At 37.4% G+C, this 72,089-nt stretch overlaps 1 protein-coding gene across 3 annotated transcripts; it reads left to right on the forward strand.

Moving 5' to 3' along the window:
* Positions 1-3,795: 3,795 nt before the first annotated feature.
* Positions 3,796-29,695, forward strand: LOC131070891 (uncharacterized). Of its 3 annotated transcripts, XM_058006555.2 has the most exons (4): positions 3,797-3,953; positions 15,056-15,641; positions 28,789-28,908; positions 29,405-29,695. In XM_058006555.2, exons 2-4 carry the CDS (start codon positions 15,087-15,089, stop codon positions 29,414-29,416), a joined length of 687 nt encoding a protein of 228 aa, XP_057862538.2. In that variant the 5' UTR covers positions 3,797-3,953; positions 15,056-15,086; the 3' UTR covers positions 29,417-29,695. The 3 variants fall into 3 exon arrangements, with proteins under 3 accessions (XP_057862537.2, XP_057862538.2, XP_057862536.2); XM_058006554.2 differs by lacking the exon at positions 29,405-29,695 and having other exon boundaries at positions 3,796-3,953; positions 28,789-29,167; XM_058006553.2 differs by lacking the exons at positions 3,797-3,953; positions 29,405-29,695 and adding an exon at positions 4,105-4,229 and having other exon boundaries at positions 28,789-29,167.
* Positions 29,696-72,089: the final 42,394 nt, after the last annotated feature.

Genomic DNA, 72,089 nt, shown 5'->3' on the forward strand with positions numbered 1-72,089 from the left:
GCAGTTTGTTAAGTTTCAGCTTAAACAGTGGAATAGGCAGGGTTTTGGGAACATTTTTCACGCTAAGAAAGCTACCCAAATAGTGTTAAATGGCATCACTACCGAAATCAGAGAGCAGGGCTTGTCTGAAGCCTTGCTTAGGGAGGAGGACAAGGCTCTCAAGGTTTTAGAGGAATGGGAACTCAGGGAAGAAATTTACTGGAAACAAAGAGCTCGCATTGATTGGCTTCAAGCGGGCGATAAGAACATTGCTTTCTTTGTCAACTTTGTGAAGGCGAGACGCCATGGGAACTCCATTTCTGCTTTGGTCAATGATAGAGGTGAGATGTTATTATCCTTGCAGGAGATTTCTAGGGAGGCTCTTCAATATTTCCGATCCCTCTTCAGTGAGGATTCTCAGGGGGAATTAGTGGAAGAGAACCAGGTCCTCGCTTGCATTCCTCCTCTTGTGTCTAGGGAGATGAATGAGCAGCTTATGTGTCCTATTTTGTTGGAAGAACTTGAGTGGATTGTTTTTCACATGAGGAAAGGAAAAGCTCTAGGACCGGATGGGTTTCCGGTTGAATTCTTTCAAGAGTTCTAGGATATCATCAAATTGGACTTACTCGAAGTAGTCCAAGGGTCCCAGAGGAACAAACAGATGCTTTGGCCCTTGAATGCGACCTTCATTGCACTAATCCCTAAGTGTGATGGAGCTGACAGGCTAGGCCAGTTCTGCCCTATATCTCTTTGCAATGTGATATACAAGATCATTTCTAAGTTGATAGCAGAGAGGCTGAAGAAGTGTCTGGGGGCTGTTATCTCAGAGGAACAGAGCGGGTTTGTGGAAGGGCGTCAAATTTTGGATGGTGTGGTCATTGCTATGGAGACCATTCACTCTATGGCATCCTCCAAGGAAAAAGCTATGTTTATCAAGTTGGATATGGCTAAGGCTTACGATAGAGTTCGCTGGTCCTTCCTTCCGAAGATCCTCAGGTCTTTTGGCTTTGCTGAGGAATGGAGCCAATGGGTTATGAGTTGTGTCACGTCCACCTCTTTCTCAGTGCTTATTAATGGTGATCACACGGAGCTGTTTGGTGTGACTAGGGGCCTTCGCCAGGGGGACCCCCTCTCCCCTTACTTATTCATTCTCCTGGCTGAGGGTCTAGGGAGGCTGATCAAGCATAATGTGGGTCTGGGTAGTATTCAAGGCTGGAGTTGGGGTAATGATTTGCAGCCTCAGTCTCATTTGTAGTTTGTTGATGACACGACCTTGATGGGTCTTGCTCGGATCAGAGAAGCTACTAATCTGCGGAAGGTTTTGGATGTCTTTCTGGCGGCCTCAGGTCAGTTAATCAATGAAGATAAGTCTTCTATTCTTTTCTTTAACACTCCTGGAGCTATTCAAAGGAGGATTGCTCTTATCTTGAGGTTCCAAGTGGGTACTCTGCCCATGACTTATCTGGGTATTCCTATCTCTCCTGGTAATCCTCCTAGGGAGTCATGGTAGGGTATCTTGGATAAATTTCACTCGAAGGTGGAACATTGGACGCACAGATGGTTATCTTTCACTGGGAGGGTGCAACTAATTCAGTCGGTGGTTAAGGCTCTTCCGATGTATCATTGTATGCTTCAAGTGGCTCTTATGTGGTTCTTGAAGGGATTGGACTCTTTGACAAGGAAATTCTTATGGGCAGGCAATCTATCCTCCTCCAAATGGAGTCTGGTTAATTGGGACCTGGTGCGTAGCCCAAAACAGTCGGGGGGGCTTGGTTTACGGCAAGCTATTTTATTCGGGGAGGCTCTGGCAGCTAAACTATATTGGAGGTGGTGCGTCAAGCAAGATCGTGGGTGGGCTAAGCTATTGGCTTACGAATATATGTAGAGGATCCTAGTTTAGGAGGTTCCAAGATATTGGCTCGAGGGAAAGGGCTCAACTATTTGGTACACTCTCAAGAAGGGGGCATCTCTCATCAAGGAGGGACTCTTTTGGATCTGCAGGAGGGGGGAGGAGGTCCTTTTCTGGAATGACTCTTGGGATGGGTACCCCCCCATCCTTGTGCAATTTCCCAATCTTGGGAACCTTAGCCAAAGATTCCTGGAGGCAGGGTGGTCAAGGGTGAGTGACTTCAAGGCAGTTTACCGGTGTGGGTAGTTGGAGATGGAGAGGTGGAAGGCTCCTAGTGAGTGAGTGGTCGGTTGTTGGGATGGAGGAAGAGTGTGCTGAGCTGCAAGGCATTCTGGCAAGTAGACACTGTAGTGCTCTCAAGGGTAGGGATGGACTTGCCTGGTCTCCGAATCCTAAAGGTATCTTTATTGTTGCTAGTGGTTACTGGGTTCTTTTGAGTAGAAGTTTGGAGGGTAGAGAGGTGCACTGGTGGAAACAAGCTTGGAACAGTTTCTCTTGGCCAAAGTGCAATTGCTTCGCTTGGACTCTGGCTTTGAATAGGTGCCTAACTTGGGATAATATTCGCAAGAGGGGATTCTTGGGGCCTTCTATTTGTGCTTTGTGTGGTAACGAGGAAGAAAACTCCTCACATATGTTCTTCAGATGTCCCTTCTCTATGCTTATTTGGCACTACTGGTGGGGGGTGTGGAAGTGTCTGTGTATCCATGCTGATTCTCTGGTGGAATTTTGGAGCAGTTTGGGCAGACCACCTATTCTGTCCTCCTTCCTACAGATGGTCTAGTACATTGGACCCATCTTCATACTCTGGCAGATTTGGCTTGAGAGGAACAAAAGGATCTTTCGTGAGGCCAGACTGTTAGTGCAACAAGTATGGAATAGAACCATGGTTATGATTCGGGAGACGGTGGAAGCGAAGTGTGAGGTTAATCTTCTTTTGAACAGAGATGAGGCGGACATTGTGAGCAGGTTGGGTTGGCATGAGCTGTCTCCTACCTCCGCTTGTGTCAGAAAAGGTGGATGTGCTAGGAAGAAGGTCCAAAGGGTTGGAAAGTGGAGTCCCCCTCAGGATGAGATTATTAAGATTAACACTGATGGCTCCTCCAGGGGTAACCTAGGGCCAACTGGGGTGGGTGGGATAGGTCAAAACTGTATGGGAGAGGCGGTCTTCCTCTTTTCGGTGCATAAAGGGAGGCAATCCAATAATTATATGGAGGGTCTTGCTATTCTCTATGTCCTGGAGCGGGCTTGGGAGTTGGGTTGTAGGAAGGTTATCTGCGAATCAGATTCACAAATTATTGTTAATTTGTTGACTGAGCAGAAGATGAGTGGGACTCATTGGCAGCTGGCAGGGATTGTGCATCAGATCCTTCAGATTAGTTCTTTAATGGAGCAGGTGTCTTTCATCCACATTCCCTGGGAATGGAATAGAGTGGCAGATTGTTTGGCTAAGTGGCCCTCAAAACATGATAGTGATTGGAAGCTTGAAGGATGGGAGCATCTCTCCCCGGATTATTGTCAAGTCTTGCAGAAGATTCTTGTTGAGGACATGGAGAGTTATGATGTTGACTGAGCTTGGTTTGGGCCTAGGGTTCTTTTTTTGAAGGGCCTTGGGGCTCTGGTCCTCCTTGTAATTTTTAGATCTGATCTTCAATAAAGTTTTTACCTCTTTTATTCAAAGAAAAAAATATATTAATTACAATTAATAAATTACTATTTCAACTACAAATTAACAAGGCAAGTACTAGCCACTATGTGACACTTGTTTCGAAAATAATTTGATGGAGCAAACTCCAAAATAAGGTTGCCTTAATTCCACCATAACAAAATCAAACCATAACAAAATCAAATTAGGTGATGGATCAAAGCTACGTTAATCTAACATAAAACACCACAAGCACGTCCGCATTAACTACTTTATTTTCGCATATTGCCAAATATCTCCACAAAATCACACCATCCTCCAGAACAAAAAGGCGCTTCACTGAAATAACTTTTTTCTTCCTCCGTGGGGAGACTGAAGATTTTGTTTGTACAATCTCAGCCACATTGATTGAATCGTTTCCGGGTAAGCTTTTTTAAATTCTTAATGCCTGTTTCTATGATTTGTATATACATGGAATTATTGATAAATTATTGGGCGGGGATGAATAAGATTGCATTCTGTCTTCAAGAATAATCTTTTCTTTACGGATCTTATTTTGAATGCGTAGAGAATTAAGATGAAGTTTTTAACAGGATTCTCTTTTTTTTTCTGGTCAAACATATTACATATCAGATGCTTGGAATTATGGTAGGAGCCGTTGATGTTTACATTTCAGAAAGAATCGCTCATTTATCAGAGGCATGGTTCAAGTTATCGAGTATTTTGTTAAAAATTAAATTGTTTTTGTTCTCGCAATTCTGTCGCATTTCGTGTTTGAAGAGTTCGGCAGAAGCTTGTAGATGCTTCTGGAACTTTATTATCAAGACTCTTTTGCAGGTTAGGGTAATTACGTAAGTAGATGCTTCTGGAGCGTAATTACCGTATTAATTGGTGTGATTATTGTATGTTAGGGTTTCTATGAGTTGCCATTTTGTAGGTTATTTTCTTCAGTAGTTGATGTGGTGGAAGATAAAATTGAGAATTATCATATTAGACATCTTAGGGATTTTAAGCATCTAAAGTCCATAAATTTAATTTTGTCTCAGGCCCTGTTCAGGATGAACATGCCCCAGTCCTAGACGTGTTATTAGATGTAGATGTCAACCAAGCTGTTTGTCGCTTTCTTGCCCATCATTAGCATTCTTTCAAATTTTATGTAAGAGGGCTCAAAAACTTGTGGAAGTTTTTGGAGCATATTTGGGGCTCTTGAACTACCCTTTAAAGAAAGATAGCTCAGGGTTTGAGTTCTGGCTGTCAAGGATATGGCATTTCAACTTTCAAGTGATTGTTATTAGGCAAATTACGCTCACAATTAGAACTCATACATTGAGATACAGTGAATGTATGCCGGCGAAGCCAGAGTTGCAATTATGATTGTTGAGGTTGCCTTTTGGGAGCTTTTTTGGGGCTCTTGAACTAGTTCTTAAGGAAAAGTAGCTCAGGGTTTGAGTTATGGTCCTAATGGAAATAACATTTTAAGTGATTGTTATTAGCATATTAAGCTCAAAATTAAAACTCACACAGTGAATTATAGTTAGGTGATAATATATGCTGGCATAGCCAGGGTTGCATTTATGGTTGTTGAGCTAGATGTGTGTAAGAGTTGTGATTACTACATAATGGCACAGAAGTTTTGATGACAGTAAACTCAAATCCTCAACTTCCCTAGCCTAGCTGCGAGCTCCCGAAAGGTCCTAAAAATCGGTTGAGTGTGTAAAGGTGCTATAGTCGATTGGCTTAGGATGGTCAATCCCACGTGTGTTATAAAATAAATGACCAAAAAAAAATAACATGCATTTGTAAAATACAAATGCTCATACATAAAGATTTTGCAAAACAGAATTCATTTGCAACTTCTCACCACTTCAATCTTCTCAACAATTATGCCTTTACTGAACAAAGAAAATAGGTGGACTGTCTTGATTGTGTATTTTATTTTTTACTTCCATCCTCTATGTTGGACAAAGTTGCTTTGTCTAAGAATAAAGGGGCTTTTCTTGCTTTTGAAGAGATTACAAAAATATATATTCTAAGAAAGAGGCACCTCACTACAGCTACTGCAATAACAAGAACTTTTACCATTCAAATCTTGGTTTAAGAAGGTCCAAAATATTAAGAACTTTTCTCTTTTCTTCATTTAAGTTTTCTATCATTTATGAAAATCACACTTGTTATCATAAATAGTCTGACTACATTTTTTTGAATTGATAAATGTGGGTTTTTATTGGGAATCTTGCCTATAAAGAAAAAAAAGAGCAAAGTACTTACAACATATATTCATATGGGCTGTAGTCTGGATGTATGACCAATGGCACAAATCATCACCAAAAAGAGGCTAAACCTCAGTTATGTCATTACATTCAGTTTGCAGCCTAAATATAACCATGTAGTGAGCTCTTCTTCCTATATCATTCACAACTATATATCACTTGAAACTTATTCTCTAATCTCTTCACAGTTGGTTCTTTTTTTAGAGCATTCTCATCTGTTTCCTACTCTAGTGTTTCTTTTCATAACTCCAACCTTTTCTTAGCTACTGAACAAATCATCATCACAATATTCTTCCAAGAAAAGAATCCTTGATAACTTTACTGTAAGTTGCAATACTTTCCTCAACGGCTCACTAGTGGACTTAGCCCACAAGTATGCAAACCATGCTCTATTACCAATATAACAACTGCCTTTTTGCAGCCCTATTTTTTTTTAAATATTAACAAGAAGAAGCAAGTAGCAATATGTACTAATAATATAATGTACACAGATCAACTCAGAATAATTCCATGAAACTCTTGTAACAATATAGATTACATCCAATGATCATTTCCAACAATACAACGAATCAGGAATACAAAGTCCAATGACACATGGGTTCAATACTACAACCCATCAGAAATCCACAAGTACATAGGCAAGATGCCCAATTCACAACACATACTCTAGTGGTCAAATACAATCGTTAATCTCCAGGTGTAATACTTACCAACCACAAACAAGTCCCTCCAAGCTGCTGTTGTGTATGGGGAATGTATTTTGACCCCACACATGTCATGTCCCTGCCATAAATTCCTCTCACTCCTGTAAGCAAGAAGGAAATAACATAATAAATGAATTCAGAAATATATATTACTATCGCTCAAAAAATTGTCTTATTAGTAAAACTTCACAATTTTCTATAATAGTGAAGCCCGATCAAGGAATTAATCTTCCCACAATATTCTTTCCTTTGTTGTGAACCAAGAGACTCCACAATCGGTGATCTTTAGTCTTTAACAAATCCTTAATCACAGCCGCTAACAACATCCACGATGCTAATGCCAGCAGTTAGTTTGGAGAAGACACCTCTCTTGGGGAAGAGGTCAGAGATGTGACTAATTGTTCTCTCTCTATATATAAGGCAGAAGCTCATTTATTGAAAGGCATGCAATAATATCAGAAGTTCATATATATATATATATATATAATCTGCACTCATTAAACATGATTAGATTCTGAGATAGATAAATGTAAATTGCACTCATGTAATGTCCCCTTCTGGATTTACCCTAAATTTTGCCCTGGCTTTACCAAGTAAAATATCTCTTATAAACAATATGAGCCTTGATTTAGATCCACAACCATAACCAGGGAAACATATATACATATATAGATACTTCTTCAATTATTAAGGCTAGATAATAACATGAATTAATCATCAGATCAATATATAAACAATATCTATATCACTCCTTACTATTCAAGCACATTAGGGTTTAAAGGAAGAAGCATGATAGGTCCACCCGAAGCCATCCCCGCACTAAGCCCACTTGCCCTCTTGGCCTCAGTGGCAAGCAACATGGACATCTACTTGGGGTGGTCTACCTAGTGGGGGTGCTTGTACCTGCTTTCCCTATCCACGCCTCATCCCCCTAAGGTCAATAATCAATCATTGTAGAGTCAAAGAGGAGATTGTAATAGGAGGCCTCTTAATCGTCCTACCTAAGCCCAAGAGTGGATCTTTGCCCTCTTGGCCCTAGTGGTAGGCAACATGGACATCCTCTTGGGGTGGCCTAATCAAATGGCGATCTCATATTTACCCCTTACACCTCTTTCCTTCCAAACATGATGGGGGTTTACAATAGATTCATTAACAAACATATGTATTTTATATCCAACCATATACATATACATATACATATACATATACAATGTACATGTACATGTACATATGGTGCTGCCCTGAGGGGATCATCCGACATTATAAAGAGATAGAGACTACCTAGCGGCAATTATATGTCTCATTATAATGGCAGGTGATCCCCTCAGGGCAACATCGCTAGTCTTGATTGAATGTCGAGGGTTGATTGATGGCCCCTATATATAGTTACAATCGCCGCCATATATCTATATTCCGCCGCAGCCGCTTCATCGAGAGCACCGCGTAGTTGGCGTTGTTCCCCATTGTTCAGGAAATAAACCGAAGATGCTACACTCTGCTTCTCCCTCAAATGGATGAACTGGGTAAGTAGGGAAGGGTGGGACTTCACCTTGAATTTGTGGTCACTGGTATTGGTTTGCAGATAGAAACATATAATTGCCGATTGAAGAACTATATCACCCACCTAGCCCAACTGACAAAGAGGCGAGCAATAGGCCACTTCCTTTCCTTCAAAAAGAATTCACTAGGTAGCCCAACCCTTGCCCAAAGAAACTATAGGCACTACTATTTGTTTGAACTGCATTCAAAGGTAGGTAGGGATCCTATTCGACCTCGACCCATAAATGGAATTGGTACCATCCATCGGAGGTGAGAGGGGGAACCATCACCCTTCTCTTTTTTAGTTGTTGGTAAATTGAGCTTCTGGTGCATGGGAAACTAGCCACTGGGTTGGGTGGGCCCATACTATTCTAAGGGCCCTACTATCATAAGGGGTGCGAGTAACCCCGTTAATTAGCCTTTATTAATCTGTGAATTAATACACTTGCTAGAATATGCTAGAGCAACTTTAGCGAGTGGGTGGGAAACTAGCCGTTGGGTTAGGTGGGCCTCTACTATTGTAAGAGCCCTACTATTACGAGGGGTGCGAATAAGTGAATAAGGAATTATAGGCATGAGGAGAGTTGGTGGAGGATGAAAGAAGTAGCCAACCTATCTTGCTTGGATAATTCCTTCTTCCGTGTTGGTTGATATGCTTGTGTAGATCTAATCCTTTTCTAAGGTTGTTCAAGAAAGCTAAGCTTGCTTGATCTATGGATTAGATACCACTAACTAAACTTGGTTAAGCTGTCGATAGCGTCCTTAGTCACTCACACCTACCTCTATTTTATAGACTTTTTTTGCTTCGCGGGAGATAATATAGTTGGGACATTCTTTCATAATTGTGGGTCAGCAGTTCCTCATCTCTCCTTTCCTGAATTAAAGAAGAGAATTGGACCAACAGGGAAAATATCAAATAGTTTCATCACTCATCACTGGTCTTGTGGCTAAATAGTGGAGAGCAACCCCTATTGGATTTGATCGGTGATACTACCTATTGTTAGGGATTAGGAAGTTGGGGAAGGTTGAGGTAGGGATTCCATGAAGACTGGTTTTTGTGGAAAAGTCGATATGATATGACTAATGATACTGAATCTAGTAATCAGTAAATTAATCAGCTTGCTAGCCCTTTAGAATAGTAGGGGGCTAGAATAAACAAGATAGATAGCCTTTGCCATTAATCTAGTAGGCCTCGTCAACTCTTTCAGCTCAATTCATTTTGTGAATATCGGTCACCAAGCCTTTTATTGATGGTCAACTACTTCTTCCACCATTGAATAGTATCAGCCTTTTCGACCACCCACTATAACTTTTCCCTCCCTCCCTCGGCTATACTATCCCCAACTATAGCTACCTCCTAAATTATGCCAAGAATTGACTTCCAACCCCTGCCCAATTCGGTTGGGGGTTGGGGAGCCCATTTAGAATAATAGGGGGCTATTGTAACTAAAATAGTTTGGGGGCTCGATTCTAGAACTATTTAGTAGGCTTCAATCAAGCCCTACGATTCTATGGGATTGCTCAAATAAAGAGCTCATGGAGTGGAACAGATATATTTGAAGGGGTTCCTTGCTTTTGAATCATCGAGATCGGTTGGAGACAGATGGGTTTATTCTCTCCTCCATCCGTTGGTCTATTCACCATGTTTGGCGGGCAAATGGATAAAATCCTTTATAACACAAATGGTGGGGCCGATGGCCTACGTTTGCTCCATATAGATATAGCTAGGAGAGTTCCTCTCTCTCTCTACAGAAGGCACCATTTCCCCCATTTCATTGCAAGTAAGCATCACAATGACCGGTGCTCTGTCATGAGGTCATCACCCACTAATGTATTTTGTTGTAGTATCGAATTGGCTTCCGATGAACCCTCCTATCTATTATTTGTGAGAATAGGCCATAAGAAACTATAGGCAAGAGGTTTCATCTGATCCCACCAATCAGTGAAATATTATGTCCATGACATCCCCCCTTTTCATCCCTTGATCAAATGATGTATGGAGAAGTAGGATTATTTGTAATCTCTTAAAAAACTTGCCTGCGATTGAGCATAGACATGAAACTATAGTAAGGTTGTTTCCCATTGTTAGCCATATTTCTATGGGTAGACATCTGGGATAAGAATCATACCTAAGTTAGTCAGCCAGATTTCTCCTCATATCCATAGTTGGCCGTTACTCTAGTAGGCTAATTAATTGGGGTGGGCAAGAGGGGGCCAAATGCTGATCGCTTGGTGATGTCTTCTAATCTACCTTGATTTTATAAATGTAGACTATATATGTAGAAAAACTTCTCATCCACTCTTATGCCCTCTTCCCAAGGATAATTCTCCCCTATATAGCCTTCAAGAAAGGCGTAGGGTCATATCCTTTGCAATGGTTACCCTTCTTATATGAAGATGTGTCTTTTAAGTTAATAGTTGCATTAGATTGTAGGCTGCTTATATCCGAATATAAGCATGTTTACCCAAAGTTGCATGGACATGGATACATATATGGATACAAATATGGATATGGCATTGGATACGGATATGGCCATTTTTTAAGACCCCCAATATGGATACAGATGGATATGTCATTCATAAAAAACACATACACATATATTTAACACAATTTTCTAAGTTATTAGAGGAGATTTTCATTACTTCAAAAGAAATATAGACCAGAGTTCCGTGACTCGCGGCGAGTCACGCGAGTCAGTGGGCCGGGTGACCCTTGCTGGGTCACGGTGACCCTGACTAGGGCTCGGACGGGTCAAGGGGCGTGACTCGCCGAGTCCGAGGTTCGTGACCTGGTCGACATCACTTAAAAAAGTGCAGTAAAAAAAACAAAAAAAAATCATAACAGTTTTTAATGATTTTTTTTGCCATTTCCCTTTCTTATAACCCTAAAAGGGATTGGCCAGGCAGACAGAGAGGCTGAGGCTGTGGCTATGGCAGAGGAGGATAGAGCACGATTAGGCACAACACCTATGGCTACTCAGACTGACACATCACAGGCAGAGACTATGGCTACTTAGTCATCTAGGACCTACCTTAGACGCCTTTCTAGGAGGCAGATAGACGAGGCTGAGCCAGAGCCTGAGCCATAGACTTGTTTTTGTTTACACTTTACAGTTACATATATGTTTGGGAACATTTGAAGTCATGGATTTTATATACATTGGACAACATTTATAACTCTATATCTATGTTTTCTAATTCCTTCAGCTACAATTTACATTTCTACGCATGTGATGGATGTATGTTTATGTATGTGATCAAATTAGCTTCTATTTGATGATGTTATAGTGTCTTTAAGCTTAATTCAATAATGGGTGTACGAAACAAGTTTTAAATCGTTAAAAATATCTAAATTTCAAGGGTTTTCTTATTTTGCCGAGTTGTTGCCGAGTCCGAGCCGAGTCTGAGTCTGGGAACTTTGATATAGACACATTATTGCTACATAAATAATTATAAGTTGATTTAACATTTTACAATATGCAAAAATAGTAGAGTTGGATTGGAAGATAACCCAAAAAATGGGTCACCGAAATAGAAAAACTTCTCATCTGTCTTTCTCATTTGGTGTAGGTTTTGTTTATACCAATTTTTTTTTGAAAAATGAATGAATGAAGTTTTTTAAAATTAAATTTAGGAAGATTTATGTCAAATTTGAAAAAAATCAAATCACATTGTATCCGGCATGATTTGAAAATCAAGGTTTTTTGGGCACACGTGGGTATAGTATTCGATGTGTATCTGGGCTGTGTCCGATACGTATCCATTTTGGATATGGGGATACATGTGCCTAGGGACAGACAAAGGAGATTCCGGCTACTTTGGAACTTCCACCTCTTGGAAACAATGTGTCTCTTCCAAATTAGTTGTGATTCTTCCTTTACATTAATCACTTCAGTCCTAATCAGTTAGTTTGGGTAATTGCTCTTAAAAATATATTCACTGCTCTTCAAATTTTCCTCCCTTTTGATCACTATTTGGGGAGACTAATTAGTATACAATTTCTTAATTTCCTGCTCTAGGTTGGCCCTCCTCCATCGACTTACTCAGCCGCTCATATTCTTTTATTTAATGCTGCAATTGGTGTTTATAAAGCCCTAATTTCGGCAGGGGTATGACAACTCAGCAAAGATAGCTGTTAGAATCAGCAAATAATTTGCATGCAACCTGATTAAGTACATCGTCTAAAAATGTAGTCCCTTATGTATCATAGATATGATTATTAATGGGAATAGCCAATCTGCGTAGACTCTTATATTGTTGATTAAATCTATTTATTTTTCCTACAAACAATCATTGCATAGATGAGTAAGGAAACACGATTGGGAGAGGCAGTAGACTGGTTCCCACGAATTAATTAGGCCACCCCATGTTGGATGGACGGGAGTTCCTGCCACTTGTGGGCCAAGGGGTGCTATTTTACACTCTTGGGCTTAATTGTGCTGAACAGTCTCCGGGTGCCCTATTGCGCTTCCCCTTTGATCCCTATGATGGCTGGTTGTGGGAAGTGAAACTATCGCCTAAAGGCAATCATATATGGATAAATAAGGAGACACAATTGGGAGAGGCAGCAGACTGGTTCCCATGAATTAAGTAGGCAATTCCATGTTGGATGGATAGGAGTTCCTGCCATGTCACGCTCTTGGGCGTAATTGTGTCGAATAGTTTCTGGGCATGCTATTGTGCTTTCGTCTCCAATCCCTATTATGTTTGGTTTTGGGGAATGAACTTGTAATGTCCCCTTCTCATTAGTCCTCAGATATTCACGGGATTGGGCTATCATCTGACCCTCGTAGGCCAAGAGGTTTGATTAGGGGGTCGAGTTGTAGTGATTCACGGCTTCACGTTTCATGTCTATTTGGTTTTTATGGCGAAATAAGTAGATTACGCGTATTGCGAGATGTGTGCACTTTAATTATAATATAAATATATTTTATAAAGTGCAATTAAATTAATGTGTAATAAAATAATAATAAAGTGTACCTATAGGATAAGAAGAGAATCTTCTAGAAGGAATCACATGATTGGATATGTAAAGAATAAATAGAGTAAGGTGATTCATTGTTGGGCATCAGTTGTTGAATATCTCTTGTGTTGACTTGTGGAGCGAAGGGTTTTCTGTAGATAATTATTTGGGAGCAAAAAATCCCGATGATTGGCATGACTGAGGAGGTGAGAGATCTTCCGAGGGGTTGCTATTGTGAGAGGGAGACATCTCAGTCTTCCTAAGTGTGCTTATCAAGTTTTGCTGTTTGCCATGGTGGATGTATTGTTGGATCTTCAGTTCGGCAGCATAGGTGTTCGGGTGTGCTTGCTGGTCATATAACAGGGCCTGAAGGAAAATCGAGCTGCTAACCCCCATACCATGATTTCATTCATCTCTCAACATTGAAGCATCGAACTTCACTTTGGTGGCCAGCAATAATTTCAGTAGTGGAGGGCGGTTCTTCTTGAGGATATTAGAAGGTGAATAGTGGACAAATCAGTGACACATCTCAGTCTGAATCAAAATCGAGGCAGGCAGGTTATATGATCGACTTTGCTCATATCCTCATCGATTTGGCATCCTAACTCACCATTAAGGGTAGCGCTTCACTCTAGAGATAAGGGCAATCATTTTGGAGGAAGTTTGAAGTGCATTCAGACTGTCTAACACTGATACCTCAAACCATAGTTTTAGCAGCAGGGGCGATTTATGTAGCAGGCCGAATTGGCATATTGGAGGCTCCCTATCATCTGATATTGCTTGCTTCTTCAAGGCAACTTATCCCAGGTTCCTTTGGCATCACTAAACTCTTTGTAATCTCAGTTTGAAGGAATGAATTTGTTGCAGTGATGCGTCTTCAGAATGTCTAAAAATGGTCTACAATAACAGTCCATAAATCTGATTATATTGTTGCCTATGTAATACCCTTTGGATGGTCAAATGAAATAAATATGAAAGGAGTTTGGATTGCATTTACATCACCTTTACATTTATGATTGTCTGAGGATGTGTGCCAAGTGTTTGTCATAATGTCAGTCTGCTGTAGGTCATGATTTTGATGACTTAGACTAATAAATATCATCAATAGATTGTTGCTTATGCATCTCTAGTTATCTATTGGTTAAGAAGAGTCATTTAGCAATTGATTATTCATGAAATGTTCATATATGATGGTATACATTACAAACTGAAAACTCTGTCAGCATAACACACAAACTTCAGAACAGCATAACACGCAATTTGGACTGCAAAATATTCCTTGTTTTCAGTCATCGTAGGACGGGATATTTCAGAACTATAGATCAGATCCAAGTAGCAAGATAATTTATCATTTCATTTAATGTCAATTGTTTGTTTACTCTTAAGTTCAATAACTACTAGATGATTTAATTATAGAATGCTACTGGAAAAATGAATTATATTGTTGGAATTATTACCTTTGGGCAAAAACAGGCCTATCCCAATTAGGGGACATTGCAACACATCAAAGGAAACCTTATCCACCTTATCCATCAGTTTGGCTTGACGTGGATAAACATATAACCCAAGAACCATGAAGAAATAGGTAAACTTATACCATGAGTATAATATCAAGTTCTTTCTCTTGCTTTACACATAAAATTGCCGTATACATGAACCATTCCATTCCAATTTCACAACAGATTTCAACATCATAAATGACAACCAAATACACCTTAATCATATATCCAAGATCTTACAACACTTAACAATACACATATTCTATTAGCAATTGAATAGAATACTTGATTGAAATTGAATAAAAAATGAATCTAGGAAATTTTTATGATGGTTTAGAATGTTTGAATTCTTGTTTTGACACATTATGTATGTCCAATTTCACGAAATTGCATGAAAGGGTGTTATGAGATAATTCATATTCCAAACACTATACTTCATTCTGTAGTGAATATTTAGGAATCAGGTTATAGGCCAAGAGGACACTGGAAGACATCAGATACTAATTCCTGAGGAAAGATAGCTAAATGTTTGAATTTGTTGTGTTCACAGGTTTTTTATTTTTTATTTTTAAAATCCAAACATGCCTAAAAAAATGGGAGTAAATTCAAAGGCTGAGGAAGCCAGGGCTCGAAAGAATAGTGCAGAGACTGAAAAAAAGGAAAGAGAAGCACGGCAGAAGGAAGATCAGTACTGGAAGGAGGCCGAGGGTGCTAAATCAAAGGCTGCCAAGAAGAAGGAAGAGGAATCTGCTAAGCGAGCTGAGGCTGCAGCTAAAAAAGCTGAAATCCGTAGGCTTCAGGAACAGGAAGAGAAAGAACTGGAGAAGCTTGGTAAGAAGGTGGATAAAAAAGCAAACAGGGTCTCAATCCCTGTTCCAAAAGTTACAGAAGCGGAGCTTGCAAGACAAAGGGAAGAGGAAAAGAGGCGGATTGAGGTTCATGCTGAGGAGTTTAAAAAGCGTGAAGCCAGGATAGCTGGTGAAGAAGAATATGAGAAGATTGTTTCAGTTGAAAATACAAACAGGGATGAGTCATTGCTGGAGGCTCATTCTGTTGAGGAAGCTTTGGCACAAATGACTGTTAATTCCTTACCTCCAGATCGACATCCAGAAAGAAGACTCAAAGCATCTTATAAGGTAAGAGTGTATTTCTTATTTATCCATCTTCATTGGTTTAGAAATAATGAATCGGAAAAATGGCGAAGTTGAGCTTTGTTGGTAAAATCTGCTATATTTAATGGTTTTGGAGCATTTGCAGTGAAGCCCATAAATAATGTTTAGCGAATCAAAATGGTCCAGAAGTTTCTTTTAAAAAAAAGAATACCATCCGTCACCAATAGAGTCAATAGACCAAAACAACTTTGTATCCATTGAGAGTATACGTCAACCTGGTCAGTTTTTAGTGTAATCTGTTTACTTTTGTTTTATGCCACAATTATGTTTCTTCTGATACTTTTTGTAGATCAGAAGGTCAAATTGATGGACTATGGTTGCTAATTGAATGTGATCAGAATGCATTCTTTACAGCATACAAAAGGAAAAACAATCAAGATATGTTTATGGATGGTCAGTTGCCATCCTGATGCACTCTTTGTAATTTGTAAAGAATACATTGACAGTGCAGGATTCCTTCACTTTAATATCTTCTATATGCATTTATACGTGCACTTTCCCTCTTTTATGTTGACAGATGGCAATAACTTATCGAAACCCCAATGTCATTTTTACATATACCAAAACTAATTAAATTACATTGTTTATTAACATGCAAGTGGCAGAAAAACTGAAGTAATTGTTAGTTATACTCTGACACCATTTTGTGGATGAATGTCAGTAACTTGAGCTTAATCATGATTGTAGGCTGATCTGGCCATGGATTTAACATTTATCTCTGGGGTTTATCTTTTGTCTGGGCTTATCCTCTCTAGGTTTACCTCCTCTTTTTACCCTTGTTATTACCAGATGTAATTACAGGCCCTGTTGACCTACTTCGTATTGCAAATAATAGAACACAATATTGTTCTAGTAGTATTGGAATAAAAATTACAGTGAGGTTTATCTCCTTATACAGAGTTTGGGATATCTAATTGACAAACATAAAGGTGACACTAGTCCTAGAATCTAAACGGTAAAAAAGCAATAAAAATAAATCTACTTAAAAAAAGGCTTATTGAACTGAAAGCAAAAGATACTAACATAATGGCTCAAAACTCAAAAACTTATGTTCTTCAATCTCATTGACTAGAATGATTAATTGATGCATCTTTACCCTGCAGGATGGCAGGATCATACTTTGATACCATTTGTAATGTCCCCTTCCTATTTTGCCCTAGAATCACAATTGCAACAAATTAGGGTTAGGGTTACATCTTACTAAGTAAAATATCTCTTTACATAATGTGATTCTGAATATATATATATGTGTGTGTGTGTGTGTATTCAAACTTCCATATTAGGGTTAGACATTATCACTTCATATTCATATAACATTGATAGTATAATACAAACATATTAGGGTTTGGAGGAAGAGACATGATAGGTCTGCTTGAAGCCATTTCTACACTAAGCCCAAGAGTGGATGTTTGCCATAGCCCTCTTTGCTTGCTTAGCATCTTGTACTTGCTTTCCCCATCAATGTCTCATTTTCCTAAAGACAAGTGCCATCTTGCGGAGTTGGGTGGAGGTCATAAGGGAGTTCCTTGGCTTTTCTATGTAAGTGCCCTCTGGTCCTAGGAGCCATTATGGTCAACTGTAGGATGGCCTACTTACTTAGCCCTCTTATACCCTTTTTGCTTACACCCCAGGCCCTTCCTACAAGGTGGGTTTCAGACAATCAGGCATATCTTATATTCTATCATATAATCATACATGTAAGCATTATCTATTATGCATAAGCAACATGTATATATGTACCACAAGCGGTTGTGAAAGTATAGGATGCTGAGAAAGGGCAGATCTAAAAATAATATCAGATTGTTGTTTTAAGCCTGATCTGAAGATTAATTCCTTTGATGTATTACAAAAAACCCATAGTTTTACAAAAAAACCAAAAGGAATTAATGCATTTGGAGAACATAAGAGCCATAATTCTAACTTTACACATGTCATATGATCTTCAAACACTCAATATTTGAAATTTCATCATTCACGAATCTTAATTAATGATCATACTCATAGTTTCAAGTTTCAAGTTTCAAACTTTCAAATGTATAACATAATAACAGCATCACAAGTTTATAAATGTTTACATATAAGTCAATGTCAAAATAAATGTTTACATCCTCCTCTTTCCTCTCCTAATGTGACTCAATTTTTGAGGCCTAGAACTAGAAGCTGCTACGAGATGAGTTGTTTGTTCATATTGCTCTTTAAAATCAAAACTGTCTTCGCCCTCCTCCATTGCATCCAATTTTGCTGCTTCTGCTTCTTCTGCTGCTCCTCTCTCCAATTCCGCAAGATCTTCTTTAGTAAGGAGGACATCATCATCATTTTGTTCATTGACAGTCCATTCACTATATGGGTCAATATCATCCAAGTCAATGGACTCATGTGAAACACCCTTGAAATGTCGCCCTTAATTTTTTTTTTCAATTTTTAAACACAATAATCTCACCCATTAGCATTAGCAAGATGAAATACTGAGAGCAATACATGTTGGCGGTTAGACCAGCCAGCCACTTCCACTTTTCAGCGGGATAATGAAATACTGGAAATTAAACAACTACTTGGTGGTATAACCAGCCAATAACAAAGCCAAGAAGATTGAGATTAAGCAAATGACAATCACTATACCACTTTTCAGCGGGAGGACTAGGAATAACGAAACTATCACTCAACCACTTTTCAATGGGAGGACTAGAAATAACAAAACTATCACTCAACCACTTATTCAGTAGGAGGATAGGAGTATAATATGAGATAGAGATAGGCGGCAAAGCTAGCCTCTTCCACTTATGCAGTGGGCAATACAAGAAAGTATAATGCAGTATGAAATGGACTTTTTCAGTATTACTGAACACAGCCTTACAATGGGCAATTCTGCAAGATACTGTTAGTACATTAAAGCTCCAATCTCAATAGATATAAGAAGGTACTCCAAGAAGCTACAAACAAGAAAACTGGAAAATACAAGCCAAAATGAATACTTTACCAAATCTGATATAGCATATCAGCATTACCAAAAATCAGACCAGCAGCACTGTGAAGTCCTTATCTCCTTCAAAACACCTCCAAATGGCTCCAAATTAGCGGCGAATGAGAGCTAGGAAGGGGACGCCCAAGTTCCAACCAATAAACTAAGCCAAACAGCCTTGAAACTTAAATGCATGCTTCCCAATGTCTCTTCAGCAAGGTATGACCTGCCTGGGGAGGGGCGATTTGCCTTAAAAATCAGGTTCTTCACTTCAAATCATGAAACTCAACAAGAAAGGACGCCTAGCAAAGAGGAATCCAATGAGCCATTGCCCGGAATGATCAAACAATCAGGCAGAAAAATATGAATGAATAACTGCTACAGCCATGACACAATCCAGCAACATGAAAAAGCACCCCAACACTCAAAAAATTGAAAATGCAACAATAAAATCCATTTCAATATAGCTCAATCTATCCCTCTGAATGAGAAATAGTCTCTCCAATCAGCTAGGTGCTATCTCTCAAGCACAAAATTGGCACAAGCTAGGAAGCTCTCAACTTCGAAGCACAAGTCTGGCACAAATTCGGCAGCACTTCGCTACAAAATATCCATGGATCCCAAATGAGGAGTAGAGCCTTGTATTTATAGAGAAAGATCTCAAATTCAAATTCAACTCCCTCCAAAATGACATGAAATGAAATGCCATTTTGGACGCCCAAGATAATATAATTTTTGACTTAATTAAAGTCACATATTCCTCCAAAGGGAATGCCAAAATCAACAATTGTTTACACATTTTAAAGATTATAATCTTTAATGAAATATTTCCAAAATGGACGCCCAACCTTATGACTTAAAAATAATATTTTATCACCTCAAATGGCCCCCTTAAGTCATAACCATAGATACATAAGTCACACGCCTAGGCCAAGGGAAAAAAGTCGAGGCCAGTTAGTAGTAGATAGGATAGGGGCCCCAACAGGGTACAAGCTCCTATCCATGTGGGAATGGCTCGAACATCGAGCCCCTACAACCCTCGCCTCTTCAATCAATCGATGGGAAGGGGTCCTGGGGATACAAATGTTCCGGTGGCTTGAAGGGATTCTATCGTCTTGGTAGTAAACCCCGGATATTCCTTTAGAAATGCCTTCATTGCACTCGAGTCGTAGGTAGGTGTAGTCGAGTATTCGAATAAAGGCAGTAGGGCCCCGGTCTGCTTCATCATCGCCTTGCCTGGGTGAATAGATAAAGTATTGAAAACCGCATTGTCAGAAATAGCCTTTGAACTGGACCACTGGAACCTACCAAAAATAGTACTTACTATAAATAGCATACTGCTAAAATAGTAAGTGTCTCCAAAGTGATTTTAACCACATTTTGAGTTGCCGTCACAACTTACTAAAAATAGTAAGTCCGGAAAAGTCCTTAGATTCAGTTGCATGTTACACCATCGCGAAGCTCTTTGATAACCTAGAAGGAATCCAGAATCATAACTGTAAAACTCCAACATGCAAGCCACCAAAATTGCCAAAACATCTTCCTAGAAAATAGGAAACCCTAATTACTGCTCTCGACTAGCCTACGGGCCTCCGGAATAGGCTAACGGCCAACTGAATTGATCACTACTGAGAAGGGGACATACAACCCTCCACCTTTCTAGTTCAGAGGCGAAGGTTGTACCGAACGAAGACAAGATCATTTAGGTGCTGTTGGGTCAACCTATTTCTCTTCTTTGTGTGAATATTCTCAAATAAACTCCAATTTCTTTCACACCTAGAAGCACTACATGGCTGAGACAAAATATGAATGGCTATCTTTTGAAGATGGTGTGCTAGCACCATAATTCTACAAAAAACCATTTAGAAATATAAGAATCAAGTAAAAAAATATGAGAATCATTTTTCTAATTTTTTCTTGTAAATGTAGTATTGAACTAAATTTTTTACTTGTTTGTTGTTTTTCTCTCCTATCAATTGCTTGAGTTGAAGAAAAGAGTCTCCCCTCTGCATCCTTGTAGACTTTGAATAGATAAAAATTAAAATTACATCAAATATGGATGTTTCTAGATAGTCAAGAGTCAACATTAAAAATTCATAAATAAGATATAGCAAAATTGCAAATCTCACCTCCAACTCATCAAGAACCTTGTCTCTCAACTCACGATTAGGTGCCATCTTATCAATGCATGAAATAACACTTGCCATGACCTCCTCATCAGCCTAAATGTATCAAAGAAGTAGAATTTTGGGTTCAAGTAGTAGGCCAAGGCATGTATTGGCTAGTGGAGTTGGTTTGTCCATCTATGATCAATGACGCACCAAATGGTGTCATATTTTTTCTTGTTTCTGCCATAGTAATGTGAAATGGCCTCTTTGGCCCTATCCATGGCCTCATAAATGAAACCCATTGGCATGCCCTCTACATCCACCATATGAAGAACCTTTACCAAAGGTTCTGCCAGCTGAAAAAGGAAAACAAATTTTAAATTATTACAAAATTAACCCCTCAAAAGAAAAAAAAACAGCAAATAGATTATCTTATAAATTTTTTTTGTTACTTGTTGACTTGTTGGTCAGTACCTCCTTCGGGGTTCGGGACATGGCTTAACTGCCTCCCGTGGATTTGGGTAAGTCTGGCGTTTGTAGCAGGCGTTGATAGCTCGAGCTTTTGGCGCAACGACAAACATACCTACAATTGGTATCAGAGCCTTGGGTCACCGGTTCGAATCTCGGGAGGTCTCCTTCATTCCGTTGGTGCGGAACTCTCAGTCGGTGCTCAGGGGGAGATTGTTGACTTGGTGGTCAGCACCTCCTTTGGGGTTCGCGACATGGCTTAACCGCCTCCCGTGGATCTGGGTAAGTCTGGCGTTTGTAGTGGGCGTTGATAGCTTGAGCTTTTGGCGCAACGACAAACATACCTACATTACTTACCCTGATCAACTTCTCTGCATTTTTGTTGAATGTATCATTAAAGACAACGCTTACAATCTTCTCCGCTTCAGCTTTTTTGGAAAATGCAAACTCCAACCAAGCATCATACACAAACATTTGTTTCAGATGAGGAATGGCACCAAGAATGCTTTGCAATGTGAGGAAGTGGCTAGCAAATCGTGTCACTCCTGGTCGCACAAGGTCCTTGCCATCAGTGTGTTTTCTCATCAAAGAAAGGACCCAAGTATGGTTGTAAATAAATTTGGTAACATTTTTTGCATTTTCAACTACACTTTTTACCCATCCAATCTTCCCAATGTCCTCAAACAACAAGTCCAAGCAATGTGCAACACAAGGACTACATGAAATTGTAGGATGCCTCTCCATAAGCATTCTACTTGTAGCTACATATGCAGCTGTGTTGTCCGTGATAATTTGGACAACATTGTCAACACCAATGTCTTGGACAACCTCATCTAATAAATTGGACAAAGTCTCAACATTTTTTATTTCATTGGAGGCACCTATAGACTTCAGGAACACCAAAGCACCATCATGAAGCCACTAAGAAGTTCAGGAGAGTCCTATTTCGTCCATCTGTCCATCCATCTGATAAAATGCTGCATCCATTTCTCCTCCAAATTTTTTTTTGCTCATCAACCACAACTTGTGTATTCTTTATGGCTTCCTGTAGCAATGGCCCACTCAAGTCTTTAGTTGTTGGGGTCTTAAACCCCTTGTTTGCAACTGTGAATGCATTTACCAATCCTTCCCAATATGGGCTGTTTTCTACATTGAAAGGTAAATTATTGTAGTACCAAAAATTTGTTGCTGCCATCCTAGCTTCATGATGTTTTTCTTTATTCCATCCGGTACCTTCAAGTGAAGGTTGTGCTCCTAGAACATTCCGTGGAATAAAGTAATTTGGTCCTGATGAAGGAGGAATCTAACTAGCAGAGTAAAAAAAGAATTCTCAGGACTATCACCAAAAGATGAATGTTGTCTTGGACTTGGGCCACCAAGGGCATCTGATGGCATAGGAGTGAATTGCTGCTATGGCTTCTTTTGTTTTTTGTTTTTCTTCTTTTCTCATCTCAAAGCCAGCAAGAAGGGCTTTCATTTCTCTAACCATTTCCGGAGTTGATGTAGGGCATATCTCCACATTTTGTCCAGGGATTTTTGCAATGTGGTATTTTAACATATTGATGCCCTTTGTCATCCATTTACCACATTCAGTACAAGAGATCTCACCCTTTTTATTCCCCGGTATTCCATACTTCCATTTTGGGTCTTTTCTAGATGGCCTTGCCCTTGGAGTTGGAGTTGAACTTGACATTGCTGTTTTAACATGAAAAAATTAAAAAATTAGTAGGGTTATGTGAAAAATCAACAAAAAAATGATAATCAATGATTTGAAAAAAATAGAATTAAAAAACAAACTTAAGATACTAGGAAAAAGGTTATAAATGAAAATGGAAAAAAAATTGCTAGCATTCCCCTTATTTTCAAGATTTTTTTTGAATTTCAAATGAGGAAAACAAAAAAAAAGAGAATAAAAATCACTTACTTGGCTCTATTTTGACTTCGTAAGCTCGTCTTCTCTTCTTCAAACCGTACTTCACAATGTAGACCTGTTTTGGACACCAAAGAGCAAAAATAAATGAAAGAAATCATTAATTTTTTGATTTTGTAGCTTGCTAGGTGTTTCAAGTCAGGCGTGAGAGTCCTAGCTTGGGACTCACAAGGCCAGTCATGAGATTCGCATGAGTCTCATGTCAAAAATCACGAGTTTTGGGAGGCAACTTGTCGGGATGCAGCTCGCAAGTCCGCTGTGAGTCGATTCGGCGCACTGTCTAACTCACAAGTCCTGGCGAGTTTTCATCGAGTTTTCAATCTTTGCTTGATTCAATCCAATTACTATTATAGTTATTTAGGATCAAAAGGTTGATCACATTGTCTAAAGTATGAGGACAAATTATTGTCTAATGTTCTTAACAACAAACTCAGATTTGGTAGTGGGCAAGACGTATGATTTAAGACAAGTTTTCTCTCATCCTTAGAGAAAAGTAACAAAGACATATAGCATCGGTCTAAAAATAAATATCTTTTTGATGTCATTTATATCTGCAAAGAACTGATTTTATTGGTCTACCCCTGCACAGTTTTATAGATATTTCTTGGATTCAAAGTAGGGTATTTTAATATTAAGTGCTTTGGGATAACTATGATTCATGATCTTACCTTCAATTATGTCACTTGACTCATATGAATGATTGAGGAATTGTGAATATTGATCCTTTCAATGTGGTTAGAATGCAGCACAAATCTCATGTGATTCTATATAATCTTCCTTCCAAGCAACTCTTAACAACAATTACCTGTTCCACTTTTATCCTCATGAGATTATTCAAATCCGATGAGTTGAAAATAGTTTGGAGTTTGAAACCAAGAATCCCTATTGCTGTGAACAAAATGAAGTCCTGAATTCATATGTTGAATTGCTTGCGAGTTGGTTGATAAATCATCGAATCAATAAGTGTATATATATGTGAATGCTGCAATTGTTTGATTATGTTCTTTTGATGATGAGTGAACATTCAATTGATTGCGTAATATTCAATATTTGATGATTGGTCTTCATTGATATTTGATGATGGACAATTGATTTATCACTTGATTGATTTTTGTTGATGGAATGATGCATGATGACCAATTGCTGGTACATTGATAGATTTCTTAACTGAGGCTTGAAGAAATTGATATTTCAATGATTTGCCCAGATGAAGTGAAGCCAGCATGAATTATTTGATTGATGGCTTGAATAGGAATTGTTGATGATTGAATGATGAATGTATGATTGATCTACATAGAATGAATTGTTTGAGTGTCTTATTGGCAATTGCTGCGGTCGATAATTTATTCAGTGTCCTATTTGATGAACGACTGGATACTTGAATGAATTGATACATGATCTTTTTCAAATGAAATGCTCTTCCTTTTTATATCTTCCAATGTGAGGGAGTTACAATTTTTATAACTAGGCCCTTTGCATGAGTTACAGTCTTTCATAGTCAATCGCTACCCTTGGGTTATTATATTTTATTATATTAAAACTTATCAAATTCTTCGGATATGATTCATGCTGAGGGGGGCGGAACACTACATCTGGCCAAACAAGTAACCATTTTAACAATTATCACTCTAACAACATTTACCCACTGATACTTATCAATAACATCATACTAATAATATGATATTTTCCGCACACTTCTTTACAAGTATCGAATGCCTTTTTAACTCTCTGAATGTCCTTTTAATTCTCCCTTACTCTTGAAGAGAGGCCTCCTTTTGGGAGAGATACATCCTCATAACTCTTTTTAACAAACCATCCTTATATTGTCTACAAACTAACTTGTCAACAAACTCATTGGTTCAAAATTACTTTCTAATCAACCTTTCATTAAATCTCTTGGAACCTATCGAGACATATTTTCTTACATAAAATCTTTTGCATTATTCCAGCATCTTCTTGCATTCTTTACTGCTGTTTACCCACAATAACTATTTCCAATTTGGTTTATCATTGTAACATCATTCCATTTTCTTTCATTATACATTATTCATTACATCAATTTAGTACTTGCATTAGTAGTCTTGCATAGCTCATACTTGGTTAAACTTGTTTATTTGGATTTCAAACATTATAGTATAATGTCCAGACCTAGTCTAGATACATATTTTGTTTATATGTTTAGTATAGAATTCAGAGGCATACTTGTAGTAGACATGCTAGAAACACATTAGGTATGAACGAAACATGGAGCATACACAAAAACATTTATTGTTAGATTCCATCTCATTGACTAGAATGATTCATTGATGCATCTTTATCCTGCAGGATGGCAGGATCATACTCTGATACCATTTGTAATGTCCCCTTTCTAATTTGCCCTAGAATCACAATTGCAACAAGCTAGGGTTAGGGTTACATCTTACCAAGTAAAATATCTCTTTAAATAATGTGATACTGAATTTGAATCCTCCAATCACAACATAAGAAACATATATATGCACACACACACACAAAAAAAAAAAAAACACATGTACATATCTTTATGCACTTGTAAGAGGGTTCCTTGGCTCTTCCATGTAAGTGCCCTCTGGTCCTAGGAGCCATTATGGTAACTCAAGGACAACCTACTTAATTAGCTCTCTTATACCCCTTTTGCTTACACCCCAGGCCCTTCCTACAAGGTGGGTTTCAGACGATCAGGGATATCTTATATTCTATCATATAATCATACACTTGAGCATTATCTTTTATGCATAAGCAACAGGTATATATATACCACAAGCGGTTGTGAGAGTATAGAGTGTTGAGAAGGGCAGATCTGAAAATAATATTAGGCTGCTGTTTTAAGCCTGATCTGAAGATTAATTCCTTTGATGTATTTGCTGTTGGATGACTAGAGGTTCGATCTGAAATTCCTTTATTTCCTTTATCAGAATTATTTCTTCTTCGATCTGCTGAATGTCTTCTTTGGTGTGATTATGCTTGTGTGTTTTCTTCCCCTTCCTTCCACCACAGCCTTCTTTACTTATATCCCATTATTTCTTTGAGGATGTGCGACCTTTGTGAAGAGACATGACTCTCTCTTAATTGTTGGCTAACAACTGGTTTCCTTTCTTTGATCGCACCTTTTCATGGTTTTGTTAACAACTTTAGTTACCTCATAAGATCGCTGTTTATTATTAACTTCGATTTCTGTTCATTATTAACTTTGATTGCTGGTTTATTATCAAGCTCACTGCTTAATATACTCATATTGTTTGCTGCCCAATTAGTTTGCTATTTGAAATTGGCCTTTTCGTTCATGATAGGTGTCTCTTCTGAGGCAGGGGCATGCCATTGAATTCCTGGATGACTACCTCTCCAAACTCTTGAATCACATATCTCCTGAACAATTGAACAATAAATCATTTTGAGCTACATCTATAGTGCTTCATCAAGTTGTTGTAAGGGTATGATTCCCAAGATCTACAAACACTCCCAAACTATTTGGGCAACCATCTATGTTGAGTTTACACTAGATTTCTTTCTATCTTCAAAAAATAGGCTTCTTAAAATACATATACTACATCAATGAATTCTTCAACACTGTCAGTATCTTGAGGGTCTTCAAAAATGGCTACATTAGCTTCATTTGACTTTTCTTTGACTTTTCGCCCGAGAACATTGTTGGCTCAAATTCCACAGCTCAAGGCTATGTGATCTATTCTCTTACAACAGTAACATTCAGCCCCCCTTTTGTCTTTATTAAATGTTCTATGATTATTTGTTGTGTATAACGCTATCTCAGTTCGAGGATCATCTTATCTATCTCCTGCAAGTGTTCTCGTCTTCAAGTAAGAGAGCTTTAATCATATCTTCTAGAGTTTGAGAAGATAGCTGACTAAGAGTAAATATGACATTGCTTAATTTGGGAGGCAAAATATTTAGCAAGATGGCTTTGGCATTCTTGTCTTTCAGTGTAGCATTGACTTTTGCTAGTTGTTAAAGGAGAATTTGAAAAGCTGAAGCATTAGAGAAGATTCCGCATTAACCACTTCTGCTCCAATTTGTGTATTCAAATTATCTAAGAATTCCTTAGATGATTTTGCCAGTTCTATATGATGTAACTTGGAATTGGAGAGAGCAAAACCAGTAGTAGATTTGGCTCTATCATCTCTACTTTGCCAATACAGTAATTTATTCACATTTGTAGGGGACTTCTCATTTCCATTTACTATTCACCACAGGTTCTTGTGCATCAGATGCATCTAGATTTTTACTTTCCAGGTGTAGAAGTTGAGGCTAGAATATTTATCTGATGGAATTTCCATTCCCGAAAGGAAATTAAAAATACTCCAGAACAATTCTGGAGAACATTGGAAATACTGTTTTAGATTTCTGAAAAAAAAACTTGAATCCAGAACAAAAATTCGTGGAAAAATTGATGGCGACTGTATAATGTGCCATATATGCAATTCTCACACCTTTGCACAAAAAAAAAGTGACCTCCAAACATCATGTGACTGCCGAAACTCTAAACCTTCATGCCCCAATCATGGCACTCATGAAACTTACTGAAACTTGTGACTTAATATTTGTTTAGAAAACAGCATATTCCATGTGTCCTAATGCTATTGAAAAAGAACTGAAAAACACATTGTGTTGTTGGTGCAACTAGTAATGGCAGCCGTGACGTAAAAAAGGGCCTTGAATTGCCTTTACAGCCCACAATTTTGGACATTGTTGTTGCGATTTTGAGCATCTAAAGATTCATGCGATTTTTAGAACTATAAAGCCTGTGATTTTTGCCCTTTTTCCTGCTCATGATTACTATGAATTGGCCCACAATTTTGAATTTTTCTTTCCCTCAATTCATCTACAAAACTTCAACTTGTGATTTTTCCCAGCTGTTCCTTACAAACCTTTCTCTTTCGAACCTCTTCGAAATCCAACTGATCTATTCAACCTGGCTCTGATACCATATTGCAAATAATAGAACACAATGAGTTTCATCTCCTTATATAGAGTTTGGTAGATGTAACAAACAATCATAAACATGGCACTAGTCCTAGTAGTGATTTTATTACATAATTACAGATAAGCCTTATATTCGAACACTTTGGTCACTCCTAGACATTAATAGAATTTCTTTGCTGCTTTCTTTTCTGACATGGTCTGCTGAGCAGAGATTGCTCATAAAGCCAGGGATTCTAGCTCGTAGCCATCCTCGGTCAAGAATAAGAATGCACATTCTACTAACATGGTTAAAGAGGGAATGGATGTCTTATGCACATTGTACTAATATTTGCACTTTGTTTTGAGTACAACAATTTTTCTTTTTTGTTCATTATACATTGAAACTTGAAACATCAAAAGTTTGTTTGTTAAGATATGGATTTGCCATCTTACAATTTTTTTGATAAAAGAGATGGAATTTCGTGCTTTTGCTGCATGGTTTTTTTTTATTTCATGTTATTGTTGCAACATTTCTGTTTTTGGCAAAGGTAACTAGGAAGGTTTTATGCAGCATTACTTGATCATTTATATTGCTAGATATTTTTGGCAATTCATAGGGGCTTAGTGCTAATTACTTGATTTACTATTTTGTTTTATTGTTACCACGTTGTGCTACTTTATATGAGCTTACTGGCCCTAATCTATCTGCAGGCTTTTGAGGAAGCTGAGCTCCGTAGACTGAAGGAAGAGAAACCAGGTCTTTCACACAACCAATACAAAGATATGATATGGAAATTGTGGAAGAAATCACCTGACAATCCTCTTAATCAGGTAGACAAGCAAAAATGATGATAAGAAATTGTGAACGGTTAGCTTAGTTTATGCATGCAATTATAAGTGGCAGAGTTATTGGCTTCTTAAAGCTCTGCATGCATGCTGCATCATACTTGATATCTATTAAATATAAATATGGACGGATAACCATATATGATGATAAGTGGTCTGTGGGTTTGTACTATATTGCCCAAGCCTCGGTACAACATGTATGCTACTTTTTAAGTTTTAATCATTCTTTGGCTCTCTCTGTAAATGGAAAGGTTTAATTCTGTCCATAATTTGATTCATGCGATGATATATGTTGTACACGAGTCTGATGCAATATTTGTAGCATGCTTCTGATAATTCACAGCAAACCAAATTAAGAAAATTGCAAAACTAATCGATTTCATTTCTGATTAAATAGTTGATGCCTTGATGGTATGGACATAGCTCTGCATGTTCTTTGTTTTTTGATGACTGAAAATTAGCTGTTGTTTGTGAATTACAGGTGGCAGAGTAATTTTCTTTTTGAGAGATCATTGTTGCAACTTGCAACATCAAAACTTTCTGTCTGAATGGATGTAATTTACTACTGAAAGGTTTTGTATTTAAATTTTCTTCTGGTCATCTGTTGTGTTCAGAACATGTCTCTATATAACTGTTAGAAATCTACAGAGGTGCTGTAAATACTCAATTCTTATGTAGGAAAGGATATTTTGTTATTTTAATGATGCCTTCCATACAGGAAACAATTAAGAAAAACCTGTTATTCCTACAAAGTGCTTATGCAGTTTTATTAGCTACGTGTTTTGCTTGCGAGGGGCATTATTGTCTGGAGTTCTTCAATAGTTTATTCTGTTTGTATTTTTATATGACTTTTTGAGTAGCAATACCTTTTGATTTCCATTAACGTTTTCTAGTTTTCTACTTAAAGATTTTTTTTGATCCTTTCCTGTTATTATAATTTATACTTATGTTGTTATACCCATTGATTTCATGTGAAAATTCCAAGGTTCTTATCTTTTAGATCTTTATTTTTTCCATCCTGAAGCCTTGTTTGAGTGTTTTTCCTGTGCTATGCTTTTATACTGTACTGATTGTGTACGGTCAACTGTAGTAGACATGTATACAAAACTGGAGATTTTAAAAAATATACATTATTAAGAAACAGATCGATAATGCTGAAATCAACAATTTGATCAACAATTTATCCAGAAAGGCCCAGCTTTCCCAGAAGCACTTCAATATTTGCCTTCAAATTGCAGCTTGACAAAATACCTAAAAAGAATCTTTTGAAGATGCTGAGAAGTAAAAGCTGCCCTACGTTTACCAATTAAAACTATCTACAGTACCTTAGATGGCAACCTTTAACATGACTTCTGTCAAAAACCAGAGATACTTAATAGATATTTTTTCAATTGCTTTGGTGGTTCTATTCTCTGCATCAGCCTTTGGGCTCATCCTAATGTACATCCAGGTGATCTCCTGGAGGAATACGAACCAATAGAAGGTCAAATTCTGACTGGTTTTTCCTCTGATTATTTCAAAGGTGTTTCTTGTCGATCAGTAATTTTAGATTAAAACTTTGTCTTCCTCTGGTCAAACACCTCGTGGAATTCAGTAGTGGGGTTGTTTGAGGCAAATGATTTACCTCACCATGAGTCAGTGATTCCACAGCAATGTCCTTGCCAATCTCTAAGCATTTTTTCTGATCCTAGTAGTGCCAGAGTTGGGCAGTAAAAAGTCAGCAACAGTATCTTTTTACCTCTGATCAAGACAATAACCTGTTACAGTTAGTCCTTTCCCCTGGAAAATTGCAGGACCCTGGATTCTCCTCTTCTTCCCCTCCCTGAATTTGCCCTTTGTAACTGGTGCATCTTTGTTTTTGCTGGTACCAAATTCTGCAGAACATATTACCATGGAGCGTAGACCACAGACTGTCTAAGGTTTCTTTTTTCACATCAACAGTCAGCATCAGAAGGATGAAATTGCTCTGTTTACAATGGATAATATGATTAATATCTGAGGATTTTTTTTTGTAGGATGAACATTGTATTGGTCATACAAATGAAATTTTCTTCTGATCTCTGTATCTTGAGGCAGATTCTCCATTTTCTTTAGATGCCCAATTAAGATGAGTCATTTCGTCTCCAGACAGTTTAAGTCTCATCTTGATGTTATTTTGCAGCTGAAGAGTTTTTCATCTTTGTCCATTCCAGATAGTCTGAGACCATGCATCATCAGGTCTTCTTCCTAACAACACCTAGAAATGCTAAAGAAGCGGATGGGACCTCGCTTCCAAGATCAGACAGGTCACATAACATAAATTTTTTCCCAAGTTCTGTACAGGTACTAAGAAAAGTTATTCTGTATCCGAAAAGATATCCAGAACATTTCTCTACATATTTGTACACACACCAAGCTAGGACAACTCTGCCCTTTAAACCATAATTCCCTAATCTAGGACACATGTATTATTTGTTCTCAGATATCTGGTCTGTCTTATTTCTGACTATATTTATATACAATTTAGCTGGTAGGGAATGGGTGATGCACATGATTCAAATCTGGTCTTGCAGGGATTAGAAATAATAAAACCAACCAAAGATTCATACCTGCAGAACATAGTTTGTAATAGCATGTGTTTTCACTCCATTTTTTTCCTGCTGCTTTTTGTATGTCAGTATAAGATGGTTCTAGTATTAGTAAGGGGTAGCGCATCATTTTTTTAATTTTTAAAGGTGCTAAGAATAAGGTTGAAGAAGTCATAAAATAAAGATTTCATGTCAAAATTATGATGTAGAAGCTGTTGAAACCCTAGAGGTTTGAACTTATGATGTCGTAATTGCCACACTACACTCTTGCCAAGGTGTCGTTGTGCTATTGCCAAGTGACTCACACAATGTACTAGACCCCTTACCTGTATGGACCACTTGATGTATGGCTGCTAAACATCATATAGAAAAACCAAAATTGTCTTTCGTACACCATACAACAACATTGATGGGCGTGCCACCAAGTGCTTTCGTACGCTGTACGACAGAGTTGAAGAGTATTGTATGATGCATCTAGTCCATATGTCGTGTGACAAAGTTAAAGAGTACCATATGATGTGTCTAGTTCGTACACCGTACGACAGAGTTGAAAAATATCGTACGGGAAAAATATGTCCTACGTCGTAAGGCAAGGATGATACCGAGGTGCATCCGCCAGTTGGGAGAGTTTGTACATGGTATGGAAAAAATGAATTCCCTCGTACAATTTGTACACCGTACGGTGAAGATGAATCTTGTTGTGTGGTCCATACACTATACGGTGAAGATGAATCTTGTTGTGCAGTCCATACACTATACAGTGAAGATGAATCTTGCTGCGTAATCCGTGTGTCATACGGTGAAAATGAGTTCCAATGCACAATTGGGTATTTTTGTACACTGTATGACCAACCAAAAGATAGCTATGAAGAGAGTCGTATGTTGAATGGTAGTGCACTCAATTGGTTATACATGGGGACAATAGATAAAATGTTGTACAAAAATATTGTACATAATAGGGGTGATAAGGCCACACACCATACGGTAAGACCAAAGGTTATTCGGGTTGGTTGCTATCTCTGCCATACACAAAGAACCTTAGGCTGTATAGGGTGCAATAATGCTTTTGCCACCACTACCTTTGATGGGCTGGTGAAGGAATGCCTTTATTTTGAAAACAAATTTTGAGGGTTTGAAGTAAGTGTCGTACAATTGTCAATGATGCCCTCCACTAATTCTGCCAAAAAAAGACATACCCTTGCCAAAAGTGTGAATTAAACAATGACCTCTCCATTGTCTTCATTAAACTGTATTCTATCAAGATGAAAAATATGATCAACTGGATCATTAAGCGTTATATTCAATGAATATAAGCCTGCTTATATAGGCAAGACTATATGGATATGTGAGCATAGAAACATGACATGTGGCTCAATAAGAAATAAGGGTAGGTAGGAAATAGGTGTGGGTAGGTAGGAGAAATAATATAATAGTCCACATGAGGTGGATCACCCACTGAATGTGGAGTGTAACAATAAGATCAACACCATAAAAGGTGGAAATTCTCCTACACACACTATCCCAATGTGGCACAAACACCCAAGTGTCTCATACCCAAACTACTATGAAATGCATATCCTAAGTAAACTTAAGTGTAATAATATCCAAGATGAATAATTATTTACACCAACAATACTCCTACTTCCTCCAAAGTGCTGAGAACATTTTTTGATTGAGATAGGTGTTCAAGTTTAACTCCTGCATTAAGGAACCTTTTTCCCAACTCTTCTTCACTTAGTGATGCCATGATTCACAACCCTAACAGGTTGGCATGATACTCTGCTCTAATACCAGTGTAAAGACCCCTATCAAACTTTCACTAGATTTTTCATATGCTCAATCTCTTTACACAATAAAGGACAATGTAATAAGGTAGCTGATGCATTGAGTAGGAGGTTAATAACAATGCAAGAAGTGCAGCTCAAAATTATTGGAGTGGATAGTTTAAAGAATTTGTATGAAGAAGATGAAGACTTTACTGTTGCCTACAAGGTTTGCCAAGGGTTTGGAAACCATTTTCATAGTGAATATGCATATTACACCTTGCAAGATGGCCTTTTGTTCAAAGGAGGACAACTATGTGTGCCTAAAAGGTCTATGAGATAAATCTTGATGCAAGCGAAGCACAATGGATGCTTGAGTGGACATTTTGGTTTGAACAAGACTTTGGAACTTGTCCAAAGATTCTATTATTGGCCTAAAATGCAAAGAGATATCATGAGATATCTGAATTTCTGGTGACATGGATTTGCCCCGATAATCCTTTAGATGCTCCTGTTGGAAAGAGATACTGGATTGATGATCAAGTGTTGTCATGGATGGCAACTAGAGTCAAATATTCAATCCGCAATTCATGATTCATTCGTACCGAAAGATTGATTGAGGTCTGGTGAGAAGAACATGGCATTCGACAGAGTGCATAGTATTTGGTTGGAAGACCAGTTGTGTTGAGTGTTTGGTGTTGCGAACCTTAGAGATGCACTGTGGTTGTGTAAATTTCTTTATTCCAGGATTGTGGCCTCCAGTGATAAGTTTTGAGTAAGTTGGAAGATCCGGTAGACATGTTTTTGAGTAAAACAATGCTTATCAACTGTAACATGTGAAGATTCATTGTGAGGATCTTGCGGATCGATTTTGGCAGTTGTTTGTGTCCAAGTTTAGTGAGTCGACATGTGGGAAGCATGTGGACATTTTGTTTCTGTCCACTTGGTTGTTTTTGGGTCAGATTGAGCTGACTTTGGGTAAGACGTTTCATTTGTGTGTTATGTGGTTTTTGGACCGACATGAAATAAACCTAAATTGTTGATGCATATATATTAGACCAATTGATTTGATCATTTTTTATATCTAGTGTGGTGTGGAAAGTGTATGAGCGATTGTGCGTAGTTTCACGTGCGCGGTTGAAAGATTTGTGATCCGGTATAATGCAAAATATCAGAATAGAGCAAAGTAGCAGAGCAGAGTGTGATCATGTGTTTTGTGCTTAAATGGAACTATACTGAGGCATTTGTTGATGCTATTCAATAGTTCAAACCCTCTTTTATTTCCTATAACCATTTTTCAGGGTAGTGAGCCTTCCGGGTTGTATCCCTCATTGTAATTTGGGCAATGAGCTCTAGGAAGTGTGGCTGAATGCATGTGTATTCCCCTTATGTAATATTTGTATACTTCTAACACAGTATATTAATATTGTGGGTTTGAATCCCATTATGGTTGTTCCCTTTATCGGGTTTCCATGTAAAAATCCTTGTGTTATGGTGTTATTGTTGTTTGCTTTGTGTCTCTGCACTTTACTTTTATTCATTTGTATCAAGTGGTTTAAAGGACAGTCTAAGAATGTTAAAAATTATAAAACACTGATTCACCCCCCCTCTTATTGTTCCTTGATTCCAATAATTGGTATCAGAGCGTCTGTTCCTCAGAAGAAGCCTAACAACTTGAGGAGAATCCGAGAAGGTGAATCAATGGATTATTGTAGTCTCAAGCAACAACTTGTTGTAGTACTTGAGGATCTTGATCAAGCACAAGCTGAGAACCGGAAAGTGAAAGCAAATCTTAAAGATGCTGAGGAATACACTGAAACATTGAAGGATTAGTTGAACAAGTCAATGGAGAAGAGAAAGGAGCTTGTTGATCAGCTTAATTAGAAAGAAAGTCAAAGCATTGATGAAGAAGCCTTGAGGGAAAAGACAAAAGAATATGACAGACTTGCTAGAGCTAATACAGTCCAAAAGAATGAGATGAAAGCCATTGTGATGAGATTGAAAAAAGAGATTAAAGAAAGGACAAAGACTGAGGAGAAGCTTTCTCAGTCCTTGAAATTAAAATATGAAGAATGTTGCAGACTTGAGAGTGAGAGTGGATAACTGAAGCTTGACCTACAAGACTCTAGACAACATGAGGAAGATCTTAAAAGACAGATTATTTTTCTTAGATATGATCTTGATGTTGCAAATGAGTATAAGGAGAAGTTTCGGGTCAGCTCAGGCAAACTTGATGAGATGCTTGCAAGTTAGAAGAACTCTAATGATACTCAAGGTCTTGGATTTGAGAAAGGTGAAAGCTCCAAATCAGCAGAGCAGAAGAACAACTCAAGAAGGCCTCCGATAAGGCAACCTAATGCTCATAAATTCAAAGGTAACTATTTTGTTCACAATAAATTTGGTCAGATGGCTAGTCAATGTAGAAATAGGATGAATAATAATGGTCCATCTTTTACTGGTCAATGCTTCAAATGCAATAAGTATGGCCATAAGGAAAATGTATGCATAAATGTGATGAATAACCTTCAAAATAGGAGAAATGTCAGATGTTATGCATGTAGTAGGTTTGGATATGTTGCTAATCAGTGCAGATCAAGAGGAAATTAGATGAACTTTAGACCTAGTCAAGGAAATGTTGTTTGCTATGCTTGCAACAAATCTGGTCACATTGCTAAGTATTGCAGAAGCAGAAATGTGAATAGGAGAGGTCCGAAAGATAAGAACAAGAATGTGAAGGCTGATGAGAAGGGTAAATCAAAAGTTGAATAGATCAAATATCAATGATGAATACTTAGGTGAGGAAGAGTGATTCTGAGGCAAGAATTGGGTCCTCACCTGATTCCGGTGCTGGAACCTCATTCAGTAACTAAGCTAAGGAATCTGGCCTTCGGGGAATCTATCATGAAAATCTTTCAAACCCCCTATTTGAGATCTGTGCCTTATTTCGACAGGTTGCAAAGTTGTATACAATGATTGTAGATGCTTTTGATGGATATTCAGAAGAATTCAAGCACATTTGAAGATCCGGAAAAAGAGTTCTTAAAGATGCAGAGTATACAAAAATATTATGGCAAAGCACATTTCTTGCAGTAAAAATTTAGGTTTGCCGTGAATAAAAAGTGATTTTACCTCTTCATTTCACACCTTGTGATCGAATACAACAAGTCTGAAGAGCTCTGCGAACAAGGCTATCAGGTGAGATCAAATACTATAGATTTCTGATGTGATTTGGCAAGGAACCCTGATCCAGTGTGAGGTATTTATCAGAACAACCTTCTTAGTTTGAAATTTGTGAATTTGCAAGAATGGCTGCATCAGGCACCGCTACCCCTCTTGTTGTGAATATCACTGAACGTGCCCGTCCAAGCTTCAAGAATCATTCCTTCATTTCCATGGAGGATGACCCTAAAAGTGCATTTTCATCGATGCTCTACGAAGTACTGCATATTGAAGACATTAGGGTATACACATAGTGTCCCATTGAAGAATTGAGAAGCTCTCAAATTTTAAATTTGTATAACAATCAACTAACAGATAAGAATTCGGTGCTGAAACCAGAATTCCAAGGACTGGAAGACAAGGGTTTTATGTAGCTCGTTAGGTTTCCAATTTTCTATGAACAAGAATGGATCCGATTCATCTTGAGCCGAGTAAATGATTAATGTATATGGTTGGACAAGCCTCACAAAATCACCAAGACAATCATTCAAGTCGTAACATGATTATATGCATCCGGAGAACTACCATCCTTGAAGGCAGTGAAGAATGATATTGTGATCAATGCGGCAAGTCAAAATTTTACAAATGGGCAATGACATTTAACGATATCCTGGAGCACGATATTAGGTTCGCATCAATAGTCATTGGGTGTAAAATCTATTATTCTAGCAGAGAAAATTCTGTCTTCGACATTGACATTTATGTCACATATGATATGATGAGAGAGAATAAGAAGTATGATCTTTGTGAGTTGCTTAGGAGTGAGCTTATCAAGAATATTAAGAAGATCAAAGAAAATAAGAAACATCCTTTCAAGTTTGACATATTGCTTTGCATATTTTTCTACCTCATGAATGAGATTCTGAGTGTTGGTTTGATGCAATGGGCATTTGATAGACCTGTAGGAGTTCAAATCCGGAAACACCTATACAATTTTGGTGACTCCAAGGTTCAGAACAAGAATCTATGGGGTTATTTCAAGAACTTCAAGAAGGAAATGCATGAAAGGGAAAGAATCCCTAAAACTATTGTGGAGAAATACCAAGATACCTTCTGCTTCACGGTACATACAAACCAATGTGTGATGGAAGCCATAGAGCCTCAGACGTTATGGATCATGCCAATGGGCTATGAGGTAGATGAACAAATTTTGGAATTATATGCACAACATTTGTTGAGTCAACCGGTGGACCCCAATGAGGAGAGGTTTGAGACATGCAAGGAGAAGAGTTTAAAACTTCATCAGCAACTCAAGAAACCGATGATCCCGAAGAAGGTTTGGAAAGAGCTTGACGTTCTTGCAGAGTACATGGGGATATTTAAGGAAGCAGTCTGAAAATCTAAAGAGGAAAATATTCTCTAAAGAGTAGACTATGAAGAAGGAATAAAAACCGAAAGTGCCTTAGCCTAAGCCAAGGCAAGTCAAAAGCACAACTCCCTCCTGCAAGCCTAAATCTTAAATCAAGTCATTCGGTGGTGAAAAGAAGAGGAAGATAGTCATATTTGTGATTGGGGATGATGAAGAGATTGAATCTGATGAGGTGGTGAAGAAGGTGAATGCCAAAGATCCTAAAGCCACCAAAGTTGCAAAAGAAAAACCATCTAGTGGAAGCAGATCCAGTGAGAAATCTAAGTCATCTGAGTTTGATGAGGAACTGAAACTATTGTTCCTCCTATAATATTAGAACAGATTGTGAATGAAGTTGTTAAGAATGGTAACCTGAAGCCATTGATAGAATGGTATGACAATTTTGATGAATTCGACAAGAGAACACTAGAAGAGGTTGCTATATAATACCTAAATGTATATAGTAAAGCTCTAATTGAATTAATGATAGTCATACTCAAGAGCTTGTATTAAATTTTGGATGCTAGAAAGAAGACAACAAATAAAGAAGATGAGAGATTGAAGGAGTATGTATTAGTCATCTTATGTTCAGTTATTTCTAAAGAGGAGATAAATAGATTGCTTAAACTAGCAAAGAACGATTTCAAGAGTAAGCATAGAGTAAATAAAATCATGTTAGGAAAGATTGATGAGGTAGCAAAGGAAATTGAAAATATTTTGACAAAAGTTATGTTAGATAATCGATGAGGTAAATGAGGCTAAAGGGCAAAAAAACCTCATCCGGAAGAACATGACATGACATCACAGGTCAATCCGAAAGGTGAACAAACAATGGATAACACTTCTATCCCAGAATTCCATACTGATGAATACGTAGAGGTCAGTGTGCAAGAAGAAGTTAGAAAAGAGGATGCAAGGAAAGTAGAGGAAGGAAAGGACAAGGTTGAGAATCCTCCGGCTGTTGTAAATCGTTCAATTACTAAGAATACAAAAAAGGAGAAGATGGAACCTACGGTTGAGGTTAAGACTGAGGCAAAAGACACTTCAGAGATAGTGAAAGGAAAACAAGTCAATTATGATCCAGAGTTCATTCAAGGTCCGATTAACCTCGCTTCTCTGTCTCCAATTCAAAATCTCCAACTTGCATCATTTGACCAAGCCAAAGCCTGCGAGGATATTTTGAAGTCCCATACCGAGGATAGTATGTTGCTAACCTTGGCAACCGGTGTTTTTGAAAAGTTGATGCCCTTGTTTCAAAACAATACTTTAGACACTCCATTCAGGAACTTAAAGAGTTTTATCAATTCTGTAAATACACACTTTGAATCTTTTGAAAAGTCTATTGAGGAAGAGGTCCAAAGTTAATTCAACACAAAGAGGCTTCGGAACCTGAAAATGATGATTGCCAAAGATAGAGTCACCTTAGATGCCTCTGTTAGGAGCATACAAGGTGCATTGTCGCAAGGTGGAAACTTGTACAAATCATTCTTATCTCAGTATAAGTTCACCCATGACATTGAAAAGAAGTCTAAGGAATATGAGGATGAGTTGGACCATATATCCTAGTAAGTTAATCCCCTGTAAGTATCATTGAGCAATCATGAGAATCAGGTAATATCACTACTTGAGAAAATCAAAAGCCTGAACCATGACCGGGAGAGAATAATTGGGAAAGTTGGAGAAATTAGGAGTTTAATCAATCCTAAGCTAGACATTATGCTAAGTTCTCTCAAAGATGCTCAAGATGCTCTGGCCATCGGTGATCTCGAAGATGTAAAATCAGCAGAGGAGAAAGGTTATTTGTTTGTGGGTTCATAACCATGTTGGAGAATCTATAGAAAGGGTAGGATAACCACTTGGACTCATTGAAGAATTCTTATGTTAATATCTTCAAATTTTTATGAGTGTGTAAGGATTGTGTACATATGTAAATAGCATTTTTTAATTTCCGGAACCATACCTTTGTCATTGATGTCAAAGGGGGAGTGTATAGCAATGGCAAAATGTTGATCTTAGGGGGAGATCTTTCATTCTTTGATTCTTTAGAGTCCGACAGTTAGATTCTTATTGCAATGTATATATTTTGGTTTTGGTTTGACACTTAGTCATTTTTCACTAATTGTTGCCATCAATGCCAAAGGGGGAGATTGTTGGCCAGAGACTCTGCATTGATGATCAAATGTTGTCACTTATGACAACTAGAGTCAGATACTTGTTGGCATTGTGTTGTCATTGATGTCAACTGGTAATGGTGTCATTCATGTCAACTAGTCTAGCATGGTACTAGTATAGCCTGTCATCGGTAAGCAGAGGATGTCAACCAACGTTGTTGTCTTTGGAGTCACCAATACACAAGTTGTGTTGGCTTGTGTTGGAGACATAAGTTGAGATGTTGACCAGTAAATAGGTATTGGAGATAGTTGTCATTATGGTAATGCCAATTGGTGGGTGATGTGTTGGCAGTGTATGGGTGCTTATCGGTAAGCATGTGACCTGCAAGAAAGAAAGGTGAGCTAATGAAGAAGGACAGACAACCAGTATGCAGTTGGATGTCTTACTACAGGACTTCCATTGGTTGAAGACGATATCACAGGTTGAAGATATGACTGACAGTGAGTAGGCTCACACCAGAAGAACCAGTGAAACACAAGGATGCCTCAGGTGCATGAAACCAGAGATTGCACCAGATTAGCAAGAGAAAGCATGATAAGTTACCGATACAGAAAAGGAAGGATATGTTTATCACTTTGACAAACCAGTTAAGAGGAGAACCGATCAAATGAAGATTGATGGCATGGTGTCATCAAGGTGGTTACTGGTAAGTGTGCTAACCGGTAAGTGAACAAAGTGCAGAAGTGAAAGGCTCCTATCTGATGAAGATGAGAATGCTGTAGATTGACAAGGTTGGTGACGGGGTTAATGTGTTCCACCGGTAGAATAGGAAAGTGAAGGCTTGAAGGCTGACCGGTTAGGGTATAATCGACAAGGTAAGATGAATCGGTAGATGAATATCGATAGTGTAGTATGTTGGCCAGTAGTTAAGACTAAACCGACATAGTGTCCTGAGCAGAGATGGATGTCGACGATGATGACATGTAGGAAACAAGTGTCATGCATGCAGTGGTCAATGAAGGGTGCTTCAATAAGGTTGGTGATGAGTCAGTTAACATTAATGTTGACTGCGGATATCACGGGTCGAGGAAAGAGGTTTGCGGCTCGATGCAGACCTAATGGCAGAAATCTATGGCATACATTGATCGATGCTATTTGAACAGGTGCAGATCGGATTTGATGAAGACAACATAGAGATCATTTAACCTTACTGACAGAAGAAGGTCGATGATCAGTTTGCCATATTTTCTAAATATAGCAAACGTGTTTTGGATGGAACGAGATTGGCGGAGTTGAAAGATCCACTGTAGGTGGTAAATCTCTAGAACGAGATCCGAGTGGATTCGATATAGATTGGGTCGATAGAAGGAACCCTAGTGCGCCAAAGTTTGAAGTTATGTTTTGGCGGAAATGCTTAGATATAAATATGTAGATCGAAGACTAGATCAGTTGCTGCTACACGAGAGAGTGACACTGGTGAAGGGAGTGAAATTAGAGAGTTAGTCAGTTAAAGAGCCCATCAACAATCACAGAGGTGGCTGAGTGCATGAGAGTGAACCAGTAAGAAGAGTTCAACCGACAAGGTTAAGGCAACCGATAGACTGTCACTGAGCTTGGCAGTGGGGTGAACTAGTAGTGTTAGAATCAGTACGAAGGAAACAGTGAGTGAAGGAGAGAAGAGAGAGTGAGAAGAGGTCAGACATAGTAGAGTCTAAGTAGCAGAAGATTCAGAGAGATTCAACAGAGTACCAATAGTGATAAGAGGCAATGTGTCAGAGAAGAGAAAACGAACAGAGAAGAGGGAAAGGATGAACCGGTAAGGTTGCATTAAAGAGTGAAGAAGAGCAGAGAACTGGTAGATAACAGAGCAAAGGTGAACCGGTAAATAGTTTATTTGCAAAGGTTACAAAAATTATTTGTAGTCAGGTTACAACTATTGCATTATTTGTAATCATTTTGATCACTGAGTTGGAGCTCGGTGCAGGGGTTGGTGCTCCTTGGGTTGGTGCTCTAAATCAGGTGTTGGTACTCCTTGGGTTGGTGCCCTAAATTAGGGGTTAGTGCTCCTTGGGTTGGTGCCCTAAACTTTGTAACAATGTTTATTGTTAGGCTGGATTGGAGCACTAGACTCCAACAACATTTCTCATCAAGGTTTTTCCCATGGGGTTTTTCTCATATATCTGGTGTTATGTGATGAGTATTTGTGTGTAATTGCATCTTGATGTCCTCCCCTATCTCACTCATATGTTTACTTTGTGTTAGATCTGCTAACTGGTACACATACTTAGGATTAAAAGGTTAAAGTTTGGAAACCATTGATTCACCCCCCCTCTCACTGGCATCTTGTGTTCTGCAATTGGTATCAGAGCCCTAGGTTCCTGGTTAGATAAGATTTCTCTAGCTTGGGTAGATTCTTGGTTCTGAGAACACAATGGTCTGTTTTGTGTCAACCCCTACTTCGGTGTTTGATGGATCAAACTTTTCTATTTGGAGTTGTAGGATGGAAGTCTACCTGTCCTCTTTAGGATATGATGTATGGATGTTGGTTGTAAATGGTCTGTCTAGACCGATGAGTCCTCCCACCGAACCTGAAGCTGAAAGAAGATCTAAGTGCAATGCTGAAGCCATGTATTCTATACTCAGTGGGATTTTTGATGATGTTTCCTCACAGGTGGACAGATGCAAGTCAACAAAGAGTCTATGGGATAGATTGAAGAAACTTTATGGCAATGAACCTTGCACCATAAAACTGATTTATGAGAGGAAGAAAAGAAATGGAGCACATGAGTCTGCAGATGAAGATAGATCAGTTAGTAACAACAACAATGATGAAGAAGGAACCCACCTCTTAAATGGCTCAAGAGACAGAATGTGAGAGGCACACATCTGAAAGTGATCATGAAGATCAATCCTACCAGCAAGATGTGTTTGGCAGCGATGAAGAAGATGAAGAAGAAGTTGAAGCTGAAGTAGATCTTGAAGGAGAACTTGTAAATGCACTCGAGGAGCTTAGCAGAGTAAGAATATAATACAAGTTGCTCAAGAAAGCTTCAATTGTGGAACATAACCGGTTGATGGAAAGTCTTCAAGAATCAGAGTCGACCATTGCATATCTGACAACACAAATGGCTGATGCTAAAAGGATAAATGAAGAACCAAAATCAGATTTGGACACCAAGAAATGCAGGTGTAAAGATTTAGCATCAGAGATAGAGGCCAAGGACAAAGAGCGTTAGAGCCTAACAGGTGAAGTAGAGAAACCGAGCAAAGACCTTGAGATGTGTCAAGATGAGCTCACGGTAAGAATTCGGTATGATGGCAGCAGCGATGCCTTGGATAAAATGTGTAAGAAACAAAAACACTCCAAGGATACCCGAGGATTAGGACGTATTGCCGGTGAGTGCTCCACGAGAAAGGATGTCTCCCACAAAGACATTCAGTTTGTCTCCTCAAGCGGAGAGAACAAGAGACAAACCTTCATAGTCAAGAATGCTCCAAGGAAGAAGGTTGACCTAACTACAACTGGTGAAGACATGAGGATGAAGACCGGTGTTGTAAGAAGGAATAATGTTGATCCTAAAGGGAAAAGAAAGCTGAGAGAAGATAGCTTAACCAGAAGTAAGAACTTGAGAGGACAACCTAGAAGACCTCCTACCGGTGGAAGACAAATAAATGTTATCGTTCTCAAGAACAATCCCCAAAGAAGTAGAAATGGAGAGGCCAAACCGGTAAGATCACCTCATGTTTGGAATTTTTTTTTGTAAGCTACAAGCCTTCTTTCTCCGGTTACTATTTTACTTGCAAAGATTATGGCCATAGGGCAGATGAATGTAAAAAGAGGTCTAGGAATAGACAAAATATTTTTCCTAGAAATAACTATGTTGTCTATCAAAGATGTAATCACTTTGGCCATAGAAGCCATGAATGCATGAACAAGAAAGTGCAGTCATATGGTAGCCGGTATAACAACTATGTCAATATGGAAGTGGTCATAGATCATATGAAAATCAAAGAGTTGCATGGAACAAAAGGAGAAGTGTTCCTATAAGATCAAGAAACCCATTGGGTCCGGTAGCCGGTTACAAAAGCATGACCAGAAGAAGATGGTCAAACAGGTTTGATAGAAGGTCCTCCAATCATGCATTTGGCATGAACACATTATGCTTCTACAACAATGCATCCGGTCATATTGCAGATTTGGTAGAGAAAGGACCAATCAGCAGAAGAAGGTAAGACCTTCTCCAAACACTGCAAATGGGAAAGGGAGTGAGATCAAGCGGGTATGGAGGAAGAAGGAAGAGAATATGACCATGGACAGGCATTGTGCATTCAATACATAGGTGATATCTCCTAAGGCTTAAAGGAGGTGCAGGACTTTAGGGGGAGCTACATATTGATCATATCATTCACCCCCTTAGTTGAAAAGGACAACTGAAAGAACAAGCTGCCACCGGTACAAGGAAGAAGATGAGATGACAATGTGTGTACTTGTTACCTTCGCTACACATCTACCTATGAGAGATGGATTACTTCTGCATGTGTCAATGGATATTCAAATTGCCATTGGGATCATAGGAACCTGACACATGAAGACATAGGCTGATGGATAAAGCACTTCGGTGGAGATATTGGACCGGTCGAGTAAACCAATATGTGCAGTATGTTACTGGTATGGATATTAACCGGTATTGCAGGTTATGTAAGTCAATGTGTTCTAGGATCATTGCAATAACTCCAGTGGCGTGGATTGAGGAAACTATGTCTCAGGTGATATTTGAAAAGACCTAAATGACATGTGTTGGCCCAGTAGTAGATCATATATGCATGCATCATTTTGATCTAACCGGTTTGTTTATTGACATGATAGTGATGTGGTTTGGCATTGTGTTCATATAAGATAAAGTCATAAGCTATGATGGATGTCATGTAGCTGGAAGATCATCAGTTGATCACTTATTCACTTAGCTCAACCAATATAAGGTGCAAATTGGTGTCACGGTTCAGGACATGACAGGCAATGAAGACCCGAGATCTATGGTTCAGGAGGAGATCACAACCATATCTTCTGATTTGTATTAGATATACTGAACACAGGGGGAGATCAAGTGTTCATGGTTGTACCAATATTATTGAGACTTTGGGATGTGCTCATCGGTCCTTGTTTGTGAGATATTTCAATGTCTAGTCAATTTGTACTTAATTGAAATCACAATTGGACTACTAGGAGAGTTGCTTGCAAAGAGGGAGAGTTACCTGCACATGGGGAGAACATACATTTGGTATCAGAAAATACACATGTGATATCAAATTGATATTACTGTTAGCTTCTACACTTGATATCAGTAAAGTGGAGTCAAAATAACCTTCTGCATATCAAAGGGGAGATGATGCAGTCTGACCAGCAGGTAAGTGGGATTCACTGACACACTTTTCTACAATTGATTTCAGACTGGTATATACAATTGGTATCAAATTTGTATTTACACTTGGTATCAAATTTGTATATACACTGGGTGGTTGAGCAATTGGTGTCAGTTAGTGTCTGAGCTCTCTATTTCAAGTGCTGCTAATTGAGAGGATGCAGAGTAAATGGTCAAAGAAGGAGAAGCAAGCGGTAGAAAGCTCTGTCAATACCCTTTTCCATTGTTGTCAAAGGGGGAGAGAAAATCTGTAGTATACCGGATACTATGTGTGTTGACATCAACACCAAAGGGGGAGATTGTTGGCAATGTGTTGTCATTGATGTCAATCGGTAATGGTGTCATTGATGTCAACTAGTCTAGCATGTTACCGGTATAGCCTGTCACCGGTAAGAAGAGGATGTCAACCAGCGTTGTGGTCTTTGAAGTCACTGGTACACAAGTTGTGTTGGCTTGTGTTGGAAACATAAGTTGAGATGTTGACCGGTGAATAAGTATTGAAGACAATTGGAATTATGGTAATGCCAACTGGTGAGTGATGTGTTGGCAGTGTATGGGTGCCTATCGGTAAGCATGTGACTGGTAAGAAAGCAAGGTGAGCTAATGAAGAAAGACAGACAACCGGTATGCAGTTGGATGTCTTACTGCAGGACTCCCACCAGTTGAAGATGACATCACAGGTTGAAGATATGACTGACAGTGGGTAGTCTCACACTAGATGAACCCATGAAACACAAGGATGCCTTAGGTGCATGAAACCAGTGATGTGCACCAGATCAACAAGAGAAAGAATGATAAGTTACTAGTACAGAAAATGAAGGATATGTTTGTCACTTTGACAAACCAGTTAAGAGGAGAACCGATCAAATGAAGATTGATGGCATGGTGTCATCAAGGTGGTTACCGGTAAGTGTGTCAACCAGTAAGTGAGAAAAGTGCAGAAGTGAAAGGCTCCTATTTGATGAAGATGAGCATGTTGTATATTGACAAGGTTGGTGACTGGGTTAATGTGTTCCACCAACATAACAACAAAGTGTAGGCTTGAGGGTTGATCGGTTAGGATATAATCGACAAGGTAAGATGAATCGGTAGATGAACACCTGTAGTGTAGTATGTTGGTCGGTAGCTAAGCCTAAACCAACACAGTGGCCTATGAAGAGGTCGATACTGATGATGATGACACGTAGGAAACCAGTGTCATGCATATAGTGGTTGTTGAAAGGTGCTTCATCGAGGTTGGTGATGAGTCGGTCGACATTAATGTTGACTGCGGATATCACGGTTTAAGGATAGAGGTTTACGACTCGATGCAGATCGAATGGCGGAAATCTATGGCATGCACTGATCGATGCTAGTTTACCAAGTGTAGATCATATTTGATGAAGACAACAGAGAGATCATTTAACATGACTGACAGAGGTAGGTCGATGATCAGTTTTCTGTGTTTGCTAAATATAGCAAACTTGTTTTGGATGCAACAAGATTGACAGAGTTGAGTGATCCATTGTAGGTGGTAAATATATGGAACGAGATCTGAGTGGATTCGATACGGATTGGGTTGGTAGAAGGAACCCTAGCACGCCAAAGTTTGAAGTTACTTTTTGGCAGGAATGCTTAGATATAAATATGTAGATTGAAGACCAGGTCGATTGCTACTGCACCAGAGAGAGTGACGTTGGTGGATGGAGTGAAATCAGAGAGTTAGTCAGTCAAAGAGCCCATCAACAATCACAAAGGTGACTGAGTGCTTGAGAGTGAACTGGTAACAAGAATTCAACCGGCAAGGTTAAGGCAACCTGTAGAGTGTCACTAAGCTTGACAGTGGGGTGAACCGGTAGTGTTAGAACTGGTAAGAAGGCAACAATGAGTGAAGGAGAGCAGAGAGAGAGTGCGAAGAGGTCAGACATGGAAGAGTCTGAGTAGCAGAAGATTCAGAGAGATTCAACAGAGTACTAGTAGTGACAAGAGGTATTGTGTCGGAGAAGAGAAAACCGATAGAGAAGAGGTACATGATGAACCAGTAAGGTTGCAACAGAGAGTGAAGAAGAGCAGGAATAGTGTGAGAAGAGAACTGGTAAAGAACAGAGCAGAGGCGAAGCGGGAAAGAGTTTATTTGTAGAGGTTATAGAACTCATTTGTAACCAAGATACAACTATTGCATTATTTGTCATTATTCCGATCACTGAGTTGGAGCTCGATGTAGGGTTTGGTGCCCTAAATCAAGGGTTGGTGCTCCTTGGGTTGGTGCCCTAAATTAGGGGTTAGTGCCCTAAAATTTGTAACAATGTTTATTGTCAGGCTGAATTGGAGTAGTAGACTCCAACAACATTTCTCACCGAGGTTTTTCCCATGTTGGGTTTTCCTCGTATATCCGGTGTTATGTGATGAGTATTTGTGTGTACTTGCATCTTGATGTCCTCCCCTATCTCACTAGTATGTTTACTTTAAGTTAGATCTGCTAACCAGTACACACACTTAGGATTAAAAGGTTAAAGTTTGGAAACCATTGATTCACCCCCCTCTCAGTGGCATATTGTGTTCAACAATACTCAATCCGCAATTGATGATTCATTCATACCGGAAGATTGATTGAGGTCTGGTGAGAATAATAGGGCAACTGACAGAATGTATAATATTTGGTTGGAAGATCAGTTGTGTTGAGTGTTTAATGTTGTGAATATCGAAGATGCATCGTGGTCGTGTAAATTTCCTTATTCCAGGATTGTGGCCTCCGATGATAAGTTTTGGGTAAGTTGGAAGATTCAGTAGACATGTTTTTGAGTAAAACAGAACTTATCAGCAGTAACGTGTGAAGATTCATTGTGTGGATCTTGTAGATCAAATTTGGTGGTTGTTTGTGTGTTCGAGGTTAGTGAGCCGACATGTGGGAAGTGTGTGGACATTTTGTTTTTTTATACTTGGTTGTTTTTGGATTGGATTGAGCCGACTTTGGGTAACACGTTTCATTTGTGTGTTATGCAGTTTTTGGGCCGACGTGATATAAACCTAAATTGTTGATGCAAATATATTAGGCCAATTGATTTGATCATTTTTGATATCTAGTGTGGTGTGGAAAGTGTATGAGTGATTGTGTGCAGTTTCACGTGCGCGGTTGAAAGATTTGTGCTTTGACATAATGCAAAATATCAGAACAGAGCAAAGTAGTAGAGCAGAGTGTGATAATGTGTTTTGTGCTTAACCTGAACTATACTCAGGCATTTGTTGATGCTTTTCAATAGTTCAAACCCTCTTGTATCTCCTGTAACCATTTTGTAGGGAAGTGAGCCTTGTAGGTTGTAGCCCTCATTGTAATTTGAGCAGTGAGCTCTAGGCAGTGTGCCTGAATGCATGTGAATTCCCCTTATGTAATATTTTTGTACTTCTAACAGAGTATATTAATATTGTGGGTTTGAATACCATCATGGTTTTTCCCTTAACCAGGTTTCTACGTAAAAATCCTTGTGTTAAGGTGTTATTGTTGTTTGCTTTGTGTCTCTGCACTTTACTTTTATTCATTTGTATCATGTGGTTTAAAGGATAGATGAAGAATGTTAAAAATTGCAGAACACTAATTCACCTCCCCTCTTAGTGTTCCTTGATTCCAACAACTCCATACATATTTTACTCTTCGCATTGTCAGATGTATTGTTCATAAATTTACATGTTTTCATTGGCTCCTCTTTAAGAGTTGTGGTTTCAAGAAAATTACATGTTGGCAAAAATACCTCGTATTCCTCCCTTTGCTAGTGGAAGAGTCCATTTAGGGATCTCGTCTCATCTTCAGAGCAATATTTTAGTTCGAGCACCCCTTCATTATTAGGTTTCATCATTTTTTGTCCTTCCTCCATACCTAACTCTCCACCCTCGTACTCTGAGTCGAAGGGTGTTGATTCTTTATTCACCACCTGGTCTCTCAAGTTGATGATGTACTTCCTCCTGTCACTCTCAATCAAGAGTGTGTTCCGCTTCCAATTATGATTCGCCTTATCCACAATCAACCATCCCTTCTCGAGGAGTGCATCACACACCTTCTGCAATGGATGACTATGAAGTCCAAGAAATAATTTTGTGTCCCAATCATTACTTTTTGTGCCATCAATGTTCCCAATGACTTGATGTCATTTTGGTATGCACCTACCAAGTAGAAGGTTGGTGACCAGAGTGTTTGTCTTCCAAGACATTTCCAAGTATCTTTTGGTAGTATGTTTACTCCCAAGTCTCCATCGACGATGGTGTTTGTCAACTTCTTCCCCATTATTTTCATCTCGACGATCGCCAGCTTCATCTCGATGCTCATTGTCAACAACATTGGATCATTGGCCTCGTTTTGTTCACATGGTAGTTTTCTTGTCGATTCCTCTTGTGGTTTACATTGTCTTTGGCTACTTGTGTCATCACTAACCATGTTGGTAATTGCCACTCTCATTTTTAGCATAGTTTGAAGAAGGTCTACCACCTTGATGGGTATGGTTGTTTGTAGCACCTGCCTAACTATGTTCTTCTTTGACTCCCACAATGGTGTACTTGCAATTTTTGGAAGTTAAATTTGTTCCTTTTCCAACACTTGATCGACTTCTACTCTGGCTTCTCAGAGTCATTGCTTCGCCATACAAGGATCCAAGTACATTGCCTCCATTTGTGCTCTCATGATTGTCGGGAATTGCCCCATCTTGTTTTTCCACATTCAACATATTAATACCCTTTTGCTTTGGGCAGTCAGTGTCTTCATGATTCCTTGGTCCACACCATTTGCACAATAATTGTATGTTGTCTTTCTTATTCTAGTAGTCTATCTCAAAGTGTTCCCATTCACTATATTATCAACACTATATGATTGGATGTCCTCTGAATTCGTACTATATTTGATTTCTCCCTCTTGATTTCTATAACCACCTAATGATACATTATGTGGTTTTGATGGGCTAGAGTCTCCCTTTGTGAAGAGTACTTGCGTACTTATAGTATTCAAATTATATGGACACTCCTTTATTGAATGACCCATCACCTGGAAACTATCACAAAATATCCTATTAGGACAATTGCCTTTTGTGTGCCCCTCAATTTTGCTCTTAGTACACCATAGTTCATTACATTCTTTATTGGTTCCTTTCTTGGCCTTCACTTCTTTCATCATTCTCAACATATCCCATCAAAGGGTCTGTACAGTTTTGGATTCTTCATCATCGATACCTTTAGTGCTCTTGTCATCATCGGTCTTCCTCTTCCCTTGAGAGGATGTTTTATTTTCACTCTTGATGTCCATTGCTTGATTGTAAGCGTCGACGTACAAGGATGGAGGCACTACTTTTATCTTCTTGTGCACCAAGGGGATCAATCCCTTAGTGAACCACCTCTTCTTCAACCTGTCGGCTGGCTGGTTCTCCATCTTGTTCAACAGTTTTTTGAGCCTACGATTGTATGCTCACACGTTCTCATTCTTCCCTTGCTGGGTGTCGTAAATATCTGCAACAATCTTGTTGTCATCACAGAGCAATTTGAATTTGTCTTGAAATGCTTTCCTCAATTCACTCAATCGCGTCTTGTGCTTAATGCCAAGATCTGCATATCAGTTGATGGCAATTCCTTGTAGGGTGGCGAGAAATGCCTTCAACTAGTAATCTTGCTTGTCCTAACAACTCACCTCCCATGTTGTTATGCAGGTTTTACAATGGCATACAGGATCCTCCGATCGATCCCCTTTAAATTTAGGTATTTTCTCTTCTCTTGGGTGTTCATCATTGTTTTCATTTGGAAGGTACAATGTGTATTCAACCAAATTGGACCATATCACTCTCGCTCACGTTCATGTGCCTCTCTTACACTCTCGACCATGCTCGAGCTCTCAACGTGTCCACATTTTGTGTCTTCTACACCGAGGTCACCTTCGGCGAGGGGCAAGTTCCAGATACAGTGCAAATTGGTTTCTCGCTTTCTTACTCCCTTGTGTGCCAAACGTGGGTGGAATTTTCTGACCACTATGTTTTGATGCTTTCCCTGCACTCTCGGTCATGTAGGTGTCCTCTACATGTCCACCTCCAACATCCCCAACACTCTAGGTACTTCTAGGTGTGCCAAACTTGGGTGGATTGTTATGGCCACTACGTTCTAGTGCTTTTCTTACACTCCAACTCTAATGTCCCAAAAATTTGAGCACCTCCAAGCTCTGACTCATCCCTATGCTCCCTCTGGCCGAGGGTCGATAGATTACCTAATCACTTGGCCTTGACCACCCTATGGCCTCTTCTCACCTTTATTTGGGTATAAGGGCATGAATGACTCAAGGTTAACCCGATTTCTTTTAAATCAATGACACCAAAATGTTTGTTTAATTTATATAGAAAATAATAATACAAAGGATGATGCATACTGGACACGAGAGTAAAATATATCTTTATTCACACATGCAATTACAGAGAAGAAGAGCGGAGATGGTCGGCCAAGGATTACAATTGACCTGACCATTCTTTACTACCTTCCTTGGCAGTACACAACATGTTTAAAGGACCCGAGGGTTGCCGAGAGGTACACAACCATCAACCAACCGACACATTAACTACCCAAGAGTGACAACCCACTTAATACATTGACAGATAACAAATACAATCACACATAACAATAGGCATTTTATGCAACTACAATGGAGCTTTTACCATTTAGACACACTTGCATTTTATTTTTATGGAGCTGATTTAACCTCAATTGATTAGTTCTTTAGACTATTGGCACCTGCATTTTTTACAAGTAGTTTACTCTTGCATGATTCAATAATGTTGTTAAGATCACTCGTGTCGGTTACTGTGCCATATGTATCTTCGACTAGCAAATATTTTGCCTTTGTTTGACATTAGTTCATTGTTGAGTTGTGTCATCGGGTGCACTCGTGCAGATTCTTGTCTTCTTGATCCTAATCATCATCTTGATTTTAGAGGAGGTTACTCATTCATCACTATAGCAGTTATCATTCGATGGTTGTCTATAACTTCATTGTGCTTCGACGATGTTCTTCATATTCCTATTCTTTTTTGGGACATTTTCCTATAGGCTTCGTAGTCTTCATTCTATTTTATCTCTTTTTGGGAGGAGCTTTCTCCCATTCTTGCATTTCATACATTTCGAGTATTTTTACTTCTCCTTAAGTTTCACTTAAGGGTGGTTGTTATAACATTTTATATTTAAAGAATTTCTTTTTATCTTAAGTTCCTTAGTTGAGATTTATTTAGCTCTTTTATGCTTTTTTTTTAGTTTTCCTAATATTAGGTTTAAAGAGCTTTTCTTGTTTTCTTTAAAGAAAGTCATTATGGATTGTATTATTCATTCTATAAGATTTTCTTATGAGGAATATAGAAATTATTTTCTCATTGTTCTTGTTTGTGGAAGGTTTTCTTTGTTTCTTGTTTGATCTTGCAGGCTTGTGTTCCAAACTTCAACATATTAGAACATGTTTCTAATTCATCACTAGTGTCTATTCTTCACTATTTGAATTAGTGTCACCATATTCATTTTCTAATCTAGAATTTGTAATATTTTCTTTTTGAAAAGTTCTTTTCCAAGTATATTCTATTGAAATTTTTTCATCTATATAATTGTCTTTCACACAATTTTTTTTAATGCTTTCATTATTAGCTTAGGATGAATAATTCCAATTTGATATGAATTTTTTTATTCTAGTTTCCTTTTTAATGCAACAACAATCATTTTTGTCTTATTTATTAAGTGTGGAAGCAATGCTTATTTAATGTTTATATTTACATAGGCACATTAATAATGAAACCAGTTAATTTGATTTGAGACCTTTTATGTTCCCATTGTCTAATTTGTGCAAAAGAAATATGTGATGATATGAGTCTTTCTTCAAGTTCTGATATAGATTACAAAATGTGAATAGGTTTGTTTTGTCTTATCGATTGTGGTGTAGCAAAGCGTGACAACTTATAGTTTGTAACATTTGTTTACAATTGTTAGCGTGTTAACAATGGAGCATGCTTTACCTCGGGGAGAACCTTGGAAAAATAGTGGGGCTTCTTGCCTGTAGTGCTTACATCCTTGGTTCAAACCATAAAGTTTTAGCAACTTTGAAAATGGAGAGCGGGAGAGCAGGAGCGAGAGGGGTTTAGTGTGAAGGAGTTGTAGAAGATGGGGAAGACGGTGTTGCGGATGAGGATGATTTCCTCCCTCTCCTTCTTTCACCTTCCATGCCGCGAACTCTGTCTGATGGGGCTCTTCGTGTCTCTCCTTTGTTGGAATGGTGGGTGGAGGAGTTTGGTGCAAAGGAAGGAGTAGAGGTTGCGACAACGATGGAGGCATTTCGGGTGTCTGGGAAGATCTGGGACCTTGGTAGATCTCTTGTGGAGAGGCTCTTTTGTTGTTTTGTGTTCTCTCCTTTCCTCTATGTTGAGGATTTTTTGCAATTCTGGCCTTTGGTGCTCTGGTTTTTCGAACGAGCTTCTTTTGCTGGTTCTTCTTTGTTGGGCTACTCTCCTATTGAGGTGGAGAGTTGTATTTGGTGTGAACCTTTGAGAGGGGTTTCTTGGATCTTGTTCTTTTCCCCTCCTTGTTTGTTAGGGGTGACCATATTTTCTATGGAGGTGGACATTTGGTGGAGGGGAAAGGACTGGTTTCTGCTTGCTGCTGGAGAGCACTGGTTGTTGTCTTTCTGCTTCATTCTTCATCCTGTAGAGGTGGATTGCTTTCCTATTAAGGTGGAAAGATGGAATGTTGGGGATTTTTGACTTTTGGTGCTCCTCTTCCTGCTGGCTATGGCTGCATGTTTCTTCTCTCAAAGGTGTCTCCTTGGGTGGGTATGGAAGTTCTTTTTCCCAGACTCCCAACTTGTCTCCTGGACTGGTTCCTTTTTGTTGTTTCTTGGTTTGGCCTTCTTCGTTCTGGTTTTTGGGGTCTTTGTTCCCCCTTTTTCTAGTTGTGGGTTCCTGGTTTATCCCACGAGCAAGCTAGTTCCTAATAGTTTTAAAGGGCCCAGTTTGTTTTTTTGTTGTCTTTGGCTTGGGGAAAATCTTGTGTTTGGTGTTTTGAGATTTTTATTTAAGGTTGAGGGTGCCTGACAAAACCCCTGATTGTTGGTTTTGGGTTCCATTTTGAAACCCAGTTTGAAGGTTGAGGGAGCCTCTCAAAACTCCTACTGGCCAGATTCAAATTGTATGAATATTTGCTGTAATCTAGTGTTGTTAATGAAGGTTAGGGGTACCTTTCAAAACCCTGAAAGTTGGTTGAGGGTGCTTGTTATACTCTCGATAATTACTCTTTCGTGCTATAGTTTGGAGTTGTAGCTTTGTTTGGTGTGGCATGACTATGTTGGATGTTGTTGGTGTTAGTCATCTTTGCTGGATTTTGGCTGTGGTTTTTCATTGTTTATTTCTTTTAGCAACCTGCTTTGTTGGGTTCTAGATCCCGGTAAAATCTATTGGGTTTTGAGTCCCTCCAAAACCTGTTGTATGGGGTTTCGGGTTCCCTCAAAACCTGTTTTTCCCCTAATCAAAAACATTTGTTTACAATGTTTGTAAACATTTACCATGGAATGCACAATTCTTATGCTATGAAATTTTTTGTAGGTTTCTTGTTCTTCTTCAGTAAGTGATTTTATGTTATGATGAAATTGGGATAATTGACAAATGTAGCATTCATGTTGAGAGTATCCTTAATGACTTTCAAATATGTTTGTTTTGGAATTTTTTTTTGCATTTTTTTTCAAACGATGTTGTTCATTTGTTTTAGTATTATGTAAAAAAAATGCAATTGATTGAGTGATATTATTTTCTTTTCAACAATTATCTCTTTATCTATTGTATTATTATTTGGTGTAGAAAATGGTACACAATTTTCTTTTCTTTGTTCTTTTTGTTAAAAGTTAATAATGAAACTTGTATAACTTGAATGATTTGTTTGAAAGTTATACAAAATGTACATGTTACTACTAGTGGCTCATAGTGTATATGTGTAGTATTTGTTTCAAATGATATTATGTTAAATTTTTTGTTTGTGCTTGCTTCTATTTTGAAAACTTGTTCAGTTGGCTTAGTTGTTGAGGAGTGTAAATTAATAATTATCTTAAATATAGTTGCTAAACATTGTAAATAGAAAGACCCTACTTCAATTGTGGTTTCAAAATAAGGCATCACCATGTTGATAATATAGTCCTGCTAATTTCCAACACACTGGATTGTTTGCAACATTAGGTAAATCTCCATGTAATGATTTATGTTTACGTGATTACTTTTTCTTGCATTGCAAAAAGGTTGTGCAATGTATAGTCTTTAAGATTGAATATAAAATTTGTCATCTATTAAATAGAAAATTTCATTTAAAAGGCTCTCACAATAATTTCTTGTTGCAACTATATCTTTTTTGACACCATGAATTACCATTTCAACCACAATTTAATCTTGTCAATTTGTAACACATGAGATTGTTTGCAACATATTTTCTGCTAAATAAATCTCTATGTAATGATTTACGTTTATGTGATTACCTTTTCCTTTTTTTGATCGATAATAGTTATATTTTATTAATAGTAATAAAGATCAAATACATTCTATAAAACCTGCATAAACCAGAAATAAAAACTCGTGCTTCCAAAAAAATTGCCATCCAATTCGATCACCGTACCAAATAGCTAAACCATTCTACACACCAACTATAGAACCCACCTTAAAAAAAACCATAACACCATGAAGAATACTATGCGCGCATTGAAAATTTGCACAAAATTACGAAAAAAAGCCCTACCCAACTTCTGAGAGTAACACATATGAACAACCCTAGACACCAGAAATTTATGCAAAGACAATTAGATTACCCATGAACATCGCACCATGTGACATGGGACCATTTACCCAATAGTTGGATAGGTCGGAAACCATCTTTGGCTTTCCCTTTCTATATTTGTCAACCTTTGCATCTCCCTACTCTGCCTCCGACTCATTCAACATGTGGGGAATCCACATCCTGACCTGCCTCATCACCTTCAATCAGAATGCCATGCCAAATTGAGTCCTCGCCAATAAAGATGGCATACCATACAACTAGTTTGCATCCACATAATTCTGCAAAACCCATGGCACGTCCTCCTTCTTGCCCAATTCGAGTGCCCACACCATCACTGTTTAGACAATGTCGATGTTTGAACGATATCGATGCTCTGACTGCAAAAATTCTTCCCCAAGCAAGACCTCCATGATCTCTAAAAAGATGGGATCATCATACCCCTTTAAATGCTTCTCTGTCACCAAACCCAAGAAGGCAAGTTGTACTGAGTGGATGTGTACCACATAAATAGAAACACGCCTCTCAGAGCCATAAATACCATCCTATGTGCTACCATAAATGCCCTTCTCAATAATAATTGTGAAACACTTTGGCGATGTATGATCTTGCTCGTGTACCAAGATCCAACTCGCAATAGTCCTCCCAAAATCAGTGTAATCCATCTTCATCAAGGGAGTGTGCCACCTTGGACAATTTGTTATCAACCGTATTACCTTCCCTCAAAATATACAAAATTAAAAAATTGGTGAATGTTGCAAGCATAACCCTTAAGATTTGAATATGTTTATTGAGTTGTCAAGCTCTCGTTTCCCCTTTGATCAATGCATTGATAATAACCTGAGAGTCACCCTCCAAGTAAAGATTATAAACATTCAATTTTCTGGTCATTACTACTGCCATCAATGCATCTTGAGCCTCTGTTACATTATTCATTCTTTCCTTCAGTCTTGAAGCATCAAAAGTAATAATACTTCCCGTGCAATCCCTAGCAACATACCCCACCCCAAAAGAATCGAGATTACCTTTCGATGCCCCATCAAAGTTGACTTTAATCCATCTTTGATCAGGATCTCTCCATTCGACAATCCAACTCTCCTTAAGGCTCAAATTAACTCCGAAAAGCCCATTAACAAGCCATGTGATTACCTTTTCTTGTATAGCAAAAAGATTGTGCAATTTATAGTCTTAAATATTGAATATCGAATTCTTCATCCATTAAATAGAAAATTGCATGAAAAAGGTCCTCGCCATAATTTCTTGTTGCAATTGTATCTTTTTTGACACTATGAATTACCATTTCAGCTACAATGTAGTCTTTCCGATATGCAACATATGAGATTGTTTGAAACATTTTTTTTAAAGTAAAGCTCTATTTAATGATTCATGCTTATGTGATTACCTTTTCTTGCATTGCAAAAGGACTATGCAATGTATAGTCTTAAATATTGAATATCAAATTCTTCATTCATTAAATAGAAAATTGCATGAAAAAGGTTCTCACCATAATTTTGTGTTGCAACTGTATCTTTTTTGACACCATGAATTACCATCTCAACTACAATGTGTTGCCAATGGCTGTCTAATGTTGAGCATAAATTTGAGATGTAATTTGATGGTTTAGAAGTTTGAGATATTAAAGTTTTTTTACATATTGGTGGCTCATAGTGACCACCAATAGGGTTTTCTTCATGGAATAAAATATTATACGTATATAAAATTTGACACCCATGGTATATAAAATGTATCACCAAATCCCTCATTCTATTCGAGTAAAGTTTTGCTTAAGTATGTGGTGACATCATTTAAAGCATGCATTTCATTCAAGATATTTGGATGTTATTCATATGCAAATGCTTGCACTGCATCATAATCATTTTTAATACTTTTAACAAGTGATCAATTAATTTCCATTTCGTGATTCATTCAAACTATATTGAAAATGAAGCAAAACTTCAAGACTATCAAATAGACAATCTCGTATAGTATAAGAAAATGATTCTAGTCTAAATAAGTTTTCATTTGTCAAAGCAATATCAATGGTAGGTGCAACTTGTTGATTTTTTCTATAATTATCATCAACAATATCAATCATTTTTTAATTTTCTAATTAAGTTGAGATGAATTGTAATTTTAAGCATATTTATTTTCTATAATATATAACTAACAAAAATTAAAAATTGAAGAAATAAGAAATAGATCTTACTTGATTATGCCATATATATATATATATATATATATATATATATATATATATATATATATATATATATATATATATATATATATATATATATATATATATATATATATATATATATATTTTACTACTTAAATAATATAAATAGAATAATAAAATAAGTTTTATTCATATATAACATTAACAATCATATAACACATAGTTTTTATTTCAAAGATATTAGTTTTAAAAAATATTAATTCTTGGTTGATGGAGCTTTTTCGGCGTGCAGGTCTGAGCGGGAGCGACAAGTGGACTGTGGAGGAGGCCTCCCTCCACGTGGTTTGATTCTTCTCTCCCCTGTTTTTTTCTTCCGAGCTTGTTTTTCTTTTTATGTTTTCGCTTTGTGTGGTGTCTCTGTGCCGCATTTATTTCTTAGGTGTCTCTGTGCTCTTTAATGGAGCCTGGATCAGACGGTGCATTCACTGCATCGTCCCAACCTAACCCTATTTCCTCGCGACTGGATCATTCCAGTATGCCTTCCGATAAACCTTCATTTAGAGATACTGTATCTAGCGCTTCCCTGGCCATCTCTGACCATGCGAAATTCTTGGCAACCAGCGACGAAGGAGGTGGTCGTTTAGAAGGTAAGGATTCTGGTGATGACCCTGAGTCTATCCTTATCTTGCCTAATGATTCTATGGTTCACGAAATTACATTAGAAAAAAATAGACTTAAAGAGACTGCTATTTTCTTTGCTTCTGTTGATATTGATAAATGTCCTCCACGCAAACTCATGGATGACTGGTTTCATAACTATTGGAACTTAAAGCTTGGTTTTCGGATTTGCTTCTGTAGGAAAATTCAAAAAGGATTGTTTGTTATCTTTTTTAATAGCCATGATATGGAGGTTGAGGTTCTCAAAAAACAATATTGGGCGGTCGGTAAGACTTCCTTCTATGCCCTTGGGTGGTCTCCTGAAGCTATTAGTGAGGAGGTCTTGGTTCTGTCGTGCTCTAGATGGGTTCTGCTTAAAAATGTTCCACCATTCTTATGGCGCTTCATTCCCCATATAGTTGAACCAATTGGTAAGGTAATAAGGATGGATGACACCTCCAAACTCATCCCCCGTCTTGATGCTCGTGTGCTAATTTCCTTGAAACTCGGGATTGACACCCCTAAAGCGCTTAACCTTAGCATAGGTGGAGAAATCTACTCATGTTCTATTGAAATCCTTGGAGGTTTAAATGTTTTCTTCCTCTGTAGGAAGGAAGGCCACCTTCGCAAAGATTTCCCCATCATTAAAAGGAAGAAATATGTTAAAGAACCGTGTGTTGATAACTCGAGGCCCTCTGTTCCTTTGAATACTACTCATGTGGTCTCCTTTGGTGAACCTGTCTCCACTAAAGCTAACAATAAAACTTTTGAGAATAATCCTACCATTGATGTGAGCAACTCTAGCAAGCCCACTCCCTGCCCTGATTTTGGTTGTTTTAATGCGGACCCCCCTCACTACTCCCGGATTGAGCAAGTCCTCGAGCAACTGGAAAACGATCGAGGGGATGATTTCCAGTTGGTCACCTGTAAGTCAAAGAAACACAAAAGAAAAAATGTGCAGCAACTTGCCTTGGAAAAAATCAACTCTGTTAAAACTTTGAAACAAGGTAAGAATAAAAAATCTAATGCCCTCTTAGACCATGGTATGGCCACCCGATCCTTTGCTAGTAAATCTGGCTCCAAGTCGGTTGTTAAATCCATTGTTAAATCCTTTGAGAACCCAAATTGGATGCATGGTGATTCCAATATTGGAGGAGTCCCAGGTAGGCCTCCAGTTACTCTTGGCACTCCCGAACGCAGTGGTAACTTGATTGGGGGTCTATCTGGCCCCTCCCCCCGTATTGAAACCAGTGTGCATTCGACCTCGGTTCCAATTCTTAGTATACTTAACAAAATTGGTGATGATTCGGTTATCCATGGTATCCCTGCTAAATGCGATGATAGTACTCTCTTGTCACAAGTTCCCCGCACTGTGAATGAGGAATGTCATTCTCACCCGAATAATGAGTTGAAACTGCATTATGTTGAGTCACATATGGATCTTGACTCTGATGGGGATGATCTTGATCTCCCCGACTCCAATGTTAAAAGTAGGGGACGACCATTGGGATCCAAAAACAAGGGGGCCCTGCACAAGAAAAACAATAAGGAGCTAAATTGTTCTCCTGTCAAATCTAGTAGCCTGAAGGCTACTAAGGACTCCTAACTCTCATTGATCATGAAGGTTGTTTCTTGGAACATTAGAGGTCTGGAAGCTCCAGACAGGAAACATGTTATCAAAATGTTTTTAAATAATATTAAAAATATTGATTTCCTCATGCTTCAAGAGCTTAAATCCACCAATTTCACCCTTGAAGTTAATTTGGATTTTATTTGGAGAGATTCTGCTAAAATTTGCTCGGACCACCCCAAAGGTAGAGGGGGTGTTGGGCTGCTTTTTAATAAAAAATGGGAGAAGCACCTTATTCAGAAAGTCATTTCCCCCTGTAATAGGGTTGTTTGGGCCATTTTCAGTTTCTTTCAGGGTTTGTGCTGTCTATGCTTCCAATGACTATAAGGAAAGATGTGAGTTGTGGAACTACCTTGCCTCCTTGAATGATATTATGTGGATTATAGGGGGAGATTTTGACATGATTGAGAACCAAGAGGATAAAGTTGGTGGGAACCCTTTTGAGTGGAAAGGCGCTCAGAAGATCCAGTGGGATAGGTTTAAACATTAGAAAAACTTGTTTGACTCTCTAGTGGGTAATAAAGGTGTTGATAGTGGTATCTGGTTCACCTGGTGTAACCTTCAGAAAGGTGATTGTTAGACTTACTCTAGACTTGACCGTTTTTATGCTAACAAGGATTTTTTCTCTTTTGTGCCGGATGAGAGAGGTAATCTTGTTGGTGTCTGATCTGTTACACTCTCATATATCACCCTATTATTTCCAATTTTAAAATCCCCAACTCCTTGGCTTGTACCTCTGTTTGTAACTCTAAGTTCCTCCTTAACATTGCCTTGCTTAAAGATCCTGTGGTGCTTGTTGCCACCAACATGATTAGACTTCTTAATAATCAGAATAGGAACCTCCCCTCCCTTGTTAGTAAATGGAACTATAATGTTTTTGCCTGGCAAAAAAATTTTCAAACCATTGGGCAGAAAAAGGCTAAGGATTATAGATTTGTTGAGAAATCTCTTACATGTCATCTTCTTAAGCTTGAGGAAGAATGTCAGCTTTCCCCTAGTAATAGTGATTTGGTTACTAAAGTGGCTAAGGCCAGAGATGTTCTCAGAAGACATCAACAGGTTAAGATTAGAGGGGCCATAGTTAGGGCTCGTCATTAGTGGCTCCAATTTGGAGACAAAGGATCAAAGTTTTTCTTTAATTTGCTTAAGCATAAAAACACCAGGGAGAGAGTGGATAGGTTGATCATAGATAACCAAGAAATTGTTGATATTGGCAGTATCACCAAGGATTTCTCCCTCTTTTATTAGAACCTTTTTACCTTTGAGGACTCTGACCATGCCAAAAACTTGAGACTTAGATGCAAGGGCATTATCCCGTGTAAGGTTTCTGTTGAAGACTCTCTTCTTCTCAAACAAAGGATCTCAATTGGAGAGATTGAGCGAGCTATCACTTCTCTTAAGAATGACAAAGCCCCTGGACCGGACAGTCTCCTTGTTGAGTTTTATAAAGCTAACATTACCTGGATTAGCAAAGACCTGCATGAATTATATTTGGAAACTTTTGAGAATGGGACCTTAGGTGGTGATATTAATCAGGGAATCATTAAACTTGTCCCTAAAGATGGTGAAAAATCCCTTATAAAAAACTGGAGACCTATTACTCTCCTTAATGTGTCCTATACAATTCTTGCCAAAGTCCTTGCCTTAAGACTTGACAAAATTCTCCCTAAGTTCATTTGTTCTATCCAAATTGGCTTCATCAAGGGTAGGTACATCCTTGAGAATCTGATTACTAGCTGGGAGGCCATGGAATGGGTTAGAGTTTCTGGTCAAGACTCTGCCATGTTCCTCCTTGACTTTGAAAAAACCTATGATAGGGTTGAATGGGGTTTTATCATCATGATGCTGGAAGCCTTCGGCTTCCCTAGAGAATTTTGTAACCTTGTTAAATTTTTATTCAAAGATGCTTCTGCTCTTGTTGAGGTTAACGGTGCTCTCTCCCCGCCCATTAACCTTTCTCAATCCATCAGACAGGGATGCCCTTTAGCCCCTGCTCTCTTTGTTATTGCTTCAGATGCTCTTTTTTATCTTCTGAGGGATGACTCTCTTTCCCCCAGGGTTAATGGTCTGGTCCTTCCCGATGAATCTCAACTCTTGAACATTCAATTTGCCGATGACACTTCCCTTTTCCTTGAACTCAATAGGCAGAACATTGATGCTCTCAACCAGAAACTAAAATTCTTTGGTGAGGTCTCGGGGGCCAGGATATCACAATCTAAATCCATCCTTCTTGGGTGGAAGGATGAGCCTCCCGATTGGATCCGACAGTTTGGTTTTCAATGGGGTGGCCCTAACAAATTGGTTAGATATCTTGGTGTTCCTTTTTCCATATCTCCTTCGCTCAAAGATATGTGGCTCTGGGTTAGAGAAAAAATTGATAAGAAGCTGAATAAGTGGAATAATAGGTTTCTTTCCCTGGTTGGTAGAGTCCAAGTGTGCCAAAAAATCCTCTCATCCTACAACATTTATTATTCTTCGGCCTGGATGTTTAGTAACTATCAAATTTATGAAATTCAAAAGGCCATTAGGTGATTCTTATGGTCTAATGGAAAAAGGGGGGTACAGTAAGAAACATGTTGTTAAGTGGAAGTGGTGCTTTGTTGATAAGAAGCTTGGTGGTCTTGGCCTTAAGGATCTTAAAACCCAAGGTATCTCCCTTGTTGCTAAATGGATCTTTCATGCGCTTGAAGGGCAAGAACCTTGGAAGATTTTGATTAGGAACACCATTCAAAGGGTTGTCCCTAAGAGTGCTAAGTCTTGGAAGTCCCTTCCCTTTAGTGACATTGTGGCTGGGAACTTCCTTGTCTCCGTTCAAGGTACTTGTGTTTTTAAATCTATTTGGAAAGCTTGGGAATCGGTTAGAAGGTTTTTGATTAACATTGAGTTTCTTTCTAACAGTGTGGTGCATGGCGAAAGATCCATCTGGTGGAATCTTCTTCACTCCTCCAAACCCCTCGCTCTCACCAGGGGGTTCTCTGCTAGATCTTGGGCTCATAAGGGTATTTCTTGTTTTATGGACATTCTGGAGAATAATTCTCTTAGCTCCTAGGAGGAGCTTAGTAACAAGTTTGACCTGCCCCTTTCTCAGAAGAGAACTTATAAATTAATTCAGCTTGCTTGTAGAGATCTTGGCCTTCCTAAAGATTGTCATGTTGATTCTCATAGGTTTCTTTCCTTCAGATGGCCGGATGGCACTCTGCTCCATAAGATTAAAGCTCATAATGTTTATTTTGTTCTTACTTTTGATGACTCTATTATCTAGCATCTTAATTCTCTCTGGTATGCTGATTTGGATGTTTCTCAATGGCAAAAGTTTCTTAATAAGTTGTGGAAAAATCCCATTGCTCCTAAAGTTAATGCTTTAAATGGTTAATGCTTATTGATAGGCTTCCTCTTAGAAGAGATATGTCTTCCCCTGATCTATGCTCTATCTGTAAAGTTCCGGATTCTTGTAGGCATATCTTCTTTGACTGTCATATTGCTAAGGAAGTTTGACTTTTATTTGGTTTTCTGATTCCTCACTGTGTTAATACTTTGGAAATTATTACTGGTTTTATTCATGGGCTTAATAAGGAAGCTAATCTCTTTTGGTCTATTCTTTCTGCTAATGTGCTTTGGTATATCTGGAAGATTAGGAATGATGATAGGTATCAAGGCCACACCAGAGCCCTTACTGAGTCCTTTCGAAGACTCACTTTTAATAACATTGTTGTGTAGGTCTCCATTGTCATGGACTTGGAAAGGAATAAGCTTCTCAGGTTTCTAAAGGATGGGTCTGCCACTATGTTTACCTACGAGATGAAGGATGGTTGCAACTGGATGAGGTGTGCTGAGAATCTTTCCCCCTTTGAGAAGGCTCTCAAGAAGCTGATCAAAGATATTAGTGACAACAAAGAACCTTCTTATGCTCAGGCTTCTATGCTTGCCCAGATTCAAGACCAGAAACCTTCTTATGCTCAGGCTTCTATGCTTGCCCAGATTCAAGACCAGAAGAACATTGTTTGGATGGAAGGCCTGACTGGTTGGACCACGTGGGTTGAGAATCGGGACTACATTCTATGATACTGCTCCGTTTGTATATGGTGTTTTTTGCTGTGACTTTGATAGTTGACGCTTAGCCTCCCGGTTCTCTTTTGTATTTCTCTGTTACTCTCGATGGTTAATATAAAAGATATTAGTTTTGTTAATACAAATTAGTTGGTAGTTTTCATGAAATAAATCATTTACATAAACTATTGAGGCATGAAAAGCATGTAAAGTACTAAGAAGTGTAGATATAACTAAATGATTACATTATTTGTTTCAAGATTATTTATTGTTAAAATGTAATGTAAGAAAAATGAATCTAATTTTAAAAATCTCTTTATTCTCCAATTCAAATAATTTTTCTAAAGTACATTAGGGTGACTTTAGTGTTTGAATTTGAATGTGAAGTTTTATCATTTGTTTAAATTAAGTCTGTAATGCAAAAATAAGGTTTTGACTAAAAACAAGTATTTTATAAGCAAATTGAAAAAAAGTGTTTTATCCAAGTCAAAAGGAGATAGGTCAAGTGTGCTAGTACTAGTGTAGGGGTACAATTTCTATAACTTAACTAATATGTTGGTCTCTTCTACTAAAAAAATAAATTACATATCATGGTTGGAGGAATCACAAGCAATGTAATTGGTGGCGTCAACAGCTAATCTCCACACAAAATGACACTGCAAAAAAACTCTCAGATCTGCAAAACACAATGTTTTGTCACTCGATTTTTTGTGATTTACAGCAATGGGGATGCATATCATGAAGATTTAGCTACTAAATTTTTTGCAAAAATCCGTTGTGTTTTGTAGATTTTAGAAACTGTACCGAATGTTGTTTTGTGTGGAGATTAGCCACGTCCATTAGTGGCTATGTATTATATAACTTGATATGACTTCTTTTCTCCATATTTCCTTCCGATTACTGCTTGACCTTTGTAAATTTATTCCTAATGATAATGTTGTGCATATCATCCATTTTGTGGCATTCTCGTTGATTGTTACACTTTGTTTGTTTCTTGTTTGGAGTATTTTGCTTCAAATATTTTTTACTTTCATAGGTGTCCGCCCATTTTTTTCTTTGGCTATGTTATTTTAGCCTTAGCTCCAACATTAATAATTTTAAAAAATATGCACTTTTGTGATCATCTAGATAAAATAATTTGATTAGATACGTCCTTTTTAAGGGTTTGGTAGAGACTTGAATACAACATGGTTTTCAATGGACCTTCTATGTTTGGATTCATGGGTGGGTTCTCTGAATCCATTTTTCAAGAAAACAAGGAAAGTTCTTAAATGATCTGCAAATCATTTGTATATGCAAGTTGTCTTCTTTTTTCTTAGCATGTTAGATGTTATTCGATATAAAGGGGGACACTATAAGGCTGTAGTAGCATGTCTGTAACGCCCCTCTAATGTTGCACGAATTGTGATAGCTTCACCTATCTTATTTTTCTGTGTTTTGTTAGACTTGTTATTGATCCCTGAGTATGGTATTCCGGTTATGTTATTAAATTATGATTATAACTCATAAATAATAGAATAGTTAAATTGGATGCAAAATAAATTTATATTTAAATAAGTAACAACATTTAAATGAATACATATATCTATATATATTTGTATAATCTTATAACTTTATAAATATGTTGTAAATGATTTAATCAACTATTAAAGCTAATTAATTAAATTTATTTATTATTAAATAATTAATGGCAAGTTAATTAATAAGAAAGTTTACGTTATGGAGAGTTGGTTTGGAGAAATGGTTTTGGAAACATTTTAATTTTGGAAGATTTCCAATAAGAGGGAGTGGGCGGGCAGAAAAATTGGGGGGAAGGAGGGTTTTGAGAGGAATGGGGGCTGGCTTGAAGGTTTGTGAAACTGTTTTCAGATTTTTGTTATTGCGATCCTAGGTAGGATCGAGTTCTCTTTTGAATACTAACTGTGTATATGACATATGTTGATTCTCTGTGATCACATAGATCAAAAACAAATCTGAAACAGTGGAAAAATATTTTTATATTTTATATATATATATATATTTTTTAAGGCCTTCGAGGCATTTTTAGTCCTTGAAAGTTTGGCCTGTCCTTTAGAACATTGTCGTAGGCATGTTCTTTTAGGACTTCGCCTCCAACTCTTGGAGACCTTTCCAACGAGTTGGCTCGTAATGCAAAAAGTTATGCCCAATTAAAGTTAGGACAAAATTTTATATAGTTTTTTGAAAATTTCATAGTTTTAGATTTTATTATGTAAATAAACAAGATGTGACTGTTGGGTTTCGATTCTCAAGGAGTTGTTGGTGATCGTTGGAATCCCTTGTATGGATTTTCGAATTGAATAGATCACTTTTTGGCTTGCTTCAATTCTATGCTTTCTTGTTAATGTAAACAGAATTTACAATACAGCAGGTTCTCACTCAAATGTTATCATCCGAATCCATAATTCAGATCAAGTATGTTTTGAGACTAGCCTAAAAAAGATTCATAAATCAAAACACCATAACCTCATACTGGATGGAAAACTTATATTATTGTTTAGAAGCAGGGACAAAATATATCTCTCGCCACGTTTAAGGAATCCTCTCGCCAAGGCTACAACCATCGTGGCCCTTAGGCCAAGTTTGTATTTAATGCTTTATTGTAATGAATCATTTGGAATGTTTCAGTTAGATATTTAGGGTTTGTTCTTTTGTGTAAATAAATTATTTCAGATTATAACGTTTTAAATTCTTTGCATTAAATTTTGCCTCTGTATTATTTTTATATAGATGACAACACATTGGTGATTTGTATTTAATGTTAGAGCTCCTGTCGAGATAGAACTTAGGGTTTCTGTCCATCTTGTCAATAAATTATATTCAAATAAAAAAATTCACTTAGCTGCAAACCTAGATTTTTGGCTGTAGATTTATCATTCTGTTTTCACGGATAGAATTTTGGCTAAAAGATTGTAATAGAATTATTCTAAAGTTTGGGAGGTCTGAATTTATATTAGGGTTTCTTACCATCCGGGTTGGCTTAAGCGTAGTATTATGCACAAAATCTTTGGCTATGAGAGTGAGTAGGGCAGCTTGATCTTAAACCCTGTTTGAAATATTTTGGTATCATTTTCATCAATTTCGTAATTGCTTTGTCCAGTAAACTTGAACAGAGATAAAATCTATTGTATAATTCTCTAGTCATTCTTTTTTATTACTTATTTTGTAATGTTTTGGTTTGCAAGGATTTTTCATGTGGAATAAGGAAATTACTATTTATCTAAAAAAAATAAATTATTATGACAATTTTAAGAAATTACAAATCTACAAACATTAGAAATCATTGTTCAAAAAAATAGAAACTTACTCCTGACAGTTTAAAAGATCTTTATCAAAATAGAAATTTTTATTTGCTATTATTATTCTCATATTTTAAAATTATTTCAACTCATCATAAGGGTGGTTGATAAAGCAAGCTTTAATTGAATTCTAATGATTAGAGCACGCTTAGAATTTGACACTTAAAATTATTAATAAGCCGTATAAAATTATAATAGGTAATATATATTGATATATATTATTTTACAATGTTTATTATAAATATATGAATTTATTTAGAATATTTTAAAATGATAAGATTAAGATATAATTGTTTTTAATTTTTGTATGATTTTTTAGTATGTTTTTTCTTATATAAATTTAGAAACTTTGTCAATTTATTTTTTAATATTTTTAATAAGATTGTCTTAAATATCATTATAGAAACTTCTAACAATTGAAATGATAAGATATAATTATTTCTAATTTTTTAAAATATTGTAATAAAAAAATCTAAAATAGTTTCTATTTTTATAATAAACAAGATTTCACCCCAATTGAATTTTACTAGAACTTCAATTCTGTGAAGCTTAAAGAATTTATATTAAACTATTCACAAATTTTAAAAAAATTGACACTTAATATTTTTTTTAAAATGTAAAACGAAAGGCATTAGAGTGACTAAACCGTCATAAAAAATTCATATTTGTCAAATTCCAGGCCTGGGCTATAGTATCTTGTGGATTACTTTGAGAATAATGTTAAATTTTGAAAAATATTAAATACTTTTGAGTTTCTATACATGATTGTTTCCTTTTAAATGGTCAATGCATTCTTGATTAAGAAGAAATTAATGATTTTATTTTAACTTAGATTATTTATGTATATTTATCTATTAGCAGTTTATAAGGATCTATAATCCTTTTAATTCCATAGATCAACAAAAAAATAAATTTGAATTGTACTTTTTATTTATTAAATAGTTCAAATGTTATATTATGTGAAGCATGTATATGATTTAAAAGGAGTACTAGACATATTTCAATATCACTTCATATAATGAACAATTTAATCAAGAGGGGCATATCAATTCTCATACTTCGTTTTTCTTAAAATAAGCATACAATATCTTAATGATTGTGTAGTCTTCATTCCCATGCATTATTATGAAAACTAGTTTAGTTATTCAGCTTATTATATCTTTTAGTTGTAGAAAGTGTTTTGAATAAATGTTTGTGCAAGTACAAACATGGGGACTTATATGGAATAAATAAATAAAAAAAACAAAAAAACTTGGACTCTTAGTTTTTTTGTGATTCACATAGAGAATAAGTGACATTTAAATCTAAAATACCATTGAGGACCATTCCCTTGCTTTGCCTAAAATCAAGTATCTCTAGGATCTTGATGAACTCACGATGTTGATGGTGATCTTAGATTATAATAATTGGGAGGCGGAATAGTGATTCAAGTTCATTTAAGGTTACTATGGAATCCTATTGAATTATCCTTGTCTTGTTAGTTTATGTTGTTAAAATGCACAATTAGTAATAGTTGATGTTATTTCATTCAGTATTGGTTATCATTGTTATTAGTTTGCCTTGCTATATTATTGCTATTAGTGGAGTTGATCTTTCTCTTATTGTTTTGTAATGCATACTTTAGAAATTTCTAGATTGCAACACATGACTCTATGGCTTGAGTTTCTTAAGATAGTGTATTGGTCAACCACATGATGTTTATAGGTGGTTCACACTTGTCAAGTATGTATCTTTAGTTGTTTCTATTTTGATATCATACATGTGTTAATAGTGATATCCTTTACTGGAGATAGTAGTATCTTATAATTGCATGGACTAGTACTCTATCTTGAGTTGTTAAGATTGGTGTCAATTCATCCATTAGATCTAAGAATTTGTCTTTGTCTCACCTTAGTGGGTGGCAGCTGTTGAGAGAACTGTCTAGGGTATGAGGCCCTAGAAAGGGTTGCGTACCCACTTTTATAAATTTATATCTTTTTAAGTCGAACTACAAAGTCTTTGCGCTTTCATGTAGGCAAGGCCATCTGCGATGAGACCCAGAGACTTTCGGTTTGGCTCTTCTTTGAGTATGTTTGACCTTTCTATTCCTTTGTGTGATTGTACTTGTGAGTTCAATAGAAAATTGTTATATGATCGATCTAGTCAAAGTAATAATATAACTTATCTTGCCAATCATGTATCTAGCATTTGATAGATCCAATTATTGTGCATCTAGTGGTGTAGACATATATGCAGGGACAGGTGGCACATCGAGCCAAGTACTGCATAGGGAAGATAAATCTCAAGTATAAAGTGACATGTTTTTTAATCGAGTGATGCTTAAATTAGAATCATTATGTTTAGTAAGTATGATTGTAATCTCTTTTTATTATTATGTGATATGTTGTTTTAAGAAAAAAAAAATGTTGCTTCTTTTAAGTGATGTTCACGTGGGTAAAAAGTGGGCATTACAATGCCTTAATTGGAAAACACAACACATCAAAAGGTGTGATGTGAGGACCATGGGAATGCTCGTGATTTTATTCAATATACAATTGATCGTGGCTACAAGATAAGTGCAGGGGAATTAGGTGAGCTACTGTAAAATTCAAATTATATGTTTTCCTATGCATAGTAAATCAATTTGAGTAGGCAAGTGAATTTTATAAAAAATAAAAAACCATCAATAAGAAAAACAAGAAAGGAATTTTTTATCTCATAGCTAATTAATTGAACATGATTGTAACAAATTTAACAAAAACACATCAAAAACCAACAATACAAGGATAAGAACCCTTTCATATGATATTATATTAGTTTATATATCTTAATGGTTTTGTTAATTTGTTGTTAACGACTTGATGATGCCTTCAGGTTGGTTTGTATAAAGGAACAACACCCTAATTTTGTTCCTTAAATTATCAAAAACAACTTAATGATTAACCAATCACATTATAGATAAATAATTTTTAAAATTGATACAATTAAAAATCTAACATAATAAGTTTGAAAAATTGATTTTAAAAATTAACAAATAAAATCTTTTAATTGGTCTAAATCCAATTTATTAGTAATAGTTAAGTGTCATTGAATGCAACGATATTGCCTAACAGTAAGGTGATAAGCCTCTTAGGGAGAGAAAAAAATATTTTTTCTCAAAAGAGAAAATGTGAAGCTGAATTATTTTCCATGAATATCACACAAAAGATAATAACGCAACATTTTACTAAAAAAATGAATGAGTTACAAAATATATTGAAAATAGAGACACTAACATATATATACAAAATTACCATCCAGAAGAACAAGGAGTTGGTGCACTCGCTTAACTTAGTGTTGTTGGTTGTTGTTTCTTTTTGCTTTTGTGTTCGGTCTGGGGTGTTCCCTTGTTTTGCTGTTGGTTTCTATTTTATTGGCTGATGGCCAGGTTTTGTAAAACTCTTGGTTTCGGGTCCATGCAAAACCCGTTTATCTTTATCAAAAACGTATATATACAAAATTCATTGATAAATGAATGAATTAAAGCTACACTATCTACCTCAATAAATATTCGATATAAAATTATTTAATTATTAAACACATGAAATAATCACACAAAAAACCAAAAAAATAATTAGAATAAAATTTAATAAAATAAGACAAAATGAAACAAAAATAAAACATGTCAAATTTAAAAATAAAAACCTCAATTATCCTTATCACCAGATGTTTTATCCATTTAATAGATCTACTAATAATTTTATTTTAAATATTAAATATAGCAAAATTATAATAATAAGTTCCTTTTAAATTCTTATCCCAAATATTGATTGTCAAACCACCGATACAAGTAGCCATAACAATTCATAAAATTTAGCCTAACAAGTTGTAGACATTTTTCAATTAAAAAACTATTCCCATTTACAAATACTTGCAAGAAACTTCATTCAATTTAATTCGAAATTCCATTTCAAATTTTTTCCAATCTATGCATGCAAATTATTTGTATAGTCACAATTTTTTCAATCTATGCATACAAATTATTTGTAAATTGACTATAACACTTAATCAATACTTCTTAAATGTCTATATTCTCTGTATGGGCGTTGGAATTTTTCCCCAACCTGGCATTGGGAATTTCTTTACCTTGGTTCCTCTCTCTCACCTCTAAAT

The sequence above is a fragment of the Cryptomeria japonica genome, chromosome 1 (assembly GCF_030272615.1).
Source record: "Cryptomeria japonica chromosome 1, Sugi_1.0, whole genome shotgun sequence".
In the NCBI taxonomy this organism is placed as follows: Eukaryota; Viridiplantae; Streptophyta; class Pinopsida; order Cupressales; family Cupressaceae; genus Cryptomeria; species Cryptomeria japonica.

What these genes read in the sequence shown, in the direction of transcription:
- LOC131070891 (XM_058006554.2), top strand. Translation starts at nt 15,087, where the DNA reads ATGCCTAAAAAAATGGGAGTAAATTCAAAGGCTGAGGAAGCCAGGGCT. An exon ending in GACTCAAAGCATCTTATAAG is followed by an intron (nt 15,642 to 28,788) that starts GTAAGAGTGTAT and finishes ATCTATCTGCAG; the next exon opens with GCTTTTGAGGAAGCTGAGCT.